The sequence below is a fragment of the Oryzias latipes genome, chromosome 17 (assembly GCF_053564925.1).
Source record: "Oryzias latipes strain Hd-rR chromosome 17, Olatipes_Hd-rR_3.1".
NCBI lineage: Eukaryota > Metazoa > Chordata > Actinopteri > Beloniformes > Adrianichthyidae > Oryzias > Oryzias latipes.
The window spans coordinates 7,718,734-7,779,681 of NC_136253.1; the positions used below are offsets into that span (position 1 = coordinate 7,718,734).

Genomic DNA, 60,948 nt, shown 5'->3' on the forward strand with positions numbered 1-60,948 from the left:
GCGTCCATGGAGACCGAAATGTTCAACCTGCGCTAAACTTTCACGTAACAAGGCTTAAGAGTTTGCGAACTAATTTGTGGTAAAATAACAACTGACATTGTAGTTATTGAGCGTGGTCATGACCTCGGTTGTAAGACGTCGATAAAAACAAATTTCAGTGGTCTTAGTTCGACGAAAAAGATTTTTAAGTAGAAAGGCGCATATGAGCAGCGCTTCCGATGGAAGTTTCAGCCACAACAGCAGCTTGACTGCAGCCTGCAGCAACAGTCTCTGTTCTGCCTCTGTTCGAACGTAGCCTAACTTTCTCTGGAATTTGCCTAAAGTTGGGCAAATCTTTCTAAAACACAGTAAGATAATATCGGTCCAATATATTTTGTGTAAAATGATTTTGCAATTATTTCGGTTTTCTTATTTTGAATAAATGTCTCTACTTTATTTTGTAATTCCTAATTACCATGATTTAGTTAAGTTTTGCTAAAAAGTAATGTTATTGACACTAATTGTAAGTATTTGTTGGTTTAGATCCGGACTCCCTTTAAAAGAATGTTTGCAATGTTTAATTTATTTTATATGTTTATATGTTTTGATATTTCTCAGATTACTTAGTGTTGGTGTTAAAGGGTTTTTTGCTGTTTAAAGATGAAAGTTAAAGCAGATCCCATGTTTTGATGTAATTATAGTTTGAAGACAGTGTAAGTGGATGTTGTACAGAATGGGGAAAGGACAAAGCAGTGAATTAAAGTAGAAATGAACGGCATTGGAAGTGATAGAGGGTCTGTGGACACAGAAAGGTATGGTAAGGTAAGGAAAGGTGCTGGTTCTAGTAGAACAGAAGAAGGGAGAACATGAATGTTAATGCTAGTGATAAACGATTCATTTTCAGTGAAATGGTTTATCTTGTTTATCTGTAAGGTGCCTAATTTGTTGTGTTATGTCTTTTGGTGTGGTTTTGAGAAAACGGTTAAAAGTTATTGTCTGCGTATTGATTGTCTGTGTTTTAACGAACCTGTTGTGGTTTAGAGTGTGAATTGTGTTTTTAGCTAAGTAAGGGAAAGCCTAAATTGTGGAATTTTGTTGCTTTTAGCACTTCTCAGAATTCTTTTTGTAGGACAGCAAGTCCTTAATGGTAAGTCAAAACAATTTGTCTTTGTTTCTGGATTAAAAGTAAATGATTAGCTGCCAGTATGCATCTAAAACAATGTATTTTTCAAAGATTTTGCTCCACATCCGTCATATAGTTCAGAGAAAAGTTTAAGGGTTTTTTCCTTTGCTGATTTTCATCATTGATTAACCAACTTTAGCATCCATAGAGTTGGTGATGGTGAAAAGAAAGCATGACAGTAACAAATCTGCTTTAACAACATCTGCAGTAACAACATGTTTTTTCTAAGCAGCACATAGCTTTAATGTTGCAGGAAAGGCGCAGAGCAGTCCTGAGACCTCATAAATCTTTACACAGAAACCCCCTCTGCTTCATTGGGTGAGTGACAAAAAGAGCATTTCTCAGTTCTCTGGCTTCACAGGAAGGAGCCGTGTTAGGGGGGTCTGACCCTCAGGTCAGCTCCGCTAATCAAATAAAGCCATGACTGCATGCATGGAGAATGCATCGGAGCGTCTGCAAGGTGATAAGAGTCGATTTAAAATACATCTGATTCATCACTGCAGAGCATATTTGCAGAAAAAGGGCAGAGGGAGGAGTTGAACAACTGAAAAACAGTCATTTACACTGCAGGAACAATCCACTCTGGATAATGAAGGTGTTTAAAAAAAAAAAAAGCACATAACATGATGAGTTTAAATACCCTCAGGACCTGTAGCAATGTTCAGGTATCGGAGGCCGGGACGGGAGGACGGGTATCCCCTCCTGGAAGGCGTGGGCCACCCAGGGACCCCCCAGCAGCAGCTGGAAATGGCATCTGTGGCGCTCAGGACATATGGCAACGACTGCCCACAACAAGGTACCCAACAGCAGAATGCACAGACCAGGAGCAGAGGACACGAACAGCACCCACGACCGCTCCAAGCTCCTCCACTGTGGCGAAGACCACAGGTGGCAAGTCGGACAATACCACTCTGTGATGCAGGAGCCATGGTCCCTTTCAAGCTCAGAGGTAACTCATGATGAGTCTAGTGGACAATCCATCAGCTCTGCCAAATGAACATCTGACTCCTCAAACCCGGCAAAAGACCATCCAACTGACTTTTGACCAGATGGTGGAACATTCATTTGTGCATTCACCACACACGCCTATGAATCTGTTGGGACGGAACATTTTTGTCAAAACAGGAGCCAGCATTCTTTCAGACTGGATGCCATGCCACACCCCACAGCCAACCCCTGCTGCTGACACCTGCTGGATCCAGAGGGCCCTGAAACGCCAGGTGTGTCCATGTATTTCGGGTTTGGATGCCATGAGTCCTGTCCTAGAAGCAATATTTTTCCGCCTCCGATGACCTGAACTGCGCATTCTATTATGACAGAGAGGATGATCGACTGTACCGAGAAGCATTTCATCAGGTAGACAGCCATACGTGGTATTTAAACTACACTGACATATAAATTGGTCAAGAGGGTGTATAGTTTATTTTGTATTCACACACTCACATTTGCAATGATACCGGAAGTTAGTCACACCTGTATTGCACATAGAATTAGCACTCCCCTGGTCATGAAGCTCGACAACTCAGACCCATGACTGAGAGGGATGTAAACAAAACAACTGTCTAAACTGTGATTTTCAGGTGTTCACTTCTCTCCCTCAATAAATATGTACAGGATAACTTTGTCTTCAAGTACTACCTCTTCAGTTCTGGAGCATTTCTACATCGTCAGTCATCGCAGCAGATAGAAGACAGATCATGAAGATGCAGAGGTGATGTTAAAAACGCTCTCTGATGCTTCATGGTCAACAGGTTCATTTGATGTTTGTTCATGCTTCACCGTTCCCCGGTGGAGATTCAGGTAACTGCAGGAGCAAATGTTTTTAGATCTCAGTGCAGCTGAGTGAAGGATGTAGATGAAGGGATGATGGAAACTCAGTTTGGTTTGTGGAACTCTGGTGTAATTGAGCATTCGTATTTTTCGTGGTGTACTCCTTTTTAGACCGGTTTTACGAGCAGATAATAAAACTTTTCAAATGGCACATGATTTAAGGGCTGTTAGTGAAGTCACCATTACTCCAGTCCTCCCTGTGCCTGATCCACATCGCATGCTGTCAACTTTAACCCCACAATGTGTGTGGTTTGTGTGTTGTTCACTGCTATTGCTTTAGCAAGTGCATTCTTTTGCATTCCATTACATGAGAACAGCAGACACCTCTTCGTATTACAGTATAAAGGTGTCCGCTTGCAGTACACACGCTTGCCACAAGGATTTAAAAATTCTCCTGGCATTTTCAATCACTTTTTGAAGTGTCTAACAGGAATTTGCAACGTTGCAGAAGGGAAGTCACATTTTTAGGTACAACTGTTTCCAGCGCTGGATCTTCGATGTCTATGGAGCATAGAAAGTCTGTTTTACAGCATAAATGTCCAGAGACAGTAAGAGAAATGATGGTTTTCTTGAGTCTTTGTGGTTATGGAAGACATTTTCTTCTTTGTTTTGTGGAACCTACTACCCCTTGAGGTCAATGCTAAACGACAAGGGTGACAGACCTCACGGCTGCAAGGCAACGACAATAAGTGGTTTTATTTCTTCACCTTGTGATCTTGCTTTTCCCAGGACCGTGGACAGGACGCCTGTTAATCTGAACGGTGCACTGATCTGTTTGTTGTTCTTCTATTTTATGTTCAATTTTTATTCAATTTATATTTTTCCTTTCAATATTATCTGGTTTTGTGTTTGTGCCTTATCTCTGTTTGACTCTGCAATGTTTCCACTCCAAGAGAGGGAGATGGACATTAGGGAGTCTTAAGGAAATTGTTTTATTATCATCGTCAAATTGTTTTATTATTATCATTTAAATGTATTTGTTTAGAAGGGATGTTTGAATGGTAACTCAGATTGACCTTTTTCACTTTTTCTACAGCTTTGTGTGTGTGTTCCTCTCGTTCACTCATCCTGGGCACGGATGAGGAAGTTTTACGACACTGTCCTGGGTTGATAAGGCAGTCATCCGACTGTCTCTAATGAACTTTTCTTTTTGTCTTGAATTTGTTTCTTCCCCACTTGTGTTCATAATGACAGCACGAGGAGGAGCAGACCTTTCAGAAGAGAAACACTGGTGGACTTTCTCCTTCACATTTGCTGCTCTCCCCTGCGCAGGCGTAACATGATTCTTGTGTCTTGTGTTTTGTTTTTCTGATATGGTTTTTGGTTATTGTTTTTTATTTTAAAGTTCCTGACCCTAACGCTAATCAATATTTAGATCCACAGCAGATTCATCTTGGGGAGAAGGTACGTATGTGTGGACACTCCAAGCTCTTTCACGCTGTTCTGTTGTATCTTCTGTATCAGATCTCTAATTACCAGGTTTATTGAGAAGTTCATAGGATGCCTGGTCCAAGCTGGTCAGCGCTTGTGGGACATACAGAAGGACGCGCGTGTTCGAGGCCCTGAAGGACCTTTTGGATTTTGTTGCATTTTACGTATTGCTATTCTTATTTAGGTAGAACGCATGTATCACAGCCCCTCCAATGGGACCCCATGGAGGAGATGGAAGTAATTTCCTGAATTACGCTTGCTGTTATGTTTAACAATTCTGTTTTTCTTTTAGTCATCTGTGTGATTTTGTTCTGCCTTAACATGTCTCGCTTTCCTCCCCCTTAATTCCAGGTGTTCTTTTGCTTTACAGGAACTGTTATCTTTTTTACGGTTATGCTTTTTTTTTTACTATTTGACTTTGACTTACACTGAATTAGACTTTGAATTTGTTTTATTTACCTTGTTTACCACTTTAGTTTTTGTACTATGTAACTTTACTTAATGACATTGTGCCAAGGGGTTAGGTCGATCTTGTAAGCATGGGCATCCTTCGGGGTGGTTGTCGCAGGAGCACGGAACCGTCGCGAGACTTTTCCTGTCAGACTACACACTGAATGTTTAACTGATGCTCCAGACAGGTTTCGCTCGCACGTTCATGCATGGACGCCTAACTCCTTTGAAATATTTTGTGTTCCAGATTGTGCGGGCTTTAGACCACAGCTGTCAGGTTAGGTTAGGTTTGTAATGTTTTGTTGTTTTGAGTGTTGTAGTGTTAAATCTTTTAGGTGATCACACTTTGTGTGATCAAGAGAGGGAAATGTAGAAAATGTATGTTTTAATATCTTATTCTTCATTATGTTATAGCTTTATCTTTAGTGTGAAGTGAACTCATTTTGAACTCAACAGGACTTATTCTCCAGTGACCTTCACTTGTGCTTTGTAGTTGCAGCAGCAACTAGGACTTCTTTGTGCAAATCTAGGAGTTTCCAGAGACGCAATAAATATGTCATGGACTACATTTCTACTATCTGGGTTGAACACCTTATCCTTGGGAAAGTGTTCAGGTTCGTGTTCTCATGTGGAGGATGAAGCTGACCTCTGATCTCGTGCCGGCGATGGAGTATTCGTTTGGCTGGTATGATTTACTTTGGACCAGAGGAGGACTCCTTTTGATCATGGATTGTGTGCGCCGGTGAATGGCCCCTACCCCTGGAAAGGCGGAGCGGATCTGGACTTTGCAACCTTCAGCTATTGGCCGGTGGAAGCAGGCGGGCTATCAGCTGACGAATCAGAGTGTTCCGGGGCGGAGGATCAGCGACCATGATCTTTCCGGAAGGCGGAGATTCAAACACATCTTAAAAAGACTGGTTTTAAAGTTTTCCATTGTTCTTAGGAAAATCTACGAGTAATTCGCATGTAACTTGTGCGTCAGTAGATCTTTACTTGAGAATCCAGATATATCTGCATTAATGTTTTAATCTGTGCTTTAGAACTATTGTCAGGGAAATAAACTCCGTGTATTTTTAAACCGGTTGAATCCTTGTTTGTTTTACCACTCTCGACTATCGAACACGCATGGATGGAAAGAACCCAAAAACGGACTATTTCTTTCCTTCAGTGACATTTCCTGTTTGGTCCATAATAGAGGTGATTGATGATTTTTCTCTGTTTCTCGGTTTGTCTATTTATGTTGAAGTTCAGGAAGTGAGACCGGAGAATAAAGGCCCGTTCACACCAGGACGAATTTCGCCGGCGATTTTCGCCGACGTTTAACGCCTCGTGACTAAACAAAGGGCGCCAATGTGAGTGTGCACAACGACGCGAAAAAACGCCACGCGTCAAAGCGTCAAAAAAAAAAACGCCTCGGGTTCGTTTTTTTTAGACCTCATTCATTCGACCAATGAGAATGGCGCTATTGCACACGTGTCTGGAGCTTCTGAAGTTACAGTAAAACACAACTTGGGGGCGCTCAAACACAAAACTGCCTTGCTGAGCACACATACCAGCAAAGATGATAGACGCCAAGTAGCGTCTACACTGCCGCGAAGAAATAATGACAGACATTCTAAAATATCCCCGAACCAAGCACCAGTTGGAGCTACTGGTGCTTAAAATATTCATCTTTTCTTTGTATTATTCTGACAAGCGCGTAAATACTTGCTCTCTTCTTCTGAGTGAAAAGCGACTTTAAGAAGCGTAAAGTTGCGCAGCGCCACCTTGTGTACAGGAGTATTTCTGTTTACATTAAGCGCCATCTAATGTCAGGGAATGAAATTGCATGTTCGCTCGGCTCATCGTTAGCGAAAATCGCCTGGGTGTGAACACAAAAAACGTGGCAAAAAACGCTGGCGAATAACGCCTGGCGAATATTCGTCCCGGTGTGTACGGGCCTTAAGAGATACAGGCCGACGGTGTTAATAAATGCAGACCCAGTTGGGATATTGCAACAAAGCTGGACTGGTTTTTTGTGTGGAAACACCCACTTTAACATGGTGGCAGTGGTAGAGAACTCTACCCGGATTTTTTAAGACCATTTTTTTCTCTCGTCGTTTGCTGCAGAGGTTCCGTGGAAGACGGTGAAGCGCTAACATTAGCAGAGCTTAGCATCACACACGGACGAGCTAGCTAAAATGGAAGGCCTGAAAACTCCACAAGTACTGTGTCTGGACTCCAACAACCTGTCGAAAACATGGAAGACATGGAGAGATGAGTTTCAACTTTATGTTGGATTGACAGTTGCCCCAGATGAGGAGGGTAAGAAAGTGACTCTATTCCGTTATTTGGTGGGAGAAAATGGCAGAGAGCTGCTGGATACGCTAATGGGGGACACGCCACAGTCTGACTGGAAGGTGAATGACATGATTGAAAAGTTTAACAATTACTGCAATCCCACGGTGAATGAAACAGTGGAGCGATACAAATTTTTCACAAGAAATCAGGGCATCAGTGAGTCCATTAATAGTTATGTGACTGAACTGAAACTGCTCACTAAAACGTGCAACTTTGGCACTTTAAGAGACTCACTCATCCGAGACAGGATAGTATGTGGCATTAACAATGACGGCATGAGAGAAAGGCTTCTGAGAGAGAGAGCCATGACATTGGACACCTGTATTCAACTCTGCAGAGCGGCTGAATTATCCCGGGAGAACTGCAAAGCAATTTCAAGTACAACGGAGGAGGATGTTCACGCTGTACACAGGTCTCCTCACCAGCATCAGACAAAAAGAGACAAAGAAAGCACAGTGGAATGCAAGTTTTGCGGCAGAACGCATGAAAGGAGCAAACTAAAATGTCCAGCATTTGGGAAAAAATGCAAAAAGTGTGGTAAGGAAAACCACTTTGCTGCAAAGTGTAAAGCCCGCATTGACACACGAAAGAAGAAAACAGTGCATCATATAACAGAATGTGAAAGTGAGTTTGAGGATATTTTGTGTGTTAAAGATGAGGCACAAGGAGAAAATGGAAAACCTGTTAGCTCTGACAAAATGAAAGACGCTAAACTGTTTTCAAACATGCTCTTAGGCAAAAAGATGGTAAGATTTCAAATAGACTGTGGAGCCACATGTAATGTGTTACCTGTTGACCTGCTAAACAAAGATGTAACACTTGATGAAACAAATTCTGTGTTAGTGATGTATAACGGTAGCAAAGTGAAGCCACTGGGTAAATGTAAAGTGAAGTTAAGGAACCCCAGAAACCAAAAACTGTACCAGTTAGAGTTCCAGGTGGTAGGCAAAGACAGCCCTGTGCCACTGATTGGTAAAAGAGCTAGTGAAGCTATGAAGCTGATAAAAGTACACTATGAAAACATTATGACTATGGATAGCATTGTGACAAAAGGAGAAGACGCAAACGGAAAATGGACATTCGAACAAATTAAGACAGATTTTGCAGATGTGTTCACAGGAGACGGTTGTCTGGAAGGAGAATACAAAATGGAAGTGGACCAGTGCGTGAAGCCAGTACAACTCCCAAAGCGACGAGTGCCTGTCGCCATGATGAAGCCACTAAAGGAGGAGCTTCAGAAGTTGGAGCAGAGAGGTGTTATCACCCCAGTTGACTGTAGCACAGATTGGATAAGCAGCATGGTGGTTGTGCAAAAGCAGAACGGTAAACTCAGAGTTTGCATTGATCCAAAGCCCTTGAATAAGGCACTCAAAAGAAGTCACTTTCCATTGGCTACTTTTGAGTATGTACTTCCAGACATGTCTAAGGCAAAAGTGTTCACAGTTTGCGACGTTAAGAATGGATTTTGGCATGTGAAACTCGCAGAGGAGTCGAGTTACCTCACTACCTTCTCCACTCCATTTGGGCGCTACAGATGGCTTAGAATGCCCATGGGGATTAGTCCAGCACCTGAGGTTTTCCAGAGAAAACTGACCTAAGGTCTGGATGGGCTGCCAGGCCTTTACATTATTGCTGACGATGTGCTTATAACAGGCCAAGGTGAAAGTCAGGAAGCAGCCATCCAAGACCATGATGCAAAGTTGAGAAAATTCCTGGAACGCTGTCAACAGAAAAACATCAAACTGAACCCAGAAAAGTTTAAACTGAGACAACGTGAGTGCACATACATCGGACATCGTCTCACAGCGAATGGACTTAAGATTGACCCAGACAAGGTGCGTGCAATTGAACAAATGCCGAGGCCCACAGATGTGAAGGCAGTACAAAGACTGCTAGGCATGGCTAATTATTTAGCTAAGTTTTGCCAACATCTTTCCAACCAGTGTGCAGTGTTAAGACAGTTGACCCATAAAGACACGGAATGGGAATGGACAGATCATCATGAGAATGCTTTCGTGAAACTTAAACAGAAGATTGCAGATGCTCCTACCCTGAAGTACTACAGCCCAGAAGATGACCTGGTGGTGCAATGTGACACATCAGATGCAGGTTTGGGTGCAGCACTCCTACAGAAGGGAAAGCCCATCGCATATGCAAGTAGAGCACTCACGCAAACAGAACGCGGTTATGCTCAGATCGAGAAGGAGTTCTTAGCTATGGTTTTCAGTGTCGAAAAGTTCCATCTGTACACTTATGGTCGCAAAGTCACCGTCCAATCTGACCATAAGCCCTTAGAGACCATAGTTAGAAAACCGCTGTTAAGTGCACCAAAGAGACTCCAAAGAATAATGCTACGTATTCAGAAATATGACCTGAATGTGGTGTACGTCCCAGGCAAAGACATGTTACTGGCAGACACATTGAACAGAGCATACCTCCCAGAAGGTGCACACCAGGACTCTGGAGAAGCTGAAATAGAGACTGTTAATATGTTGCAACATTTGCCTATTTCCCATCAGAACAGCAACAAAAGGTGACAAAACTCTACAAATGATTATCAAAATGATGCAGGAAGGATGGCCTTCAGATAAAAGAGCAATACCAACTGAAATAAAACCATACTTTTCTTTTCAAGAGGAACTCAGTCACCAAGATGGCATTGTGTTTAAAGGAGAACGTGCGGTTATCCCTTCTTCCCTCCAGGAGGACATCACCAGGCGCCTGCACTCATCTCATTTTGGTGCAGAAGGATGCCTGAGGAGAGCCAGGGAATGCGTGTTCTGGATTGGCATGAGTGACCAAATCAAGAAACATATTGCTCGTTGTGATATCTGCAGGTCAGTAGATGACAAACAACATAAGGAAACACTCCACCCACATGTAATACCAAACAGGCTGTGGGCCAAAGTGGGTGTTGACTTATTTCAGTTTGACAACAAAGACTATCATGTAATAGTTGACTATTACTCCAACTTTTGGGAGATAAACTTTCTGCCAGACACCAAATCGAGCACAGTGATCAAAAAATTAAAAGCTCATTTTGCCAGATACGGCATCCCCAACACTGTAGTCTCAGACAATGGACCACAGTACTCTTCCCAAGAGTTTCAGAGATTCAGCCTACGGTGGGAATTTGAACACAAAACCTCATCCCCAGGTTTCCCACAGAGTAATGGCAAAGCCGAGTCAGCTGTTAAGATGGCCAAGAGACTGTTACACAAAGCCAAAGCTTCTGGACTAGATCCTTATCTTGCACTCTTAGACCATCGCAATACACCATCCCAGGGACTGGACAGCAGCCCAGCACAAAGGCTACTGAGTCGCCGCACACGGACATTGCTACCAGTCAAACCCAGTCTACTCAAGCCCAAAGTACCTCAAGCCAAGGAAGCACTGCTTAACAACCAACATCGTCAGTGTGCTTACTACAACCGATCAGCCAGAGACCTCAGTCCTTTGAAAGTAGGTGATGCTGTGAGAGTTCAGCCTTTTCAGCCCCACAACAAATGGAGGAGAGGCTTGGTGAGAAAATCTGTCGAGGATAGGTCCTATGAGGTTGCAATGGAGTCAGGTGCTGTGCTGAAGAGAAACCGTAGGCACCTCAGGCGTTCTCACAACATACCGCCAACAGTACCCCTTGACATCGAGAGTGTTGACCCGGAAAGTGCCCAAGCACAGTCAGTACAAACTCAACCGACCCCTGAGAGACCAATAACAACCAGAACTGGTAGAGTCATTCACAAGCCAAGGCGCTACAAAGACTTTGTGTCCTGAACAGACACTCCTGTAAAGAAAAAAAAAAAATGTTCAAACATTTGTTTGAAAAGTTTGGATTGTGTTATGGTAAACTGATTTAGCTGTTCTAGACATATGTGGTGATTCTTTTTATTTGGACCGTACAAAGAATAACATTGAGAAGTAGCTTCCAAAAAGAGAAAAGATGTAACAATATGGTATATTGTTTGTTTAAGTTCATGGACCTGCCACTAGGGGGCAATGATGGTTTGTCTATTTATGTTGAAGTTCAGGAAGTGAGACCGGAGAATAAGAGATACAGGCCGACGGTGTTAATAAATGCAGACCCAGTTGGGATATTGCAACGAAGCTGGACTGTTTTTTTGTGTGGAAACACCCACTTTAACAGAGGGTACTCTATTTTATTCTGGATCTGTTTTTGTCCAATATGAATCTGGTTATTGTCTTGTCCCACATTATAAATTGTGTGTTAGAGACCTGTGCTGGAAGAGCTTGAAATAAACATGAAACTGGGCTAAAATGTTTATTTTCACTATATCAGTTCTAGAACTGAAATCTAATGGAAGTGTTGACCATTTCTCAATGTCCTTTTGTATCTTTTCTTGTACAACTGAATAATTTTTAATGTTTATATTTTCAAAGTCTAATGTTATTTCCACACCTTGACATTACATACCTTTCATCTTCCAGTTGAATTTAAAGTTGTTTCTAATATATTCAGAGGGGCAATAGTTGAATTTCAAAATTTGAGAATATTTATTTTACATCCAGATACATTTTCAAATGTTTCTAATAACTGATAACTTTGTTTAAGGTATATCAGCTTTTTCTTCTATTTCTTCATCTAACTTTGTGCTTTGTTGTTGTATTTTTTTTTTCTTCTAACTTGTCCTGTCCAACAGCTGGGCAAACAGACCAGAGCTGAAGGCCTCTTGTGTTGGACATATTTTACTTTTACAACAGAGGTTAGGAATCTTCTGACAAACCAGAGGTATGTCTGAATAAACCCCTTTTGTAATCGAGGTCGAACTTTATTCATTTTAATTATATTTGAAAATCCTTTGTGTTGGACCAGACGGAAAAGGAAAGGAGGGAAGAACAGATAAGGATGTTAGAGAGAGCGGGGGAAAGATGGGTGATTATAGAGAGAGGGGGGGGGGGGGGGGGGGTTAAAATGGATGATCACATCCGCCACCCAGGCCAGGGATAGCAGGACCGCCACCGGGGCTCCCAGAGCCAGAGAGCAGGAGGCATGGGGGGGACTGAGAGTGCAGCTCCAGCCCAACCAGGAGAGCAGGCCCCCGCCGTGCCGGGAGGGCCCAACGAGGGGCCCCGCCCCAGAAGAGCGCCCACAGCCTCAGACGAGCACCTCATCTCCACCCAGGAGTTCTGGGCATCCCCCCGCCCCAACTCCAGGTATGAGCCAGGACCCCCAAAGAGAGACCTGCCCTGCTCTCCAGTCAGCCACCCACCCGTCTCACAGTTGCTCCAAGAGAGACCCAGGCAGGGGCCAGCCATCCCCCCCAGAAGGAGGACACCCAGGAGAAGAGGGGGTCCACAAGAAGTGTTGTTAGCATGGCCCGACCAGGCTCAGCCACAGTTGAAAACTTGGTGTGGCCCAGCACTCAGGGGCAAGGACCAGAACCCACACCACAGGGACCCGGACACCCCCCGGCTCAGATGTGATGTGATCCCCGGCTATTGGTCTTGCCAGAAAGCTCAGAGATCCCTCTCCCTGCGTGGAGAGAGGGCTGCCGGGCCCAGGAAGCCAGCACTCAGGGAACACGGCCGCCGTTGCCAAGGGCCCAGTACCCCTACTAGTGATGGGGTAGGAGACAGATGGTCCGAGGTCCCACCTTCTCTACAAAATGCATGTTTGTGAGGGTGTGTGTGTGCATGCATGTTTGTTTGTATTAGTGTGTATATTTTGAGGGGTAAAAGGTGTGTGTACCAAGGGGATGCAGTTAAAAATGATGGGTAGGGTAGTGAGAGGACATGTCCTGATTACTCACAGTGATGTCCAATCACCCTCCCCACCAAGGGGCCCTTGTTTTAAACTTTAGAATATTTTTGTATCGTTTTTGTTCAGGCACCAGAATATCTCAGTTGCACACACAGACACACAAAATTCCCTCCGGTTTGTTCGTATCATTGGTCATTAAAATTTTAATGATTTAATCATTAGAATTTTCTCTTTCTGTAAATAATATTTGAAAATGAATACTTCTATGAAAGTAAATGTGTTCCAAAAAGAAAGCATTTGTAGATTTTTGGTGTGCAAGTTCTCACATTCTATATTACAAGTTTTCACATCAAATCTATGAGTGCGTTCTTTTTGGAACAAATTTACCTTCATATACTTCTCTGCAAATGATTTCTATATCCTTCAGATGACACTTAAGCAGAAAAACGCCCCAAACTTTAATGTTTCCACCTCCATGCTTGACAGTGGGGATGGTGTTCATGGTGTCATATGCAGCATTTCTCTTCCTCCAAACACGACAGGTTGGGTTGATGCCAAAGAGCTCAGTTTTGAGGAAGTGAACTTAAGTTATTGCACCTCTCTTACTTGTTATTGCTTGAAAGAGGATATGTATGCTCTTTAGCTTGTACTTTACATTTTTTGATATAAAGCAAAACAAAAAAATCCATTCATGGGAAGACTGTAGAGCAGAGGCTGTGAGTTTTTTGAGAAGCTTTGTTTTCCTGTTCAAACGTGGGACTTTGCCGACATCTGCTGTCTGACATCAAAACTACAACAACACAGTAAAAACGTTTTCAACAGTTCTACTCTTTGATACTTATCTTCATTCTTTGCTAAACAAATATGTGTATATGAGGATCTTCAGGAAACATTCTTCATCATCGTGAAGCTTTGGCACAATTTCAATAAGGAAGATCTACCCAATGAGTTATATCGCTAGAGGAGACATCACGTGATTCCTCATGGGAGAAGGGCACCGCCATCTTGGTGAGGTCAAGTCACTGCTGCAGTGCAAGCATGTGAACACATTTTTTGCAAAATGCCAGTTCATTGTGCGGGTTTCAACTGCCAAAATCGGAGAAATGAGTCCACGAAGGAGGAAGGTAAATCATTTCACAGGTTAGTACTATAATTCCTTTCTTTTAATGCTGCAGGGGCTTCATTAATAGTACACATCTTGACATGCATGATGCTTGACATGGGAACTGTTAATATATTTATTATTCCCATACAAGCAATTTATATATATATATATTTACAAACTTTATTGCACATTATGCCATTTTACTAGGATTCACTTTCAGGTATGCAATAAGAACATAATTGAAAATATCACTTACACAAATGTATAAAAACAACAAGAATATAAAATTAAAATAAGCTGGGGGGGTTTAAACTCTATGAGAAAATGTTGAATCTATCACATACTGATAAGGTTTTGATTGGTTTTTGCTATTCAGAATTACAAATACTATGAATATACTGATTTAACTCAGAAAAGAATAGAATGAAACAGGGTTTTCAACCAGAGAATTTACATTTACGAATATGAAACTTGTCCAAAATGAGTAAAAGATTTAAAAGTAAAACAGAGTCTTTATGTATATTTTTTCACATTAGACATCTTTCTAGAATAAAACAAAACAAGAATCATTTTTATCATTAATGAAATCACACATCTTCTGCCAAAACACTTTAACTTTAGGACAATGATGGATGACTGTTTCAGGGGAAATGCAGCAGTGTTTAATCTAAACCTATTTTGATTGAACATTTCAGCTGGGTAAATTCTGTAAGCAATTTATAAATGGCTTGTAAAGATCTGACTGTCATTATGCAGGAGACCAGGCATGATGTCAGAAAAAGAAAAGATTTATAGGGGGGGGGGGGGGGGGGGGCGATTCCTCGGTCCCGTCAAGGCCTGACCAGAGCTCCTCTAGGGCCGGCGTCTGGGGGTGGGGGCCTGGGCTTGCTCCGGGGGGGGCGACGCTCTCTGGCTCCTCTCTCTCTGTGTGGGGTGGGTGGTGCCGGGCCTGGGGTGTCGGCGCCTCCGGGGGTGGGGTCCCTGGGCTGGGTGGCCCTGGCCTCTTTGCTGGGGGGGGGGGCTGGGGGACAGCTGTTTGACCACCGGGGGACAGTCTACCAGCTGTCCCCAACTTACCCCCTTCCTCATATAACGTCATATTAGGGTGAGGGGGTGGGGGGTCTAGCCTGCGATGCGCCTTGGGGGGGGGCTACTTGGCAGTGGCCCCCCTCCTATGGTTGCCGTATGGAGTGGGCCCCCCCTCTTTCGGTTTTATTTGCACCTTAGACATGAAGGTTCCTTGGTAGGGGGGGTGCTTGGACATCACTGCAAGCAAGCAGCAGATGTCCTCCTGGCACCCTACTCGCCAATTTTAACTGCACCCTCCTTAGTACACACACCCCTTCCCCTTCAATATATACATTCCAACATAAACACACACACATGCACACACACACCCTCTCATACACACATACACGCACACACATTTTGCAAGGAAGGTGGGACCTGGGTCCATCTGTCCCCTACCCCTTCCCTGGTGGGGGGTGCGGGCCCCTTGGCGATGGTGGCCGTGTCCCTTGGGTGCCGGCTCCCTGGGCCCGGCGGTGCTCTCTCCGCACGGTGGGGGGGTTCATATTACACCTGAGCCGGGGGTGTTCGTGTCCCTGGGGGGTGGGTCCTGGTCCTTGCCCCTGAGCGCTGGGCCCCGCCAAACTTTCAACATGGCCGAGCCTGGTCGGGCCATATTTATAACACCCCTTGTGGGCCACCCTTTTTTCCCCGGGGTTCCCCCCTCCTGGGCGGGGGCGGCGGGCCCCTGCCTTGCTCCTCCCTGGACCAACCGTGGACCGGGTGGGTGGCTGCCTGGAGTGCGGAGCGGGTCTCCCTTGGGAGGTCCTGGCTCGTACCTGGGGTTGGGGCGGGGGGATACCCGGAACTCCTGGGTGGTGGTGCGGTGCTCGTCTGGGGCTGTGGGTGTCCTTCTCCGGTGGGGCCCTGCGTTGGGCTCTTCCGGCGCGGCGGGGGGGCTGCTTTCCTGGCTGGGCTGGGGCGGCGCTCTCTTTCCCTCCGCGCCTCCCTGCTCTCTGGCTCTGGGGGCCTCGCGGCGGTCCTGCTGGCCCTGGCCTGGGTGGCGGTCTTGGTCGCCCGGGGGGCGGTCGTTCCCTGCCTGTTCCCGTGTGGCGTTGGGGGAATTCTGGCTGCCGCTGCTGCTGTGGCGGGGGTCTGGGTGTGGGGGTGGCTGGGCGCTCCTCCTCCTTCTTTTCACATTCCACCATCCATTTTAGAAGAACATAAACACTCACACTCACTTCTGATTGATAGACATTACTGAACACACACAAGGAATCTAAGGGCAAAGAGAACAAAAAGTCTAAAAGTCTTTAAATAGATGTCATGTATTGATTTTTATCATCTTTATTCTCTGTTTAAAGTTTTCATGTGGGGATCTTTTCTACCAGGGCTTGCTGGTTTGGTCTGGGGTTGTTGCCGCAGTGCTCGCCCTTGCTGGGGCGGCTGGGGCCCGTCGTCGCAGCCTCGTCGGACCCTGTTGCTGTCCGCTATGGGTGGGCGCCGTGGTGATGATAAATGGCTGAGCTGCTCCTGGTATGAGATCCCCAAGCCATCAATTCTTATAGTTAGTTATTGTTTATTTATTATTTTTGGTTATTTTAGGGTATTTTTTTCTGCATGTGTTTATGGGGGGGGGGGGGGGGGGGCGTCAAAGGGGTTGTTTGGTTTTCTTTCCTTTTTGTATTTTGTTGTTGTAAAATTGTAAAACTCTTTGACACATAGAAAGAGGTATGGAAAGAATATGTGCATGTATGGTAAAGAGAGGTTTTGTATAAATGATTGTTTATTTTCATTTAAAAGCCCCCCCTCCGGGCCCAAAACACACACACATTTTTTAGGGGTTTTCTCCGGGATGCTCCGGTTTCCCCCTGCATGAGCTGCACAACCGAAAAAAATGTTACTAAACACGCACAAGTGAAAGAAAGAAAGCTGAAAAACATTCTACTTATAATCTCCACACCTCCTGCAAAGTTTCTGCAGATTCAAGCTTTTGTTCTTTTTTTACTTTACCATAAAGTCCCCCTGACCCAAACACACACACCTTTTTAGGGGTTTTCTCCGGGATGCTCCGGTTTCCCCCCTACAAAAAAAATGTTTCAATGCACCGAAGAATTAGGATGGATTGATGTAGAGGACTATAAATCCCCTCCAGAAACATTCTACGCATGACTCTCCAAACCACAAAGAAAATGTAAAATTAAGTGTGCAGATGTGTCAGACCATAACTTTCTATGTGTAAAAAAATATTTCAAATAGAAAGAAACAAACCACATGGAGATTGAATTTTGGGATTTTGAATAATAAAGCAATTAGAAAAGACATAAAAACTGATATAAAACAATATTTGGAGGAAAATGATGATGGAGCAGTAGACCCTACAGTATTATGGGATACTCTTTAAGCAGCAATTGGGTAGAAAACAAACAGCAAAAACAACATGGTTAAGGAAAAATAGAAATAAAAAGTATAAAGAATACTGAAGAAATTGAACAACAGTTCAGAAAAAGAAATACAACAGAAATATACCAACAAATACAAAACACACAAAAAATCAATCAGAATATGATTAAGATGAATAAAGTTTGGCCAAGATTACCAAAGGGGTTTATTCAGACATACCTCTGGTTTGTCAGAAGATTCATAACCCCTGTTGTTAAATTAAAATATGTCCAACATAAGAGGCCTTCAGCTCTCAGCTGTTTGCTTAGCTGTTGGACAGGAAAAGTTAGAAAGAAAAAAAACAAAGCAACAAAAAAAAATTCAACAACACACTTACACGTTTGAAGGAATAGAAGAAAAAGCTGATTTATTCTAAACAAAGTTATCAGTTATTATTAGAAACATTTGAAAATGTATCCGGATGTAAAATAAATATTCTCAAATTTTGAAATAATAATAATAATAAACTTTATTTGTATAGCACTTTTCAAGATGAAATTCTCAAAGTGCTTCACAGTAAAACACAATAAAACACAGAATACAGAGAAAATTAAGAAAATGCTATTTAAAAAAGATAGGCTTTTAGCTGTTTTTTAAAAGAAAACACTGAGTCATCAGATCTGAGGCTAAGAGGAAGGGAGTTCCAGAGGGATGGGGCCACTGCTGGAAAGGCTCTGTCACCTTCAGTTTTTAACCGAGTTCACTTAACAACCAGCAGACCCTGGTCACATGACCTCAGGGACCTGCTGGGAGTGTATGGCTGCAAAAGGTCTTTTATGTAGACCTGTGCTTGGCTATTAAGAGCTGTGTATTTTAAAACCAGGATTTTAAAATGCACTCGGTTGCAGATGGGGAGCCAGTGCAGCTGGATTAACAACGGGGTGACGTGTGAAAACTTGGATGATTTAGTTAAAAGCCTTGCAGCAGCATTCTGGACAACCTGGAGCCATTCAAAGGATTTAATGCTCAAGCATGTGAAGATGGAGTTGCAGTAATTAAGATGAGATGAAATAAAAGCGTGGATCAGCATCTCCATCTCAGAACGTGACACAATTGGACTCAGCTTTTCAATGTTTTTTAAATGATAAAAACAAGAACGTACAAGTGACCCGACATGTGAGTCAAGGGATAAAACCGGGTCTAGAGTCACCCCAAGGTTCCTGACAGACGGCTTGATAGAGGAAGCAAGTGGATTAAGCCACTGGACTATCTGGGGGAGGCAACTGTCAGGAGCACAGACTAGAACCTCAGTTTTAGCTTCATTTAGTTGGAGAAAATGATCATTCATCCAACACTTGACTAAGTCCAGACACCTATGTAAAATCTATATTTTTAAAAGACACATAAAGCTGAATATCATCAGCATAAAAATGATAAAGAAATACCGTTAAAATAACTTAAAATGTGCTGCAAAGGCAGCAGATAGAAAATGAACAAAGGTCCCAAAACTGAGCCTTGTGGGACACCAGAAGTGAGGGATGTAGAAGAGGAGTTGAACTTTGAAAAAACAAAGGAGAAAGATCTACCCCTCAGATAAGAGGAAAACCAGTTTAACGCGGAACCAAATACCCCAACAAAATTTTTTAGCCTGTCCAGGAGGACAAAGTGGTCGACAGTGTCAAAGGCTGCTGTCAAGTCCAGTAGCAGTAGCACAGAGCATTTTCCTGCATCAGGATATCATTATGACTTTGAGTAGAGCTGTTTCAGTGGAGTGAGCTCTGCGAAAACCTGACTGAAACAGATCTAAAAGGCCATGAGTGTCGAGAGCAGTTGTAAGTTGTAAGACCGATGGACTGGAAGACATCTTTGAACAGAGATGTTGGCAGCACGTCGAGAGAGCAAGAGACTGACTTCATTGTGCCAACTAATCTGATTAGCTCAGGGAGATAAAAAGGTGAGAATGTGTCTAAAATCACAGGGGGTGTTGGACTAGGAACAGAACCAGGACCAGCTGTGTGACACAGAGAGCTTCTCACAGATCTGACTTTGTCAATAAAAGATGATAAAAACGTATCACAATCACCATTTGAATATATGGGAACGGCATATGGACTGGGCATCACAATATCACTAATGGTGTTGAATAGTACCTTAGGATTACCTCTGCTTTTAGAAATGAGATTGGTGAAGTAGGCAGCCCTCGCATCTCTAACAGCACTGTTAAAAGAAACTAAAAGATCCGTAAGATGAAGTAAATGAACATGTAAATGAGTTGTTTTCCATAAACATTCGGTTTTTCTAAAAAATTGTTTCAGTCGCCGAACGCTGTCATTTATCCAAATTCAACTATTGCCCCTCTGAATTTATTAGAAACAACTTTAAATTCAACTGGAAAATGAAAAGTATGAAATGTCAAGGTGTGGAAATAATATTAGACTTTGAAAGCAAACTTTAAAAATTAGTTAGAAAAAATGTAAAAATGTGTAGCATATGATAGGCAATTTAAAACAGCAGAATATGATAATACCTATCAATATTGGACTACAAAAGGAATAACAGCATGGTGCTTCTTAGAAAAGAAGGACAGAAAGCTGGAGAGTTTGGACAACTTGGCTGAGCAACTTCACCTTGAAAAATTGGATTATTTAGATATTAACAAATGAGAAACTATTATAAGACTGCAATACAGAGTAGTTCTTCTGGGGAGGAGGGTGGGATCGTTCAAACAATTATAAAGGCATATAAAGACAGCAATACTAAAGTGATTACACAATGTTAAAAGTAAAAGATAACTTGGAAAAAAATTTCAACATAAAGAGAACTGAGCAGGATTGTTTAGACATGTGGAGACACCAGCATACCACCACTGGATACCGAACACGGAGAGAGTTTGCCTGGAGGAACCTTAAAAGATTTTTCATAACACCTAAACTGAAGAACAAAATGTTCAAAACAAATCAGAGCTGCTGGCGTGAATGTGGAGAAGTAAATGTAGACCATTCACATCTGTTCTGGAAGTGTCTGAATGGAACAGGATTTTGGAAGATGGTGGGTGATTTAACATGCAAAATGCTGGGATATACAATTCCTTTGGTACCAGAACTGTTTTATTTTCTACCTGTTCTCAATCCACCAAAGTGACAAATACTTGTTTAAAGTTCTGTCACGAGCCGCCAAACAAAAACATTAACCAGGAACTGGGGCACTCCCACGTCAATCCCATCAAAGGAGTAATGGACATCAACAATTAACCACGTTTATACCATGGTCCGGATGAATACTTGATTCTGATTGGCTGCTGGGCGTGGATTAAAACCTGATAACCGCTCGGTGAAAAAAGAAGTTCTAGTCAACTAGTTTAAATGTTTTGTATCACTGCGCCGGCTTCTTTAAAACAACCTTTTGCTTCATCATTTGGACAAAAACAAGCAGTAAGAGGTGAACTTTCTCTTTGAACTGATGCTTTATTCAACCCATCGGGACGATCAGCATATATATATCGCCGAATCTTGACAGCAGCGGTGGTGCTGCGCGACACGATGCGCTGCATTACGTAACACATGGTCCGCTTTTTGTGAGAAAAGCGATCCAAATCGGAAAAAACAAGAATTACGGACTTAAAACTGGTTAATATGTATTGCTTTTGTAAGTGACCATGGTATAAGCGGGTTAATGGCCTTCAAATTATTCACGTCAGACGGTTCAGGCTTCCACGGCGTGCGTTAAAAAGTAATAACGCATACTTCGTCGGCTATTAACCCTTACCTATTCAACGGAAACCATAGCATACAGACTGAGACTTCAATAGGCACAATTAAACCGAAAGTGGAAAAAATGGACACTGTCCAACATTAGACCCACAAAGCACCAAGAATCGACCTCTGTTTTGATTTTGGTTGCGTTTTGTTTTCATGTGACAAAAACTAATAAAAATTAAGTTTTATAAAAAAGTATTTGACTCTAATTATATCATACAAAATCATTGTAAAATACATCAAATCAAATAAAGAAAACAATTGCAAACACGCCGTTTCCAAAACTTAATGCAACCACATGAGGGCACAATCCAGTGCTTTTGTGTGCCGGTCCCAAGTCCGGGTAAATGCAGAGGGTCGTTTTAGAAAAGGCATCTGATGTTAAGCTAGATATGCAAATCCCAAACAGGACAACAGCTGAAGTCCACCCCAGTCCATTAGCCTGGGGCTGCCTAGCCCTGCGTCTCTGAGGGTCACATAGTCCCCCAAGACCAGGGATGTGGATGTTGTGTGGAAGAAACAACAGCATGAAAAAATGAAGCAGATTTCAAAGTAAGGAAAAGGCTTCTAGAAACGAATCATACCGTTGGACACTCTTCTTCCTTCCAGGACAGGAAGAGTTCTTCCCCTTTGTGGCCTTAAAACGTCCTTCAGGCTTCCTATCCTGGTGCCTGGCGAGGTAAACGACCCTCTGCTTGTGTCTGGCAGGAGTTCCCAGAGTGGGACTATTCTGTCCATCCTGCTGTTGGAGACCACTGACAGACTCCTGGGGCCTCATTTATAAACGTTGCGTACGCACAAAAGAAGGCGTACGCCACTCTCTACGCAATAGTTGAGATTTATAAAAAGCAAACTTGATGGGAAAATGTGCGGTCCTTCACGCAAGCTCTGACCCAGGCGTACGCACAAAAACGGGTGAAATGAGAAACGGCGACGCCGTCGGCAGATGGAAGAAACACGTGAAAGTGAAAATGACAATACTGCCTCTCAGAAATAACATGAAGACTTCACAAAGCAAGTCTTACAATTAACAGCTACACGAACACCCGTTTGATCGATCAGCAGTGAAACAAATAAAAAAAAAAATCAAACGAAAATTACAACAGAAATTCAAATGAACACTTATTTGCAAAAAGAAAAGTGAAATATGTTCTGCAATATTGGCATGTTGTGCAATTCATCCTCATAAATAATATATTTAACAGAACGAAATAATGTACAAAACTGACATTCCCGTCAATGTGTCCGTCTGGCGGAGCAGATATAGGTGCAATTAGATAGACAGATGGATAGATAGAGAGAGATGCATTAATTGTCCACTAGGGAAAGTTGTTTTCATAGTAAAACATTTCTTCATAAGCTACAGAATTATGGTATTCATGCATTTTTTCATGCCTTTAGTTTGTTTTATTTTTGATGAAACAATGTATGGCGTATGTCTCAACCATTCAGAAAGCAACAAGAAATTACATTTGCGCTGATCAATTTCCCATTTCCACGTCGATTATTACCGACATCTGCAGCTTGTCAGATGTAATTAAATGGAGGGAAATAAAATGCCCCATCACAATGCGTAATGACGCACAATGGCTGATCTTGCGCTCTTAGAAGATGTGGCAAATGGGAGAATTCGGAGTGAACGCATCTTTAGACAGCAAGGAGACTTGTTGGCAAACAAGGACGAGTGGCTTATGAGCCGGTTCCGACTTCCTCTGCGGGCTTTTGGGGGGGTGTCACCCGGTGCATCTGGCGAGTCGGTGTCCCCCTGCGCCTCAGTCACCACTCCACTTAAAAGGGATTCCCCAATTATTGCCGCCAGTCTCTCATCAGGAGGGGTCAGCTCCGGTGTCCCTCCCCCCCCCCCCACACACACACACACACACACACACACACCCGTGGCAGACACGGGTGTGTGTGTGGGGGGGGGTTCAGCGCTAGACGTTTTTTTGCCTTGACTTTGATGTCCGACCTTTTCTTTTATTCCGGCCACGGTCCGAGGTTGTGAGGCTACAGTATTTACAGCGTCTGCCGCCGTCTGCCACTCACGTGCCTTTTTGGCATTAGTAAGGCCACACTGTGCCCTCCAAACAACATTATTCTCCTCTTTTCCACCTCGCCAACGATAACTTCTACTTCACATTGAGTGCAGTTACTTTTTTCTTCATTTCCTCTCGGTGTGTGCCATGGTTTCGCAATCAATGAATATTCATTTGTGGGCGTTTCACGGACTATTTATGGGCAACTATGTGCGTGTCATGAGGCCGCAAAAGCTGCGCAGCATTTAGAATTGGTTGTGATTTATTAAGAGAAAGATGCGTAGGATGTGCGTGCGCACGGTTTTATAACTCTGAATATTTCTGTGCGTACGCACATCCTATGTTTCATCCGTACGCCACTTCTGACGCAAATCCTACGCAAAGTTTTATAAATGAGGCCCCTGATCTCCACCAGGACCTTCGGGACATGCTGGTGCCAACTGGGTCACCTAACCGGGCTGCAGTTCCGGAGGAGATATCTGGCCCACCGATGGTGGGCTCTTCATCCTCCTCTAGGAGAACAGTGACAGCAGCAGTCCCGTCCGGAGCATCAGGGTCCACGCACACATCCACAACCCCATCTTCTTTGTTACTCCGTGTGTTTTGTCATGTTTCAGTTTGGTTAGTAAATCTTTTCTATTCTGTCACTATGCCTGGTCTCCTGCATTTTGGGTCCTCCACCACCAGTTCCTGACAATTTTTCCATTTTCCAGTATGATGGGGAATACACCAACATCACAAGTATGGTAGTTGTGAAGCGTTCTAGTATTCCATCAGCTTTGGAAGTGCCATACCTCCTTTATTCTTTGAAAGCTGGAGGATCCTCTATTTTATTCTGGATCTGTTTTTGTCCAATATGAATCTGGTTATTGTCTTGTCCCACATTATAAATTGTGTGTTAGAGACCTGTGCTGGAAGAGCTTGAAATAAAAATCAAACTGGGCCAAAATGTTTATTTTCACTACATCAGTTCTAGAACTGAAATCTAATGGAAGTGTTGACCATTTCTCAATGTCCTTTTGTATCTTTTCTTGTACTACTGAATAATTTTTAATATTTATATTTTCAAAGTGTAATGTTATTTCCACACCTTGACATTTCATACTTTTCATCTTCCAGTTGAATTTAAAGTTGTTTATAATAAATTCAGAGGGGCAATAGTTGAATTTCAAAATTTGAAAATATTTATTTTACATCCAGATACATTTTACAAATGTTTCTAATAATAACTGATAACTTTGTTTAAAATAAATCAGCTTTTTCTTCTATTCCTTCATCTGACGTCTAAGTGCTTTATTGTTGTATTTTTTTTCTTCTAACTTGTCCTGTCCAACAGCTGGGCAAAAAGATGAGAGCTGAAGGCCTCTTGTGTTGGACATATTTTATTTTAACAACAGAGGTTAGGAATCTTCTGAAAACCAGAGGTATGTCTGAATAAACCCCTTTGGTAATGTAGGCCAAACTTGATTCCTCTTAATCATATTCTGATGGTTTTTTGCAACCGAATTAACTTATCTAACCCTACAACTACATGTTTAAATAGTATAGCAGGTGGGCTTCATCCAGATGGAGTTGGGGGACAGCTGGGGGCGCGAGACCAGCCAGAGGCAGGGTCCACAGCCCTGCACAACAGCACAGCAAGTTTTTTTTTAACTTTCACGCTATACTTTGGCAATCTGATGGATGAGTCTGGGTTTAGAGACTGCCAGGAGAACTGAACATTTCGGGCCGTATTGTGCCAAGTGTGAGATTTGGTGGAGCGGGAATTATGGTTTGGGCTTGTTTTTCAGGACTTGGCCCCTTAGTTCCAGTGAAATTCCAGTATTCTGAATGCTTCAGAATACCTAAACACTTTGGACAATTCCAAGCTCCCAACCTTGTGGGAACAGTTTGGCATCTCCTTCCTCTACCATCATGACCAAAATAATAATAACTGATACTTTATTTATCCCACAATGGGGAAATTCTTCTGCGCATTTTACCTATCCCCTGGGGGAGCGGTGAGCTGCAGGCAGGGAGGCAGTAGCGTTAAGAGGACCTGGTAGGACTTGGTAAGGACTTGGTAATGTTAATGTGTGCCATTGATATGGTAATTGACCCCAATACCATTCTCATTCCCTCTGGGTTTCGAACCCTGGATTCCTACGTAGTAGCCTTTCACCTTAACTGAGCTACCCAGACATGGAGGACAGAGTCTGGTGTGGATGAACTGGACTGGCCTGCACAGAGTCCTGACCTGAACCCCATAGAACACCTTTGGGATGAATTAGAGCAGAGACTGAGAAATAGATAGAGATAGAGATATTCTTTATTGAACCCACATTGGGGAAATTCAATTTTTACAGCAGTTCAGTCTAAAATTGAGAAACACGAAGAAACATGCAGAGCCAGGCCTTCTCCACGAACATCAGAGTGTGACCTCACCAATGGTCTAAAATTCCTAGAAACTCTCCTCAACCTCGTGGACAGCCTTCCCAGAAGAGTTGAAGCTGTAACAGCAGCAAGAGGTGGACTAACATCATACTGAACTCTATGGGTTTGGAATGGGATGGAACTTCAGTTCATGTTGGGTTGATTTCAATCATTTAATGTCTTGAGAAGTACCTTTATGCATAACAATATTCATCATATATTCTTGTATTGTGCCCACACCAAATGCATAAAGCTGTTTTAAACTTTAGAATATTTTTGTATCGTTTTTGTTCAGGCACCAGAATATTTCAGTTGCACACAGACACACAAAATTCCCTACAGTTTTTTGTATCATTGGTAATTAAAATTTTCCTGTTTGTGTTAAATCATTAGAATTTTCTCCTCCTGTAAAAAATATTTGAAAGTTGATACTTTTTTGCAAATGATTTCTAAATCCTTCAGATGACAATTAAGCAGAAAAACGCCCCAAACTATAATGTTTCCACCTCCATGCTTGACAGTGGGGATGGTGTTCATGGTGTCATATGCAGCATTTCTCTTCCTCCAAACACGACAGGTTGAGTTGATGCCAAAGAGCTCAGTTTTGAGGAAGTGAACTTATGTTATTACACATCTCTTACTTTTTATTTTTGAGTAATTGCTTGAAAGAGGTTATGTATGCTCTTTAGTTTGTATTTTACATTCTTTAAAATATAAAACAAAACAAAAAAATTCTATTTATGGGAAGACTGTAGAGCAGAGGCTGTGAGCTTTTTGAGAAGCTTTGTTTTCCTGTTCAAACGTGGGACTTTGCCGACATCTGCAGTCTGACATCAAAACTACAACAACGCAGTAAAAACGTTTTCAACAGTTCTACTCTTTGATGCTTCTCTTCATTCCTTGCTGAACAAATATCAGGATATGAGGATCTACAGGAAACATTCTTCATCATCGTGAAGCTTTGGCACAATTCCAATAAGAAGATCTACCTCACTTCTGGGTTCTTGCATCCCTCCCTCTGCACGCCATTCATCAATGAAGCCTTCACTCTAAGAGAATGGCCAAATTGCTTGCCTTTACCTCTCAGCCAATCAAAATCCTATTTTTGCTTTTAAATTCATGGATGTTTACCTCTGCATTTCTTGGGGGGGCCTCCTCCTCCCCATCCTCCACATGGACAAATTCTTTGTCATGGACTGGCCCTCAACCACCTTCAGCGTCTACACTCTGGAGTTTACTCCTTAATTCTCAGTTTATCCCACCTGCATCTTTCTTTATTGGCATTCCTAAGGTCTCTCCTTATTAAAATGAGTTTATGTTGTTGAATTTTTGGCATGCAGGATTCTATAGCTCCATCATTCAACATTCAAAGTAAAGGCGCTGGAATTCGGATGACAGCGATTTTTGATCTGAATAAGTCAGAATTGACAAAGCCTCTTAGATAAGAGGTAAGACTTTAAAACCAAGTCCAGATGACAACCCCTAAACCTACTACAATGGAACCAACCTGGATGAATGAGAGTCTTTATAGACAAGATCTGAATAAGTCATATTTGTTGGGAGAATTTTAATAAAAATCAGTAATTCTTTAGACTGAGAACAAGAATCTGCCTGAACATTATAGACCTTTAAAGGTTCAAGGAGTGCGTACATTTAAAGCTTTATTATAAAAGAGCTTTGAAATCCATTTTTATTTAAAAAAAATTTAAAAAACAAGTTCTTTTTAAAAAAAACTATAATCACAATTATCCAAACACCATTTTGCACAATTCTCTATTTGCTTGTGAAATGACATCCTTCAGTCAAAACGTATACATATTAGTGAAAATTTAATTTCATTTAACCAACAGTCCTCAATGATCAGTCACTGTTGCAGCCGGTTTCACTGCTGTGAAAAATTCAAGACCAGATATTTTCTTGAAAAATAATAAATAAATTACAAAATAGGCAAAAGCAACAAAACAGAAAACAACAATATCAAACCCACCTTACCCTTCCCTCCCAAAATCCCCACAGAGAGATCACAGGGGACTGGCAGCTTCTTTTTTGAATAATGTAGCCTGTAGTCCGTTTGAGCCGCCAGGGTCCGAAATCTCAGAGGATAGGCGGCCATCTCTTTACCCTGTTAAATGTCTGTACCCTCTATGGAGGGATGAAACACATCACTGAGTAGCCGTGTGAAGGCCTCATAAGAATGGAACACTATGGAACCACCAAACCAAATTGCCGAGAGACACTCTGGTGCCTCTCCGGACAGCAGGGAAGACAAAAAGGACACCATAGCCTCCTTGAAGGGAAAATGGTGGGCTTGTTGATGTAAGAACAACTTGCACTGCATGAGGAAGCCGTTGCAATGTTCAGGTCTCCCTCTGAACAGAGACGGACTGGTAGAAAAACAATGTCACTAGCCTCTTTGGCAGGTGAGGCCTTGTTCATCAGCTCTGACAGAATGTTCAATTTCGCAACCATGACTTTTAAGTTTAAAAGAGTACATCAAGAGTTTTAAGTACATTTACAAAAGAAACAAATATTCAAGTTTTTTGTGCTTTATTCTTGTAATTTTTTCAGTTTGGATCGCTTTTTTCACCAAAAGAAAACTATTTGTTACGTGGTGCTCCGACCTGCGATCTCGACTGCAGCGGCAAAGTAAAGTGATATCTATGCTGGTGGTCACCATGGGTTAAATAAAGCATCAGTTCAGAGAGAAAGTTCACCTCTTACCACTTGTTGCTGTCCAGATGATGAAGCTAAAGTTTTTTTCAAAGAAGCCAGCACAGTGATGCTGTGTGTCATCACTTTTGAACGCACACCCAGCAGCCAATCAGAATCGAGAATTCACCCATACAATGGTCTAAACTCGATTAATCGATTTGAAACAATGAATCTTTTTCCGGTGACCTAATGCGAGATTTTGTGAGATTTAGCAAGATCAAGCTTTGAAACCATTATGATGTACAACTGTAAAACTACTAGACTAGTAACATAATACAAATGGAAGGTTGAATTCCCGGTTCCGGGTTACGGGCAGGGCGCGTGGCGTGTCTCTCTGCGGATACAACTATCTTCAAATTACTTAAAATGTTGTTCTCCAAAAAAGAGAGCTGACCATGACCCCTAAGAAAACCCAGGAATACGAAGACCTCAAAAAGACTCTTGATGATATTCAAGCTACGATGAAAAACTTTATTGATCAGGTGTCGGCTAAGCTAACACCACTTATGGAAATGATGGAAGAGTTCCGAAGATTTCGGGCTCAAAACGAACAACGAGCAAACCGGGTCGACATTCTGGAGAAAAGACTGGACGATGTGGAACAGCAAGTAAGGATGAATAATGTCATTCTAACTGGAGTACCAATCAAGCCTCGAGCGAAACTGACAGCAGGAGCAAGCACTGCTAATGCTAGCGCTAGCGTAGCTAGCAGTGAACCGGCGAGCGGTGCAGAGTCTCTGGAGCAGCAAATACATTCATTTCTCACATCTAAAGGGATTTCCCTGGATCTCAACACCATCGAGACCTGCCACCTGCTCCCCAGGAGAAAGGAGACGCATAAACCAGCGATCCTCATCAGGTTTGTGAATCAAAAACACAAGCTAGCTCTGATGAATCAACGTAAAAATCTGAAAGGATCTGCTGTTTATCTGAACGACAATCTGACCAGAAGGAATGCTGAAATCTCCAAACATGCGAGGCTTCTCAGGAAGCAGAAGCAGATCGAGAACACTTGGGTTAAAGGCTGCAGGATTTATGTCAAACCGCTCGGTCCACCGGACCGGGCCAAGGTTTTGGTTGTGTACACCATGAAGGATTTTGAGAAGTGCTTGATTACGGTTGCCTAAAACAACATGCAGTAATAAATCAAAGAGCCAAATAATTTCAACAAATATGACACCTGGATTCATCACTTTCTCCATACGTCTGACGCCACCTGAATAACAGCAGAGAGTTCTGACATGCAGACAACTTGACCTCAACTTTCACTGCAGCTAATATCAGCTGAAGAAGGATATGGACCTGAATCTAATGTCTGCAGACATAACATGGAAGAGAACTATTAACTCTGTTTTGAACCCAGAAGACCAGCTGTTATTCAGCAGAAGAAGAAATGCCAACCTTGGACAATCAACAGAAAATGGACCCTTTTATTTTTTCCCTTACAATGAATCTTTTTCCGGTGACCTAATGCGAGATTTTGTGAGATTTAGCAAGATCAAGCTTTGAAACCATTATGATGTACAACTGTAAAACTACTAGACTAGTAACATAATACAAATGGAAGGTTGAATTCCCGGTTCCGGGTTACGGGCAGGGCGCGTGGCGTGTCTCTCTGCGGATACAACTATCTTCAAATTACTTAAAATGTTGTTCTCCAAAAAAGAGAGCTGACCATGACCCCTAAGAAAACCCAGGAATACGAAGACCTCAAAAAGACTCTTGATGATATTCAAGCTACGATGAAAAACTTTATTGATCAGGTGTCGGCTAAGCTAACACCACTTATGGAAATGATGGAAGAGTTCCGAAGATTTCGGGCTCAAAACGAACAACGAGCAAACCGGGTCGACATTCTGGAGAAAAGACTGGACGATGTGGAACAGCAAGTAAGGATGAATAATGTCATTCTAACTGGAGTACCAATCAAGCCTCGAGCGAAACTGACAGCAGGAGCAAGCACTGCTAATGCTAGCGCTAGCGTAGCTAGCAGTGAACCGGCGAGCGGTGCAGAGTCTCTGGAGCAGCAAATACATTCATTTCTCACATCTAAAGGGATTTCCCTGGATCTCAACACCATCGAGACCTGCCACCTGCTCCCCAGGAGAAAGGAGACGCATAAACCAGCGATCCTCATCAGGTTTGTGAATCAAAAACACAAGCTAGCTCTGATGAATCAACGTAAAAATCTGAAAGGATCTGCTGTTTATCTGAACGACAATCTGACCAGAAGGAATGCTGAAATCTCCAAACATGCGAGGCTTCTCAGGAAGCAGAAGCAGATCGAGAACACTTGGGTTAAAGGCTGCAGGATTTATGTCAAACCGCTCGGTCCACCGGACCGGGCCAAGGTTTTGGTTGTGTACACCATGAAGGATTTTGAGAAGTGCTTGATTACGGTTGCCTAAAACAACATGCAGTAATAAATCAAAGAGCCAAATAATTTCAACAAATATGACACCTGGATTCATCACTTTCTCCATACGTCTGACGCCACCTGAATAACAGCAGAGAGTTCTGACATGCAGACAACTTGACCTCAACTTTCACTGCAGCTAATATCAGCTGAAGAAGGATATGGACCTGAATCTAATGTCTGCAGACATAACATGGAAGAGAACTATTAACTCTGTTTTGAACCCAGAAGACCAGCTGTTATTCAGCAGAAGAAGAAATGCCAACCTTGGACAATCAACAGAAAATGGACCCTTTTATTTTTTCCCTTACAATGAATCTTTTTCCGGTGACCTAATGCGAGATTTTGTGAGATTTAGCAAGATCAAGCTTTGAAACCATTATGATGTACAACTGTAAAACTACTAGACTAGTAACATAATACAAATGGAAGGTTGAATTCCCGGTTCCGGGTTACGGGCAGGGCGCGTGGCGTGTCTCTCTGCGGATACAACTATCTTCAAATTACTTAAAATGTTGTTCTCCAAAAAAGAGAGCTGACCATGACCCCTAAGAAAACCCAGGAATACGAAGACCTCAAAAAGACTCTTGATGATATTCAAGCTACGATGAAAAACTTTATTGATCAGGTGTCGGCTAAGCTAACACCACTTATGGAAATGATGGAAGAGTTCCGAAGATTTCGGGCTCAAAACGAACAACGAGCAAACCGGGTCGACATTCTGGAGAAAAGACTGGACGATGTGGAACAGCAAGTAAGGATGAATAATGTCATTCTAACTGGAGTACCAATCAAGCCTCGAGCGAAACTGACAGCAGGAGCAAGCACTGCTAATGCTAGCGCTAGCGTAGCTAGCAGTGAACCGGCGAGCGGTGCAGAGTCTCTGGAGCAGCAAATACATTCATTTCTCACATCTAAAGGGATTTCCCTGGATCTCAACACCATCGAGACCTGCCACCTGCTCCCCAGGAGAAAGGAGACGCATAAACCAGCGATCCTCATCAGGTTTGTGAATCAAAAACACAAGCTAGCTCTGATGAATCAACGTAAAAATCTGAAAGGATCTGCTGTTTATCTGAACGACAATCTGACCAGAAGGAATGCTGAAATCTCCAAACATGCGAGGCTTCTCAGGAAGCAGAAGCAGATCGAGAACACTTGGGTTAAAGGCTGCAGGATTTATGTCAAACCGCTCGGTCCACCGGACCGGGCCAAGGTTTTGGTTGTGTACACCATGAAGGATTTTGAGAAGTGCTTGATTACGGTTGCCTAAAACAACATGCAGTAATAAATCAAAGAGCCAAATAATTTCAACAAATATGACACCTGGATTCATCACTTTCTCCATACGTCTGACGCCACCTGAATAACAGCAGAGAGTTCTGACATGCAGACAACTTGACCTCAACTTTCACTGCAGCTAATATCAGCTGAAGAAGGATATGGACCTGAATCTAATGTCTGCAGACATAACATGGAAGAGAACTATTAACTCTGTTTTGAACCCAGAAGACCAGCTGTTATTCAGCAGAAGAAGAAATGCCAACCTTGGACAATCAACAGAAAATGGACCCTTTTATTTTTTCCCTTACAGCATTAATTTAATATATAAAAAAAAGGAGAGAAAAAAGAAAAAAAATATATAAAAAAAGTAAAACAAATGATTAATCACTTATTGAAAATGGTTAAATTGATCAATGTTTAATGATATTACTTCACTTTCTCCAAAAATTGATAAATTGATTCAAAAATCTTTCCTAATGTAGCATAATTTTGCACATGTTTTTAACTTTTGATACTTGATGAAATTTTGCTATGAAAATTCCTGAAACAGTGTTGTGTCTACTTTAATGATATAGTATTATGTTTTATTCATATGAATGGCTTTTATAAGTAACATAATCTGCATATATTTTTTTATTTCATTTTAATTCTGTCTGATAAAAACTGGGAACCGGATATTGATAAATCATGTAATAAAATGGTTATAGTATAACGGGGTGGGATTATATAAGTTCGCTTCCTTCCATTCCCTTTCAAGCAATATTTATTAATATGTCTAATTATCATACATTTGATTAGTTACTTTATGAATGTACAACTGATGATTATATTGCTTTGGTGTATTATGTCTACTTAATTGCTTGAAATAAACCATTTCAAATCAAATCAAATCAAAGGTTCATGGAACATTACTAATATACTATGATACATCTAATTTTAAGAATAAGAGCAGTAAAGTGAAGGCCCACTAGCTTGATGATAAGTTATAATGGAATTCCCCATTGGACGGCTAATGCTAAAGCTTGGTGGACTTACGCATACATTGCTGATTAAATAAACAGCTTTATAAACTCACAGGATGAAATTTTCCAAACTCTTTCAAGGGAATAGTTTTTTTTTTAAAATAACCATTTGTGGTCGAAAGCACTGATTTTTACTCAAATCTTCTTGTTTTTTTTGTTGTTTTTTTTTAACTTGTCTTGTCCAACAGCTGGGCAGACAGATGAGAGCTGAAGGCCTCTTGTGTTGGACATATTTTACTTTAACAACAGGGGTTATTAATCTTCAGACAAACCAGAGGGTTCCAGCGTCTGGGTCTGCACAGCCTAGCTGATCATGACACAATCCAGGCTCTGGTGAATCGAATCGATTCTGGAAATTATTGGTGATACCCAGCCTTAGTATGTTTCTACTAAGGCTGGGTATCACCAATAATTTCCAGAATCGATGCACGGTGGCGCAGTGGTTAGCGCTCTTGCCTCACAGCAAGAAGGCCCCCGGTTCAAGTCCCGGCTGGGGGACATGAAAAACACAACATCAATGGGGGACCTTTCTGTGTGGAGTTTGCATGTTCTCCCCGTGCATGCGTGGGTTCTCTCCGGGGTCTCTGGCTTCCTCCCACCATCCAAAAACATGCTTCATAGGTTAATTGGCAACTCAAAATTGACCATAGGTGTGAGTGCGGGAGTGAATGGGTGTGTGAGTGAGGACATTCTACCCTGCAACAAACTGGCGACTTGTTCAGGGTGTCCCCCCTGCCTTCGCCCACAAGTGGCCGGGATAGGCTCCGGCAGCCCCGTGACCCCGAAAGGGATAAAGCGGCATAGAAAATGAATGAATGAATGAATGAATGACCCAGCCTTTAGTAGAAACATCATCAGGCTAAGTTGCTCTGGCTTAAGACAGATGTTTAGTCTCCAAAAGCACTAACAATGTCATTTATCCATTGATGTTGCTCTAGCCCAGGGGTCGGCAACCTGCGGCTCTTTCATCCCTGTGCTGAGGCTCTCTGTGATTTTGTAAAATAACTATCATATTCTCAGATTGTCGTGGTGTCTTTAACACCGTCGAATAGTACGAGCTGCCTTTAACCCAAACTTCGTTGGCCATTAACCCTTACATACTGAATGACCAGGTTATTCCATTGGATGGACATATTCCAAGATGAAAATGCCAGGATCACTAGGCTCGATTTGAGGTTCAGGGAGTGTGATGGCTGCCTACGCTGCCACACCATCAGGGCAGTAACCTCCTGCACCACACCCTACATATATCTGTTCACTTTATTTGTTTGCATATACTTTTAGATTTCTTTTTCAAAAATAACACACATTTGATCATAAAGTTTATCAACATGTTTCAGTTTACTTTATTATAATTTGCTTTATTAATTTGATGTTATGCTTTGAGTCACCAGTGCTAAAGGGAACCATTGCTGCTGCTGCTGCCATCTGCTGCTGGAACACTCAAGTCAGGCCTGACACAAGAATGCATGCCAGTCAGCTGAGGCCTTATATTCAGCAGGCAGCTAATTGGACTGAACCATCACCCAGTGGACAAGGAACTCTTTGTGTTTCTTTACTTTAGTTTCTATTTTGATGTTCTTTATTTTCATTCATTTGTGTATGTTAATTTACTATAGGTTGGACTTTAGTTTAGTTTGTTTGATGTATTTTGTCTTAGTCATTTTAAGTTCCCCCTTGTGTGTCTAGTTGGTTTGATCAGCCACTATATATGTTCCCTTGTGTTTCCAATTAGGGAGGTCAGTTTGATTAAGTCTGTTTGTTCAGTTGTCCTCTGTTACATTTAAAAGCTTGAGTTAATTTTGTTACTTTGACCTCTTTTAAGGGCCCATTTTTGCCCATCTACACCTTTGTAAAATAAATTAGAACATTTTTGATAAAACTGTTTTGCTGTCCTTGTCTTTTACTGCTCGGTCCACCACATAATGGTGTCAGAAGTGGGATCAGCAGTTTAAGGACAGTTTTTTTCCTCTTCCCCCCCCCCCCCCCCCCGGCAATCCTTTGAAATTTTTTTTTGGGTGAGCCATGCAACGAGGAGGAAGGACTACAAGAACACGCATTGAACATAAGGACTACAGCACTGCCAACATGGACAAAGGAGAAGAGGAGGAGGCTGGAGCTTCAGGAGCTGGTACTGAGGGTGAAGAGCCAACATTACAACATCTCACTAGTATTCTCCAGGCCTTCATGGGACAACAGGAAGCCCGAGAAATGAGACTCCAGGAGGAAGCAAAGCAGCAGGAACACAGGCTAAAAGGCCTGCAGCATCTGATCCAACTTTTGCAGATGGAGGTGCAGGCCCGGACGTCACCTGTTCCTGATTACACCTCATCAGCCCCTGATCCAACAGAGGAGTCTGGTTCAGATGATCGGCTGCCAGAGGCCGTACATCAGACAGCAGGGGCACAGGTAGTAACCACTCACCCTCGCTTCTCTATGGATCCCAGGTTAGAAAAGCTAACAGAAAAGGATGACATTGAACATTTCCTAATAACTTTTGAACGCATAGCAACAGCGTGCAAGTGGGTGGAGTCAGACTGGGTTTTCCGCCTCATCCCACTGCTCACCGGTAAGGCCAGAAGTGCCTATGTTAACATGAATGTCGATGATTCTTCGAACTATGAAAAAGTTAAAACTGCAATCTTACATAAGTATGACATCAGCCCTGAGTCTTACCGACAGAGATTTCGTTCTTTGGAAGTGGGCCCAGACGAAAGTCCCAAGGAGCTTTATGCCCGTCTCAAAGAACTCTATAAGTGGATTCAACCCAGAGGTAAAACGGTAAAAGAAATTGGTGAGATAATCATTATGGAACAATACTTAAGAATGATGTCTCCTGAGCTTCAGGTCTGGATAAAAGAACATGGGCCTAAATCAGCAGCTGAAGCCGCAACACTGGCAGAGGTGTTTGTATGGAGTTAATTCAGTCTCAATAATCAGAAATGCACACAACCGGTTTTACAAATGCACACGCTCCGATTCACAAATGTCATTTTATGCAAACGTGAAAAATAAATTCGGAAATACACACCCTGTGTTTCACAAACACACAGATTGTGTTTCACACATGCACACTAAATGTTTTACAAATGCACAATAAGTGTTTCTCACAAATGTGCACACTGTTTTTCACAAAAACATTTTAGAAATTCACAATAAATGTATCAGAAATGCACAGTAAGTGCTTCACAAACATGATTTTTAGGTACACATGTGATGTGAACTCACAGATCATTCGAATTGCAGAATGTGCATTCAAAATCCTGTTCTCGTTTGTGAATCTCCCCGTGTGTGTGAGAGATTTTTCTACGGTGAATATTGAGACTCATCTGACGGAGCGGGTCGACTAATCTCACCATTGGCTAGTGAATCTGTCAATCAAACTCATCGGCAAAGCAGGCGGGTTCGCTTTTAGCCAATCGAATGGCCCCTTACACTCCTCACTTTCAAAGTGACGAGGGAGGGAGCTGTTTCAGCACAGCAGTTGAAAGGACGCGGGCGGCAAACATGGCGGAGAGGTCTTCTGAACTGGATCAGTCTCAGCCCGTAAGTAATGCATTTATTTGATCATTCCCTCGTTGTACGTCCTGTAATGTTATTGAATACTAAGTTGAAGCGTTCTCCTTTGCCAAGTGACATGTGTGAATGCTTTATGAACACTTCAGCCGAGTCGTTTGCAGAGTACCCCCACCGCAAATTAGCTTAGCTTTGTTTTGCTTAGCCTGTGCAAGTTGTGGCTGCCTGTGAGTGAAGTTCAAGCCGGTGTCGGTTCAAGCTAGCGTCTATAGCCAATGATCTGTAGGTTCTTAACATGATTCATAAGGAACTAAGGGGAAAAGCATGCCGGATTTACAGCAGCAAAGAAAGTTTAATAAAAAGTATTGATTTGGAGACGGCGATTTGTTTAAACACTGATGCTATGCTATGCTAACTAGCTAGTTGTTCCGTGTGCTGCCTTTATGTAAACGCGATCCGGGTTAAAGTTAGACACAGTCTTTTCACAACCCAGACTTTAAGACGGGATGACATGTGCAACAAAGTTAATTCATATGACATTCATGAAAACGGCATTTTTTAAATATAACATACATGAATCCACTGTTGAATGAAAGAAGCCTCATTAAGTTTCTAACGTTAGAACCCGTATTGTGCTGACCAGCCCTGTGAGATTGTGTCAGAGTGACAGCCACTAAATTCCCCGTATCTTTACTTCCAATGACGTAATGACAAGAATCCCAAACATTATGTTTTTAGGCTGTTTTGTAGTCGATAAGTAGTCACAGAAAGGGTGGATGGGAGAAATCAGCTGTCAACAGTGATTTGAGTAGAAGTTACTGTAAGTATTACACACAGGCTTCATGTGATCAGTGTCTTGTCTCTGATTTTTTTTAAAGGTGTTCTTTACTACAAGCTCAAGTAATCATAGCAAGAGTGTTTTAAAAAATTCCCCTTTCATATATTTGAAAATTATGTAATTTAAGATCAGACAGCTAAATTATCTAATCCATGTTTGTTGTGTTTTTATTTATTCTCTAGGAATTACTGAATGTGACAGCGTGACAATCTTTTGTTCCTCGTGCCATCAGGCAATACAACTCTCTGGCAGGGCATCTTACAAGTAATTTCTTTTAATTTTACCCACTGATTTTCCAATTATTTACCTTTTTTTTATCAATCTTTTTATTTTGTGATATTTCTATTTGTAATGCATGTGTGTTTATGTGTTTTTTTAAGATGGCCATTTTAAAAAAAATTTCCTCAGGGATTATTAAATACCCTTCTATTCTATTCTATTTCATATTTTATCATCCTATTGTATTACTGTTTTACCTGTCAATTGGGAATTTAGCATTTTTGCCGCTGTAAACATCTGTCAGTTGAAAGTATTTGTACTTGTATTCCATAGATCTTGTACCTGAGAAGATAGCAGACAACAACTGTGCAGACACCCACTTGGCCTTCTTCAGTGACGCTGTGAACGTGTAAGGCTTTCCTCTGAGGTATTCATGTCATTCATAAAGAAATATTTTATTCACATATCAGGCAGTATAAGTACTTGGTTATTTGTACAAAAATAAAATTACTTTTTTTAGACTCCTCTCCATAAACAAAGGCAACTCTAAAACTTTCCCCTCATGAATAACATTTACCCCCCCTCAACAGTTTTTTTCCCCAGTGATACATGTAACCCACTCCTGCAATTTTTTTAACCTAGAAATTCTACTTGTTGGCATCATACATAAGAACATTACATTTTAAATTGATGTGTACCGTATTGGCGATGCATTTGTAATTATGTGTTTGAGACATGATTTTCATGTTATTGTCAGGGTGAGAGGAGATCACGGAGGAGAAAATGTGGGCATAGCCGAGTTAATGCTCACAGTACGTACAACTGACACAAACGGCTTCATTGTGGGAAAAGTGTACACACAATCAACGGTGAGTTGAACCTAGTTTTAGAAGCTTTAATATATACACAGGGCTCCAGACTGCGTCCATTTGGTCGCATTTTGCGACCAAAATTTGAGAGTGTGCGACTGAATTTTACACCCAGTCGCACATGTGCTACCAGTAAATTTGCCTCCTCCACCCTCCGTATTTTTTATACATTAAACATGAAAGGAGCAAGTCAATGATCGATGAAATGAGAGATGAAATCATCAATGAGACGCGAGCGCACACGCACGCAGGCAGACACACACACACACTCGCGCGAATACTCATGAGACTGGAGCACACGCGAGCACACACTCGCGTTTCATTGAGTGATGCCTGAGGCGGCCAATGCGTGTGAGAAGAATAGGGAAAATCACTGCAAGTGGCTAAAATATGTGGAGGGGCGGGGCCTAGAGATAATCGAGCGCGCGTAAACATCCGTGGGAAGGAAACGGAGACAAATACCATCACAACCTGATATGTGCGTCTGAGCTATGAGCAAGCGAACTATTGATTCGTTCTTCCGACCTGCAGCTAGTGTACCAGTGCCAGAGTGTACAGCAGGGGTCTCAAACTCGCATGAAATCGAAGCTGCAGCGAGACTGAAAGAGACCAGGAATTAGGAGTTGTCCTTAACATTCAATTTCGTTTTAATATGCCTCTCCCCCTAAGTATGAGCTGTGATATTACATCTTTTATAATTATTTTAATGTTTTGTAATGGATGTAGCCTTTTTTTAATCAGTTGGTATTTTAAATTATTTTAATTGATCAGTGAACTACAAAAAACCCATCAGGACGCATGTCCCATAATGCATTGTTTTTTAGTCTGTAGGGCAGCTTTTAGTCAGTTCAATACTAAATTTCCAGCTGCGTTCGCTCTGATTGGTGTCTTGCTCTCACCCCTTTCTCGTGATATTTTTGTTTTGATTGACAGGTGATGTTGGAGCAAAAAGAAAAATATACGTCACACACCAGGTGATCTGTGCAGTGTTGCGTCCATCTGGGTGATCTCAAACACGCTTATTGTGCATCTTGGCTGAACCTATTTGGTGTCACCAACATGAATTTCCATCCTCTAATATTTACATACATTTAAGTATTGTTTGAAACTGTGAAATTACGAAAGGTTACTACGGTAATCACTTGTTACTAAAAACTTTTTTTTATTCTAAAAGTATGGTATTTTTTTTACTATTTTTACTTAGTTGTACTGTCGTGACAGCGATGGTGATGTCAGTTTACCTTCATGTTGCATCTTCAAAAGTGCAAAATAAAATATGACACTGAATTAGAAACAGCACATTGTAATTTCTGCATCTATTATTAAAGTATTTATTTGTAATACAGTGGAAATTAGTAGATTTGGTTAGAATGTTGATTTACGGTATGCGCCCCTAAATTTTCTGGTTGTGCCCCTAAAATTTTCAGTTAGGGGCCACTATGCTCCTAGTGAAAAAAGTTAGTCTGGAGCCCTGATACATAAAAGTGAATGATGTATTAAAAATAAATCTGACAATATAATATTTCTTTTTGCTTTTTTTCAAATACAGGATTGAGCTCCTCTGGTGTGATGTCTTCGTGAGTGTTACTGGTTTATATTACAACATCCTGCACTCTCCTGAGGACCAAGACTTTCTCAATATCAGTCACATCACGTATTCTGCTGCCATTACATTTTTCTACCACGCATTCAGGCCAGTTTGGATGTCTTTAGTGACGCGTGGGACAGCCATCCAATCAGGACGGAGCAAAGCATGACACCAAATCAGCTGTGGCAGTTGGGCTTGACCCAGAACCCTGTTTCTGATCCCCGGGTAAATGCTTTATTTAATCTCACTGTACTGGACAACTGATTTGTGTGCAGTTTGACTAAAGTGGAAAGTATCAAGAAGAGTATCATGAAATCATAATGACTACAGTGAATTTTCATCGAAAATGAATGAAAAGGATTATTGTTGTGTGGTGCAAACAATTTCCCTAAGTTGTTTGTTTGTAGGAAGAATAGCACATCTGCAAGTTCAAAATGCATCACAATGCATGGCCTTATGAACCATCAGATGTACTAATGTCACTACTTTGTTAAGGTTCACTTATTTGCAAATTATAAACAGTTATGGAGATATGAGGTCTGCCTGCCAGCAACAATATAAGTTATTATTAGTCGGTCACTGTTCCTACATAATCTAAAACACAAAAAAAACAGTGCTGTTCATAAACAGTATCTTTTTTTTTTTTTTTTTTTGTCAGGGTATGCTGGTTCCAGAGATTGAATGGGAGGAGAGTGGATCCATGACTGAACCTCATCCTGGGATCAATGTCCTGGTATGGGACAGTCCCCTTTTGGGTCCACAAATGTTGGAACTGCAAGACGACATCAATCCATTGTGGAATTCAGACCGTTTGGGAGTGGACCTACATCTTTACTGTCCAGTGTGTTTAGAACTTAATTTAGGCGACATAATTACATACAGAAGAAGAGAGACTGAGGGGAGCAAGACAGAGTTCAAATCAATACTGTTGTATTGTTCAAGGGACTTCATTGTATGTAAGGAAGTTATGAAAATTAGTTCCAGTTTAAATAAAATTCAAATCAGTAGAGATTCCACATTTGCTTAAATTTTGATGTTTTAATCTGTCCATGTTTTCTCTGAATTTTACTCTGCAATAAAGGGTGAATGTTTGCACTTTGTTGTTCTATGACCATCTTTTGTTGTTTAGTATTTAACCAGCTATAAAACCCAGAGAGATGAGGATCTTTTTTGCAAGGGTGACCTGGCCAAGAGGTGTATATGTATATGGTTACAATATAAAATCAATGACATTTGAGTTATTAAAAAAATAAAATTAAGGTCAAGCAAAGTGACTTCGGGCTGAGCAGGGGATGTGTATTGGGTATCTGTGATTGACAGTGAGATGAACTTGAGGTAATGTAGTCCCACTGCGTGGTACGGAGCAAAGTGATGCCAGTTTCTCCACAGAACCTACTGTGGAAGTTGCAGGTTTTTCTCCTCCACCTTCATATGATCAAAACCGTGTCTGAGTGTTGAAATGACGCTAGCATGAAAGCTAAGAGAATAACGTACAAACAATCCCGAGTGAAACATTCATTTTAAATCTCATGACCAGTACAGAGTTCGATGGATTCAATGTCAACTGCATTCAACCACTGTTGCCTTGCTTCCAGGTCCACTGAAAAGTTGCACAAGCCAGTAATTTTTGACAACCGAAGGCAATAAACCGACAAGCCATGCTAAGGCTAACACGCTAACGACCGACTGGTACAGAATCAAATATGGGCGGGGCTTTTGCCACCTGCAGAAAGCGTAGAGAAAGTGTAAGGGGCCATTCGATTGGCTAAAAGCGAACCCGCCTGCTTTCCCGATGAGTTTGATTGACAGATTCACTAGCCAATGGTGACATTAGTTGACCCGCTCCGTCAGATGAGTCTCAATATTCACCGTAGAAAAATCTCTCACACACACGGGGAGATTCACAAACGAGAACGGGATTTTGAATGCACAGTCTGCAATTCGAATGATCTGTGAGTTCACATCACATGTGTACCTAAAAATCATGTTTGTGAAGCACCTACTGTGTATTTCTGATACATTTATTGCGAATTTCTAAAATGTTTTTTGTGAAACACAGTGTGCACATTTGTGAGAAACACTTATTGTGCATTTGTAAAACATTTAGTGTGCATTTGTGAAACACAATCTGTGTGTTTGTAAAACACAGGGTGTGTATTTCCGAATTTATTTTTCACGTTTGCATAAAATGACATTTGTGAATCGGAGCGTGTGCATTTGTAAAACTGGTTGTGTGCATTTCTGATTATTGAGACTGAATTAACTCCATATGTTTGTGGCTGCTCGCAAGAAAAATGTACCATGGAGCAACCTGCAATGGAAGGGTATAAAAGACTCACGCAGGCCAACAGCCCCACAACACCACCACCACAGACTGGCTCCAGGAACACCGAGAATGCCTGTGCAGGATGATCAGATGAGTAAACCAGCAAAATCTTCCAATAAACCACCAATCTGCTATTTGTGTGGGCAGGAAGGACATATTAAACCCCTTTGCCCAAGAAATTCAGCAAAGCTCACTCAGATGTGTTTTGTTCCATATCAGAGCCATGCTTTGGAAAGTCGAGCTAACCAGCCTATTAAAATGACCACTGTTAAAGTTAATGGGAAATGTTACAATGCACTGATTGACACTGGCAGTACACGGACTTTAATTCATCGACAACATGTACCAGTCAACCTTGTTTCCACTCAAGAGACAGTTTCCATCTGCTGTGTACATGGTGATAAAAGACTTTATCCTACTGCTGATCTCTACTTGGAAATTCAAGGACAGATGTATCTTCTGAAAGTAGGAGTTGTTGATGACCTTCCTTTCCCAGTTGTTTTGGGTCATGACCTGCCAGTTCTTTATGACCTGTTGGACACAAGAGAAAGTGCTGTTGCGGTTACGAGAGCTCAAGCTAAAAATACAGATGCAAATCTGCCACTTCTCTGCGCTTTACCTTTCTATGATGCTGAGCTTGAGACAAAACCCGGGAAGTCTCGCAAAACACGTAGTCAGAAAAGCCAAGAGAAATTTAAACGCACTATGGTAGATCCGCCCGTTGAAGCAACTCCAGAAGTGGGTTTAGGGTTCAAGTTGCCATCTAACATTGTTGAAATGCAACAAAATGATCCAACTTTGTCGTCTTGTTTTGTAAAAGCAGCAGAAATGGCTGAGGGGTCGAAGAGGGAGTATCTGGTGGAGAATGGAGTTCTTTATCACCAGCAAGGTAAAGTGAAGCAACTGGTGGTTCCTCTGTTGGTTCGAGATGTAGTACTCAGCCTAGGCCACACCATACCTTGGGCTGGCCACCTAGGGAAGCAAAAAACAACTGCACGTGTGATGAAACACTTCTACTGGCCTGGCTTACGTACAGACATCCAACATTACTGTCAGAGTTGCCCTCAGTGCCAGAAAACCTCACTGAAATGTACCACCAAAGCTCCACTCCAGCGTCTCCCAATTATTGGCACTCCGTTTGAACGCCTTGGCATGGATGTAGTGGGACCAGTGGAGAAAAGTAAAGCTGGAAACCGCTACATGCTAGTCATCACCGATTATGCCACAAAGTACCCAGAGGTGTTTCCACTGAAATGTGTGAAAGCAAAAGCTGTGGCATTCCCTCTGGTTCAGTTCTTCTCCAGAGTGGGTTTCCCCCGAGAAATTTTGACAGACCGAGGTACTAACTTCATGTCTAACTTGCTTAAGCAGGTTTATCAGCTCCTGGGTGTGAGGAATCTGCGGACCACTCCTTATCATCCACAGACGGACGGGTTGACTGAACGCTTTAATCAGACGCTTAAGCAAATGCTTCGTAAGTTCGTCAATGAAACCGGGTCTGATTGGGATCAGTGGCTGCCTTATCTCCTCTTCGCCTACAGAGAGGTACCCCAGGCTTCAACAGGGTTCTCCCCCTTTGAATTACTTTATGGACATGAAGTAAGGGGACCCCTGACCCTCTTAAGAGAAACCTGGGAAGGAGAGCAGGGCAGAGAAGAACCTGTTAATGCCATTCAGTATGTTCTTCAAATGAGAGAAAAGCTGCAGAGGATGAGCGAGTTAGCACAGGCCCACATGGCTGATGCACAGAGACGCCAGAAGAGCTGGTATGATCAAAAAGCACGCCAGAGAAGTTTCCTGCCAGGTCAAAAAGTCCTAGTAATGCTACCCACAAGTGACAGTAAGTTGCTAGCCAAATGGCAAGGCCCCTTTGTGGTCCAAAAGAAACTTGGGGCTACAACATATCAGGTTTCCACCCCAGGTCACAAACATTCCAGTCGTGTATTGCACGTTAACCTTCTCAAAGAATGGGTTTCCAGGACTGCAGACGATGCCATGGGACTGCTGATCAGAGATGTCAGTGAGGAGGACGAAGTGGATGAATTCCTGCCATCATCAATGCCCACCACCTTGGATTTAAACCATCTTTCTGAAAACCAACAAGCTCAGGTGAAAGCATTGATTGATTCCAGAGTCTTCCAGGAATATCCAGGACGCACAAACTTGGTGCACCATGACATTGTGCTAAAGGAGCAGGCTATAGTTAGGCGCATGAGTTACAGAGTACCAGAGCGTCTACTGGGTCCGCTAAAGGAAGAGGTTGATCACATGCTGTCCCTCGGGATCATCAAGCCTTCGAAAAGTGAGTGGTGTCATCCAGTTGTGTTGGTCCCCAAGAAGGATGGAACCATCAGATTTTGCATAGATTTTCGCTATCTAAATTCTGTGTCAAAATTTGATTCCTATCCAACCCCCAGAATTGACAATCTCATTGAGTGTCTGGGAAAGGCGAAGTTTTTAACAACTATTGACCTTTGTAAGGGTTATTGGCAGGTTCCCCTTACAGAGCGGTCCCAGGAACTGACTGCTTTTCGGACACCCTGGGGGCTCTTTCAGTTTACAGTTCTTCCGTTTGGGTTGCACGGTGCCCCTGCAACTTTTCAGCGACTTATGGATCAGGTACTCGGTGGCCTAAAGCAGTGTTTTTCAACCAGTGTGCCGCGGCACACTAGTGTGCCGTGGGAGATGGTCAAGTGTGCCGTGGGAAATTGCCCTCATTAACTGATCAAAAACATTTCCCATCTCCAGGATTCAGCTCTGTGTTCATCCAAACAGGCCCTGATAAAACACTGAGGAGTTAGGAATATAAAAGATCGTAAAATACTTTTTCTTTGCGTTTATTTTATTTTATTAAAGACATTTTAATAAGAATGGCGCGATTCAGCTGCACCTTCGGCTGTATTTGGGAAAAGTCCCGTCCCTTTGAATGTCTCCACCAATCATTCTTGAGGGGCTTAATCACATGTCATCGGTCTGACCAATCAGAAGTGCTTAAAGTCTTCACTTCCTTGTCCCGATTTAGCTCGTAAAGTCTCTCAGTTCTAACAAAAATACCAGCTAAAGCTCATCTTTAGCGGTGTAGCTTTCCACAGAATCCTGTGTCAGACCGTGGAACAAGTGAACAAAACAATGAAGCTCCGAAAACCGATCTTCGGCCGTTTTCTGCACTACATCTCCCATGATGCATTGGGTCGTGAGAGTGACAGCGCATAAGGAGATCTGTTGTTAAACGTCTTGAAACCAACGAACACACATCAAACTGTTTTTAAATCTTCTAACTTAACTTTTATTGCATCTTTTAGAAAAAAACAGCTGCAGCTTCCAGCTTTTTCTGTAACAATTATCTCAAAAATGCATGTGAGATTGTGGAGGGGCTGTAGATCAATACAGACTGAGTTTTTCCTTTTTTTATTTTAATTTTTGGATGCTGGTGTGCCGCGGGATTTTTTTTTTAAGGTTAAAGTGTGCCGTGGCTCAGAAAAGGTTGAAAAACACTGGCCTAAAGGACTGTGCTTGTGCATATCTTGATGATGTTGTGGTTTACAGTGCCACCTGGGAGGAACATCTAAGACATCTGAAGAAGGTTCTGGAGTGCCTGCATGCTGCGGGGTTAACCATCAATCCAGCAAAGTGTGCTTTTGCCCGGAGGGAAACGGAGTACCTTGGTTACACTATTGGAGGTGGGTTGATCAAACCGCAAGTCAACAAAGTACAGGCGATTGAATCCTGCCCTCTACCACAGACAAGAAAGCAGCTAAGGTCTTTTCTTGGATTAGCTGGATTTTATCACAAATTTATTCGAAGCTTTTCAGCCCGTGCAGCTCCGTTGACCGACATGACCGGCTCAAGATGTCCAAACAAGATCAGGTGGACTACGGAGTCTGTGACAGCGTTTCGAGACATTCAGCAATCATTGAGTAAGGACCCCATACTGCACAGTCCAGATTTTAATAAACCTTTCATTTTGCAAACCGACGCATCGCAAAGAGGCATTGGAGCTGTGCTTCTACAGTACACGTCTGACGATCGACATCCTGTGGCTTACATCAGCCGAAAGCTACTCCCCAGAGAAATCCACTACTCCACTGTCGAAAAAGAGGCGCTGGCAGTCAAATGGGCTATGGATTCTTTTAAATACTACCTCTTAGGTAGAGAGTTCACCTTGGAGACCGACCACAGGGCTCTGCAATGGCTGGAGAAGATGAAGGACACTAATGCCCGGATAACGAGATGGTACCTCGCCATGCAGCCCTACAGATTCAAGGTGAACTACATCCCAGGAAAAGGAAACATCACTGCGGACTTCCTCTCTCGTGCTCCTGATGAAGGCTCCGAAGGGGAGGGGAGTGTGATTGCTGCCTACGCTGCCACACCATCAGGGCAGTAACCTCCTGCACCACACCCTACATATATCTGTTCACCTTATTTGTTTGCAGATACTTTTAGATTTCTTTTTCAAAAATAACACACATTTGATCATAAAGTTTATCAACATGTTTCAGTTTACTTTATTATAATTTGCTTTATTAATTTGATGTTATGCTTTGAGTCACCAGTGCTAAAGGGAACCATTGCTGCTGCTGCTGCCATCTGCTGCTGGAACACTCAAGTCAGGCCTGACACAAGAATGCATGGCAGTCAGCAGAGGCCTTATATTCAGCAGGCAGCTAATTGGACTGAACCATCACCCAGTGGACAAGGAACTCTTTGTGTTTCTTTACTTTAGTTTCTATTTTGATGTTCTTTATTTTCATTCATTTGTGTATGTTAATTTACTATAGGTTGGACTTTAGTTTAGTTTGTTTGATGTATTTTGTCTTAGTCATTTTAAGTTCCCCCTTGTGTGTCTAGTTGGTTTGATCAGCCACTATATATGTTCCCTTGTGTTTCCAATTAGGGAGGTCAGTTTGATTAAGTTTGTTTGTTCAGTTGTCCTCTGTTACATTTAAAAGCTTGAGTTAATTTTGTTACTTTGACCTCTTTTAAGGGCCCATTTTTGCCCATCTACACCTTTGTAAAATTAGAAAATTTTTGATAAAACTATTTTGCTGTCCTTGTCTTTTACTGCTCGGTCCACCACAGGGAGCATGATACTTTAATTTACACATGGATTTGGCACCACAGAGTCCAGACCTTAACCCCATTGAGAATCTTGGAAGAATCAGGACTGCGTTGGAGAAGTCTTTGCGCAGCTGTCAGACTCTACCATCAGCAACCCAACACTGGATGGAAATGAATCTTGTGACATTGCAGAAGCTCATGGAAACAATGCCACAGTTTATGGATGCTGTAATCTGAGCTAAATGGAGTCTAACAAAATATTAAATTGTGGGACCTTTTTATAGTGCAGGCAGGAGTATTTTAGGGGGTACTTTTCCTTCTTTTGTTTGTTTGGTTCCTGTGTTTGATGACATTTTTTAGTTTTATTAAGAAACCGTTGTTAAGAAATAAAACACTTATTCCAAAGTCTGAAAAGTTCATTTGTCTTTCAAAAGTTAAAGGAAACTATCCACATGGTGGCACTTTATCCAGACCAAGCCTTCAGCAGACCATGCATGACTGACAGCAGGTAACATCTGTAATAGTATCAGGAGTCTTCTGGATGTTTTCCTGCTGAGACAGAGCCCGCACAATTTCTGTGAAATGAAGTTTGGGAGAAGTTTCTTTGTGGGGACGTGTCGGGACATGTGCTCCTCTGCAGGCGTCAGGAATTTGTTTGGATGTGATTTTACGTCCCTCAGGACATGTTTTTTACAGCTGTATCTAAGCTGAGGTGGGTCCTTACTATTCTTCATTCTATTACAAAAAACAAAAGATCAATTTTCTGTCTTTTCAATTTTTTATTTCGATAGACACATATGTAACTCTTGTGCTATCCTAGGCACTTTAACATCGTTAGGTCATTTAGACCCACTAGACAGTGCTCTGAACCTTTTGTCTTCAATGATTTGCGATCTACACTGGTGTCCATGGATTACATGAAATCTTTCCACCTTTGTCATGGTAGGGATAATAAATCAATGTAAGGGGGGGGGGGGGGGGGTCATCTAAGATAGCACAAGGGTTAAAAAATCCCCTGAGATTATAACATATGAAGCACTGAAGCACCATTTTAGCACAGTCCCATCTATCAATTCATTTTCTAAACCTACTTTGTATGGTTTGGGTTCAAAAGGCTGCTGGAGAACTTCTAAGATACTACTGAACAACAAGGGGTACACTTGCGGACAGGTTTTTGGCGGGTGACCATTGGCTGTGTCAGAGAACTGGACTGAGTGAAAGGGACGTCACTTATAGAAAATGGTTTACTTCCAGGTCCATCGAAATGAAGTCAATTCAGGCACCATTTTTCACGATACGGACGCTGCCATGTTGGAACCAGTCCATAAGCAGTATTTTGTCCAAGCCAGTCTGAGTCATCGTTTCCATGGAATCCACTTTCACCAATCAGGAGTGAGCTTGTTGGAAGCCCTGTTTCCAACATACCTCGTGAGACCACCTACTTTTATTGAGGCAACTGATTGGTCAGTTTAGGACTTGTATAACTTGAACTACAGAAAAATACGGGGAAAAAAATCTGGATTATCAAGATGTTAAAAAAAAGGTTCCAGAGCAAGAATGGTTATTCTAACCAATTAAATGTCGTGGTAACAGATGCAATAGAGTAATAGATGCAATAGAGTAATTAAGTAATAGTACTTCCTGTTTGGAATGCCAAGGGGGAGGGATCAGTCAGTCCAGTTCTCATTAATATTAAATGTTGGTTATAGGCACTGACTCTTTCATAATCAGATTTACAAATGTTTGTCAAATGGTTAACAATTCAGTGTGGCTCAGAAAAGAAACATCAAGCTAAATGCCACAGACTATGACATAGACACAGCAGCACGGAGGAGACAAGCAGGTGCACGCACACATGCACACTCAGAATTCACATACTGGTCTGACCTTGACTTCTAAATGAAGTCCAGAGTAAAAAAGTTCTCCTCATCTGTTTTTAGTTTTGGAAGTCTCTCAGTCTTATGAAGATGTGTTGCTCATCCAATATTGATTTCTTCAGGATTTTTTTTTTGAGTCCAACGTTCAGACATTGCAATGACATCACATCTGACATTTTTGCAGTCTTGTTTTCCAGCTGTCCCTGACCAGCTTGCTGCTGATTGGCTGACTCGAGGGATTCCAGATCTTGGTAGACTGAACACACCTGGTGTAGGTAGTCGGCATCAAACAGTCCTGGGATAGCTGGAAAACAGGCGAGTTGAGGTTCTTGAGCATGTTTTGGGACTGTGGGAGGAAACCGAAGTGCCTGGAGAGAACAAGGGGAACATGCCAACTCCTCACAGAAAGAACCCCAGCTGGGATTTGAACTGGGATCTTTTTACTATACTATTTGCGCTTTTCGGAAGAGCTGCAAGTCAAGAAACTCCCTCCTATGATGATCAGCGCAGCTGCTGCCCATCCAAGGTACAAGGCGCTCCCAAACTCATACCTGCAGAAGACATGATCCTGTTTACATGTGATGCGGGTTTGTATACAGTGTTACAGTCACATACATGTAGAACAAGGGCTGGCTTTAAGCCTGAAGGGGAGAGAGGAAAACCTCCTTACCTGGAGTTGGTGGGAGTGAAGGGGTTGTTAAAGTCTTGAGCGATTCTGTGTCCATACCAGGATGTTCCTACAAGAGCCAGAAGGCCTGGAGGAACAAAGAAAAGCCCCTTTCAGTCCACGGATTCACACATGCCACTTTCAAATGTGTACAATCAGATCAAGCTCCTCCACCTGCAATGATGAAGACCACTCCTCCAGCCAGAGCCACTTTGTCTTTGGTTTCGGGTGAGTCAGACATGCAGGTAGTGCACTGCATCCCAGTCATAGCCACCATCATGGCGATGAAACACAGCAGGATGGAGGCCACCATCAAACCCCGCGTGCCCTGAACCATCGCTGCAGACAGACGCACAAACCAGTACCTTTAATGATGCAGCTGCTGTCAGAAGCAGAGCTGCTTCCACCGAACAAAAACAGACAGAAATGTAGCTGTGAGATTGCAGAAGGTTCAGCAATTCAGAAAAACAACCATTGTTTAAACCGTCATCCATCTGTGGCCGGAAAAGCCTCCCACACCGTTTTAACCTGAACTTTTACCAGCAGTTCTTTGAAATCTATGTTAAAGGGTCGGTATCCTGGTTTTCTACATCTATATCCAGATATATGATTGTATGGTAACTTTGGCACACGGAAGAACAAGATTTTTATGAAATTATTGTTATTTTCCTATCCAGAAGGAAGACAACTCGATTTCTGAGGCTCCGCCTTTCTATCCTTATGTGTCCCGCCCATTTCATGACCTCACCCTAAAGTCGGCCTCGGCAGTGTGTCTGCGTTTCTCCCACGAAAACAAACAACAACTGAACATATAAAGTTAAAGTTGTAGGCTGATCACCACTGGCTCCACAGAGAAAGTTAGTCTGTCAGCCTGGGGGCGGGGCTGGCAGCGCAGACTCTTCCTGGAAGGGGCGTTTCCTCGCTTTGTGGTGTCACAATGTGAGAACCCGCTCATTTTCTTGAATTGGGAGGGACGTGTGTTTAGAGAGCAGATTTTCAGAGGAATACTCAGAAATGGATCCAAAACCGCTTTGGGGTTACTATAAAAGTTGATTTTGTATGATATAGGCCCTTTAACTGTGCTTCCGTGTGAAGACTGAGGGACACGAGTGATGCAGTCGGTTCTGGTCCAAACTCCAAATGAGATGCAGCTTTCTAACAATCTCTAAACGCTGCTGCTAAAGTTCAGGGGTGACGTTACTAAGATTTTAAGCCTTCTCTACACAAATATGCAAAGCATCAAACCATTTTGGCTCCAAAATTAACTAGAGGCAGCATCTACTTGAGAGCAAAAAACATAAGTAAACCTTTTTTCTGTAATAGCTTGAAATAAATTCAGGTGTCTTGGTGTTTACAGAGTTGAAGCAGGAATTTAATTAATGTTCAGCTGTAGATCAGAAGAAAAATGGAAAGATGATCACTTTAAACGTTAGAAGATTGATGGCCATGAAAAGGCATCATCTGAACTACAGGTTCTTGAAAAATGCTCCAACTCAGCCAGATGGTGGAAAAATACAGAACAGAACAACAGCGTGACAATCTAAAGATCAGTTTCAGCTTCCCCTCAGGTCTTTGATCGTAACATAAAGAATGGGAAGCAAAAATATTTGTTAAAAAAAACTGTTTTCATCTGCAGTGGGTGCAGGCGCTGGAATTTGGGTGGCATGTCTCTACATGCTGGGGGGGTGGGGGGGGGTGGGGGGGTGAGCAGCTCTGCTCTGTTTGGTCATTTAGGAGCCAAATTACAGACCAGTGTTGCTCTAAGCTTCATATTACATTATTGGATCGCTTCTCTTCTTTCTGCTTCCCCTTAGATCTAACTTGTGTGTTATTCTGGGATTATCCTGCTGAAACCTAGACATTGGAGGAAAGAGATGACCTGAAGGTCACAGCAAAGCTGATGATGAAAGCATACCTGGCAGCTGCAAGATGGAGTCATAGACTTTGCATTGAATCTGTCCTGTGCTCTGTGACACACAGGTCTTCCACAGCCCCTCGTACATGGCCTGCGCCGTGATGATGTTGTCTCCTGAGTATGATGAAGCCTTCCACTCCACCATGACTGTACACGCAATCGTGCCGATAAAGCCGATGAAGGCCAAACCGAAGCCGAGCAGTTGGATTCCTGGATTTGCCATTGTTTAACCTGAAAAAGAAGAAGCGGCTGAAGAAGCTGCTCTGCGCTCTCCAACAAGGGTTCTGTCCTGGATCACGTCTCAGGTTAAGGCGGTATCTTGCATCTTTAAGGAAGCACCTGGGGGGCTGGGAGGGTCTAGAGCAGGGGTGGGCAAACTTTTTGACTCGTTAGTCACCATGAGTTCCAAACTTTGTCAGAAGGGCCGGACCTGGAGCAGATGGGAGGAGTGCTTTGGTAATCCACCTTGTAAGAGAAAGAAACTACATGAAATTTGGATGAAAAGATGGTTTCATTTTGATTAAAATTAAATGTATATTTTTTAAACAGAACATTGCGGTGTTTTCATTTCAAAACTGTTGCTTTTGTTCTCATTTTAGTGCCAATTCCACCAATGGGTTAATGTCAAAATTAGAGAAATGCTGCGTTCATGTGGTGTTGGAATGATTGTAGAAATGACTGTCGGCTTCAGAAAACACACATGAATGTCAGAAAAAAAAAACAAATCTTCCAACAGCACACAACTTTCTGCACCTAAACGAAGGTCAATGGGAGACACTACAATCAAAGGAATACACGAGGAAAAAGTGAGAAAAGTTGTGGTCTCTGGGTGAAACTTTCACCTATGTATCAGGAATGTAACATGTTAAAACCACAGAGGAAGCACAAATAAACCACGCAAAGAACACGTAAACCAACATAGAATATGAACCGTGTGATTCTTGAGCTGTTTGTATGCAATTCAATTATTTGATGCATGAATCTTTTAATTTGAACGTGATATGTGCGCCGTGCACGCAATATAAGTTATGCATCAGTGATTCATGCATGAAAAGTCTGTTAAACATATGTGGAATGGTTGTGAAAAGACACACATTTGTGTATGCATCTCACAAAAATCACACACAATTGTGTAAGATTCACAAAATAATTGTATATATTCTTCCTCTTTCGGCTTCTCCCATCAGGGGTTGCCACAGTGAACAAGTCGCATGGTAAACTTGGCAATGTTTTACGCCGGATGCCCTTCCTGACGCAACCTTGGAACCGGCACAGAGGTAGAGAAGGGAACAGGGAGCAGCCTGGAGTTGAGCCCTGGTTTCACGGACGGAAGGCACCGCAAACCAGCATGAGCTAAACTGGCTCCCCATGAAATAATTGTATATAAACTCTGTAAAATAGACATAAACTGCATAAATCTCAACCGACCAAAAATCTGAACAGCTTAAAACTGATTTTACGTGAAGACCCGTCGGCCAAAACCCTAAACAAACAACTATGAATGATGAACGCAAGAAACATTTGATGACTTAAGTCACACATGAATCACATAGACCAAAATTTCATACCTGGAAAATGCACTACAGTAAACCCTTGTTTTTCGCGGGGTTTACGTTCCAGAAAGAACCCGTGATAGGCAAAATCCGTGAAGTAGAAACCTCTATTTTTTTAACAATTATTATACAATTAAAAACTCTATTATACATTGAAAAGAAAGAACAAACCATTTTACAGGCTCAAGAATTTGTTTCACAAATCAAAGTACTTTAGAAACGTTTTTTTCAACAAATAACTTCTGTACTGTACTGTCAAATAATAATTTAAATCATCAATGTGAACATAAGGCTTCAAATCGCGGAGATTAGCCCCCCCCACCGGGACCCGAGTAATTGGATTAAACGGGAGAACATTTAAAATGATTATGAAAAAAATACAAAGTACAGTGGGACAAATAGTGACTCAGGTGTATTTCACTGATCTTCAGACTGAGCCGCTGCATCCTGACTCCACTCTGCAGTGTTTTCTTCCTTTGAAGCCCGCGGATCAGCTGTGTTTGTTCGGGAGAAGAACATAGTGATTGACAGTTGTTGTGGCTGTTTTTTTATGGGTTTTAGAGAAACTCGAAATTGCAAGAGAGTTTGCACGTAATGTAAATTTGGCAAGCTGATTTACGTACGTGTACATATTAAACTGCAGCGTTATTGACACACAAGTAGAGAAGAAGCGGAGTGACTTTTTAGCCAATCAGAATGCAGAACACAATGCACGATGCAAATCCGGGAAGTAGCAAAACCGTGAAAAGTAAACTGCGTTATAGCGAAGGATCACTGTATATTTACGTAGAGCCTGTGTGAGGAAAACTTTGTGAGGCTGCATATTAGACAAAAGTAAAGTGCACGTTGTTGGATCCAGACATTCCATAAGAATAAAAAAAGGATTTTTCCATCCATCCATTCATCCATTCATTCATCCATCCATCCATCCATTTATTCATCCATCCATCCATCCATCCATCCATTCATCTATCCATCCTTCCATTCATCCATCCATCCATTCATTCATTCAATCATTCATCCATCCATCCATTCATCCATCCATCCATCCATTCATCCATCCATCAATCTATCCATCGATTCATCTATCCTTCCATTCATCCATCCATTTATCTATCCATTCATTAATTCATTCATCCATCCATCCATCCATTCATCCATCCATCTATTCATCCATCCATCTATTCATCCATCCATTCATCCATCTATTCATCCATCCATTCATCCATCCATCTATCCATTCATCCATCCATCCATCCATTCATCCATTCATCCATCCATCCATCTATTCATCTATCCATCCATCCATCCATCCATCTATTCATCCATCCATTCATCCATCCATCTATCCATTCATCCATCCATCCATCCATCCATTCATCCATTCATCCATCCATCCATCTATTCATCTATCCATCCATCCATCCATCCATCCATCTATTCATCTATCCATCCATCCATCCTCTCAACCTTCTTTGTCCCTCTCAGGGTTACTGGAATACCAGAGTCCGTTCCGGCTGCTGTTGGGCAAAGACGAGCTTCACTCTGTCAGCATGAGTTTTTTATGAAATCATTTGGGACCAGCTTCAACCACACTCGTGTTGGGGAATGTATGCTCAGTTTATGCTGCATGATCAGCAGGTCAAGATTACAATGAAATATTGTGTGAAACGGTTTCTTTAGTTTTTTATGAATTGCTGTGTTTTGTCCAAGTATGTTGTGTTGGAAAAACTCAATAAAGAAACAACTTTGTTTGGATGTGAGTCCCTCTAAAAGAAGAAAAAACACACACATCAAACTGGACATAAAGAAAACAGGGACATCTGCTGGATATCTTTACGTGCTGAAAAATTCACAATTAAAAACATTTATTCTGTTTTGCATATGTCATGCATATGTCCTAATTATTTTTATCTATTTCTAAAGAAAGAACAAGCATATGTTAAAAGTCCATCCAGTTTGGATGGACTTTAGACAGATCTCCGTTTGTGAGCAGGTTAGCAGAAAATAGCACAGAATGTGCTCACAACATGATTAAACTAGCTAACTGATGAACGTATCAGAGACACAGCTGTGTGCTCGTCCAAAGGTTTTGGTCTTACTCAACCAGGGCTTGTTTGCTTTTTGCTTGAGTTAAAAGTTTCCTTTCAGAGCTGTGGGATCGCTGACACTCTTTCAACTGACTTCAGAGGGAATTTTATTGTGAGTTTTGCTCATGGTTTAACATCTGTGTTGTAGTTTTGAACGTGTTTCCACTGTGGTCTAACTGTGGGCCCCTGTTTCAGTTCCAAATGGCTAAAGAATGGCTCCTGGCTCTGCTCCTGATGCTGCTGGCTCATCAGGAAACCAGAGGCGAGCGCCTGGCGTCGTGTCCAGACTGGTGTCAGTGTTTCACTCCGGCTCAAATGTTGTGTGCCGATCCCAGGATGGCAGATCTACCCAGAAATGTTTCGGCAGAGGTCAGGGAGGTCATTGTGATGACGTCAGCTGTCCGCTACCTGTTCACCAACACTTTCCAGGACAGTCCACACCTCACCAAGCTTGTTTTTCTGAACAATGATCTGCGTAGTGTCCACTCGAGGGCACTGGAGACGTTAACAGAGCTGCAGGAGCTGGAGATCAGTGGGAACCCCTTGCTGGAACTATTACTTCCAGGAACTTTTTCAAAGCAGGAAAGGTTGCTTCATCTTAAGCTGAACTTCAACAAGTTTGCAATAGTTCCTCCTGTTATTTTTGATTCTTTGAAGCAGCTGGAAACTTTGCAAATGAGGAGTAACAACATTTCATCTTTGTCTCCGTTTCTATTCATGAACCTGCAAAAGCTGCAGGTTCTTGACTTGTCTCATAATAATCTTTTGGAAGTGACAAAAGACACATTTGCTGGTCTGCTAAATCTGCAGATTCTGAGAATTAACAGCAACTGTTTGAGCAATCTGACTGCTGACATATTCCACAGCGTGTCCCAGCTCTCTGAGCTTCACTTGGAGGGGAACAAGATCACAGAACTGAAGGAAGGCACCTTCCAAGTGCTAACAAAACTGAAGGTGCTGAACCTGCGTAGGAATTTTCTGTCAGTCTTCACTGATGGAGTGTTTGGATCTGAGATTTCACCTCTGACAGAGCTGAATCTGCAAGACAACATGCTGACAGAAGTGTCTCCTCTGAGCCGCCTCTCCTCAGTCACACACCTCATCCTGTCATTTAACCAGCTGACCAGCCTCCAAGAGAACCTTCTTAGAAACAACACTGCACTAGAGAACCTGGACCTGTCCGGGAACCAGATAACCATGGTTCCAGAAACCATCTTTAATGATCTGGTCAGCATCAGAACCATCAGTTTTCACAAGAACAACCTAAGCCAGGTGGATGCCTCTTTGTTCAGGGATCAGGCATTTATTCAGAGGCTCGACCTGTCAGAAAACCAGCTGAAAACTCTTACCGTGGGTTTCTTTGATCATTTTTTCCCTGTGCACACAGTGAGGCTGCATGGAAACCCCTGGAAGTGTGACTGTCACTTGTGGTACCTCCACGACCAGCTGCTTAACAGCAGTCGGAAAGTGGAGATGCTGAACAGGATCCAGTGTGAAAGCCCACAGTTTCTGAGGAAGCGGCCGGTGGTCTCCGTGGACAAACAGGAGCTGCTGTGTCACCTGTCTGCAAGTGGGACGGAAGGCAGCAGGTGCAGCCTGCAGGAATCTGATGAAACAATGACAATTAGATGTAAAGTGGACAGGTGCTCTCAGAAGACAGTGAAGGTCCAGTTCCAGGATGAGGAGGGCAGCTTTCAGGAGTTTATTTTGAAAAACGAGTCTGCAGTTTCACATTGCAGAAATGAAACAACAGCGTTGAAATGATGAAGACCGTTGTGGATGAATGTGTCTTCCTCAGGGTCTGTTCTGTAACAGAACATGGGGGGGGGGGGGGGGGGGTCGGGGGGGGTCTCTGACTGTCCATCAAAGCTGCAGCCCAAAAGGTAAAAACTCCAATCAGATCGGTGAACCAGGGGGTCTTGTGGTGTGGAGGGGCAGTTTGTGTTAACTGGCTGATGAATGTAATCAGCGAGCAGATATTTAATAGTTTGCCATCTAAAAAATGTCAATAAAAGATACCTTCTTTTCTTTGAAGATGCTTTTTTCTCCCTTTATGTCTGAACCAAACATTTTTAATGGATCATCTTTGCGTCATTTCATCCTCTGAAGGATTTACTGGTCCTGTGTGTATTTTCCTTTGAGAGCGGCTTCAAAATAAAAGCTTTTCTGTGATGCTGCAGGTTTGAGGCCTCTGCCTCTACAGAACATTGAGCAGACATTTAGAGGGGTCTCTTAGGACAACCAGTATAGTTGCTCAAAGATGGCAGCATGAAAACATGAAGACATGGGATCGCGTGATGCTGTAGTATCGCGAGACCCAGCGAGACGAGTGTGGTGAGTCGACTTGGCGGCGCGTAAGCATTTGAACAAACATTTTCGATCTTGTTTCATTTTTCCGCCATATTAAAACATTTCCTGCTAACTAACATAACCTGTTAAGAGTATTAAGCTTCTGTCAGCCTGGAGGACCTGGAGAATTTCATCGACGAGTGTTTTAATACCTGCAACATGGTGAAGCCCAGAACCGCCACCACCACCCCCTCCGCCAAGCGTGAACGGCCTGAGGACTCTCCCGGGGCTGTGTCCTCTCCAGGCAGCGGAATGAGCGATATCCTGGATTCGATTGACAAAAAGCTCTCCAGCTTTGATGGCCGCCTCAATCTGCTGGAGATCCTCCATAGAGAATTTCAAGGTCTGCGGGAGTCTCTGGAATTCAGCCAGCAGCAGGTGCGGGAGCTCGCAGCGGAGAACCAGGCCCTCAGAGAGACCGTGAAGACCCTGAGCAGTGACACCGCCCGTCTCTCCGAGGAGAACCGATCCATCAAGGAAACCCTCCTGGATCTTCAGTCGAGGAGCATGAGGGACAATCTAGTGGTCGCGGGGGTTCCAGAGGAGGTAGGAGAAGACCCCGAAGCCACCGTGAGATCCTTTTTACAGGTCCACCTGAAGCTCCCCAAGGAGGAGGTGCAGAAGATCTCCTTCCACAGGGTTCACCGCCTCGGAGGAAGAAGGTCCGACCACCAGCGCCCGCGTCCTATTGTGGCTAAATTCGAACATTTCAAACAGAAGGAGTTGGTGAAGGGCCGCGGACGGGAACTGAGAGGCACGCATTACAGCGTTAATGACCAGTTCCCGGCAGAAATCCTCCGTAGAAGGAAGATCCTGTTCCCGCTAAGGAGGAAGCATCTTGCTGCTGGTTCGAGAGCGATTGTGGCCGTTGACAAACTTTACGTGGACGGACGGCTGTTCCGGGACCCGGAGATCACCCCCTGGCTGTGCTGAAGGCTTTCAGATCCGCGCTGAGAACATCTGCGCTGCCCAGAAGAAACCCGCTAAACTTACTTCAATGAATGGAAAACCGGATCATCAATAATCCACACCTCGATCGCAGGAAAACAGTCTTTTTTTTTTCTTCGTCACTTCAGTCCCACTGATGTTTCTATTGTTGTTTTGTTGTTGTTTTCGTTTTCCCTTCTATCTCTTTTTTTCTTTCCTTTACTCTCCCCCCCCCCTCTCCCCCCTCATTATATGTAAATCACCTGGAAGCAACTCATCCTCGGTAAGTATTTATTTATGCACGGAACGGGCGCGCGCACACACAAGCGCACACAGGGGCGTGCACATGCGATCCCGCACACACACGCCGACATACTGCAATCACCTCACACAGGCTCTCATAGGACGCACGCGACACGCAGCTCACATAGCCAGAAAACGTTCACGCGCACAGCGCTTCTCAAATGCGGGCACGCGCACACGGACTGGCACACAAGCACTACTTAGCTTTACACCTTTTCAGTCAGAGCAGTTATGAACAGTCTTAACATCGTTAGCTGGAATGTGCGTGGACTTGGCTCTGAGCCAAAGAGACTGAAAGTGTTAAATCACCTGGATGGTCTAAAAGCAGATATAGCTCTACTGCAGGAGACCCATTTATCAGATTCTTTGAATCACCTTATGTGCTGCTTACAATTTCCAGTTATATACTCTGCCAGTTACAACTCCAAACAAAGAGGAGTTGCTGTTTTAATTAATAAAAATCTTAATTTTACTCATAAGGATACAGTTACTGACCCAGAAGGCAGATTTGTAATCATTAATATATCCATTCAGAATAAGGACTATTGTATAGTGAGTATTTATGGTCCTAATGTTGACGACTCTTCCTTCTTTCACAGATTCTTCACCTCACTCTCAGTTCACTCTGACTCCACAATCATTATAGGAGGAGACTTCAACCTTGTTTTGGACCCTGAACTTGACAGACTCAGCACAGCAGCAAACCAGCGTACATGGCGGTCTGCAAGTATTCTAAAGCAGTACATGAATGATCTGGGTCTCTGCGACGCGTGGCGCTCATGTCACCCAAGCACTAAAGGGTTCACCTTTTTTTCTCCAGTTCACTATTCACACTCCCGTTTAGACTATTTATTAATCAGTAACTCTCTTTTAAAAAATATTCAAAGCTCCAATATCCATCCAATTATTATCAGTGATCATGCACCAGTCTCTGTAAACATTTCTAGGGAAAAATCCACACCCTCTGGTACAACCTGGAGGTTTAATACGTCTCTGTTAAAGGACCAGGAATTTCTTGAATTCTTTAAAAAAGAGTGGGCAACCTTCTTAGACTTCAACAATACTCCAGACATCCCACCGTGCGTTCTTTGGGAAGCAGCAAAGGCAGTCATGAGAGGGAAAATCATTTCTTATTCAACGCACAAAAAACGCAAAGAGAAAGCAGATTTATTAGAATTAGAAAATAAAATCAAAACCCTGGAGACTGCTTATGCTGCTTCTGCACAGGAACACATTCTGGGAGATCTGAAAAATTTAAAGCTGCAGTTAAATGACATCATTAATAAACAAACACAATTTCAAATACAAAGGCTACGACTTGAAAGATTTGAAAACTCTAATAAATCTGGCAAATTTCTGGCTAATCAGCTTAAAATTAACAGAGAAAAATCATCAATCACCTCTATTATGGACCAAACAGGAAATGTCACCCATGACCCGGTCAAGATTAATAACGCATTTGAAAACTTTTATAAAAACCTGTACACACCGCAGATCAATCCGTCAGAGCAAAGTATTGACTCATTTCTTAATAATGTAAACCTACCCAGGCTAAATGAGGATCAAATCACAAACTTAGATTCTCCGCTCTTGCCGTCTGAACTTCATGAAGCTCTGTTACTTATGCCCAATGGTAAAGCACCAGGGCCTGACGGCTTTCCTGCTGAGTTTTATAAAGAATTCTGGGAACAACTGGCACCAACATTTTATAAAACTGTCACATCTATTAATGAGAGCCAATCAATGCCACCTAACATGAACTCAGCCAACATAATTCTTCTTCTAA

General features: G+C 42.5%; 2 protein-coding genes and 1 long non-coding RNA gene across 5 annotated transcripts; 2 read left to right on the forward strand and 1 right to left on the reverse strand.

Moving 5' to 3' along the window:
• The first annotated feature begins 36,477 nt into the window (after window positions 1-36,477).
• Window positions 36,478-40,984, forward strand: LOC144986663 (uncharacterized). 3 transcript variants are annotated; one of them, XR_013650496.1, is made up of 7 exons: window positions 36,478-36,610; window positions 37,601-37,682; window positions 37,971-38,064; window positions 38,395-38,506; window positions 40,056-40,083; window positions 40,200-40,319; window positions 40,753-40,984. It is a non-coding gene; the product is annotated as an uncharacterized LOC144986663 (long non-coding RNA). The 3 variants fall into 3 exon arrangements; XR_013650498.1 differs by having other exon boundaries at window positions 40,220-40,319; XR_013650497.1 differs by lacking the exon at window positions 36,478-36,610 and adding an exon at window positions 37,289-37,400.
• Window positions 40,985-48,240: 7,256 nt separating this feature from the next.
• On the reverse strand, window positions 48,241-52,284 carry cldn1 (claudin 1). The gene is made up of 4 exons (XM_004078634.5): window positions 51,941-52,284; window positions 50,200-50,364; window positions 50,029-50,113; window positions 48,241-49,909 (listed from the first exon to the last, which is right to left on the reverse strand). The coding sequence occupies exons 1-4, from the start codon at window positions 52,161-52,163 to the stop codon at window positions 49,807-49,809; spliced, it is 576 nt and encodes a 191-aa protein (XP_004078682.1). The 5' UTR covers window positions 52,164-52,284; the 3' UTR covers window positions 48,241-49,806.
• Window positions 52,285-55,586: 3,302 nt separating this feature from the next.
• zgc:153913 (uncharacterized) lies at window positions 55,587-57,617 on the forward strand. Its single transcript, XM_004078722.5, has 2 exons — window positions 55,587-55,695; window positions 55,779-57,617. Exon 2 carries the CDS (start codon window positions 55,785-55,787, stop codon window positions 57,345-57,347), a length of 1,563 nt encoding a protein of 520 aa, XP_004078770.1. The 5' UTR covers window positions 55,587-55,695; window positions 55,779-55,784; the 3' UTR covers window positions 57,348-57,617.
• The last annotated feature ends 3,331 nt before the right edge of the window (window positions 57,618-60,948 follow it).

Excerpts from the sequence above, each read along its gene's own strand:
- cldn1 (XM_004078634.5), bottom strand. The coding sequence starts at position 52,163 with ATGGCAAATCCAGGAATCCAACTGCTCGGCTTCGGTTTGGCCTTCATC. Across the intron at positions 50,365-51,940 it reads CTCCATCTTGCAGCTGCCAG|CGATGGTTCAGGGCACGCGG; the intron begins GTATGCTTTCAT and ends GTCTGTCTGCAG. Across the intron at positions 50,114-50,199 it reads AGTGGTCTTCATCATTGCAG|GCCTTCTGGCTCTTGTAGGA; the intron begins GTGGAGGAGCTT and ends TTGTTCCTCCAG.
- zgc:153913 (XM_004078722.5), top strand. The coding sequence starts at position 55,785 with ATGGCTAAAGAATGGCTCCTGGCTCTGCTCCTGATGCTGCTGGCTCAT.